At 41.3% G+C, this 72,089-nt stretch overlaps 1 long non-coding RNA gene across 1 annotated transcript; it reads right to left on the bottom strand.

Moving 5' to 3' along the window:
* Positions 1-2,639: 2,639 nt before the first annotated feature.
* Positions 2,640-16,526, bottom strand: LOC143433822 (uncharacterized). Its single transcript, XR_013070292.1, has 3 exons — positions 16,352-16,526; positions 4,083-4,262; positions 2,640-2,670 (listed from the first exon to the last, which is right to left on the bottom strand). It is a non-coding gene; the product is annotated as an uncharacterized LOC143433822 (long non-coding RNA).
* Positions 16,527-72,089: the final 55,563 nt, after the last annotated feature.

The raw sequence follows: 72,089 nt of genomic DNA on the forward strand, positions 1-72,089 counted from the left end.
AACAAACAACAACAACACAACAACAACAACCAGAGGGTTCAGAAATAAACCTTCACATGTTTACATACTTGATATTTGGTAAAAATGACAAAAGAACTTAATGAATGAAAATAATTCCTTATAACAAATGATGTTGGAATAACTAAGTATCCACATGTAAAAGAACACTGGTCCTCTTCTTTCAACAACTTAAATGTAAGAGGTAAAATCATAAACCCCAACATCAAAGAGGAAGACGAATCTTCATGACTTGAGTGTAGCAATGATAGAAGTAAAAGAATGTTGACACAACAGTGTGTCCTCACAGCGCACGCACGCCATACACGGCTCATGGCTGCAGTACAGTGTGTCCTCACAGCACACGCTCATGGCTGCAGTACAGTGTGTCCTCACAGCACACGCTCATGGCTGCAGTACAGTGTGTCCTCACAGCACACGCTCATGGCTGCAGTATTCCCAGGAGACAAACAGTCTAAACACCTATCAACTGATAGGTACGTTTTCTATCCCAACAGTGGAAACCCAGTAACTCAGAGGAATGTACATACTGCTACAAACTGAGCAAATCTTGAAACCACTGTGCTAAGTTGCAAAAGACTGAATATTGTATGGTTCTATTTATACAACAGTTCCCAAACAAGCAAATGATAGAAAGTGGATGCCTAAGGGTAGGCGATATGGCTCAGTGGTTAAGAGCACTTATTGCTCTCACAGAGGACCTGGGTTCATTTGGGATCTGATGTCCTCTTCTGGTACTGGGTTCAGTTGGGATCTGATTGATGTCTTCTGGCATATATATATATATATATATGCATGTACATACATACAGTACATACATACACACATACATCATCCCTGGCTGAGACTTTCCGTATGCTGCTGTCTAAACATTCTGTGGTTCCTCTGGGATCAGAACATCCTAATACATGGTGCCCCAGAAAGGGAATTTACACTTGACATCCTATTGTCCTCCAACTAAGTTCCTGTTTTTTCCTATTGCCCTCCAGTTGAGTTCCTGTTTTTTTCCTGAGTTTGTGTTTTTTCCCCCTGGCTTGGTGTATATATTGACCTGCCCAGTAAAGGCACTGGCATTCTCTCAGAACGGATGACCCGAGTCTGAGTTGTTCTTTTTTTTTTTTTTTTTTTTTTTTTTTTTTTTTTTGGTTTTTTGAAACAGGGTTTCTCTGTGTAGCCCTGGCTATCCTGGAACTCACTCTATAGACCAGGCTGGCCTCAAACTCAGAAATCCACCTGCCTCTGCCTCCCAAGGGCTGAGATTAAAGGTGTATGCCACCACTGCCCTGGCCTCTGAGTCGTTCTTTAATCCCCCAGACCTACGCCCAAGCTCGGTACCGTGGGGCGGGCAGCGTAGGAGCTGTCATCACCCCACGTTCCCCTTGCTACCAATGGCAGGCAGGAGAACTAAGGTCATCAGAGCAGGAACCTGGCCCTGGCCTAGCACTTATAAAGCAAGTCCTACACCTCACCTGGGCAGCACAGTACAACTGGCCCTGGATGTGAGTATTATGGGTGAGCCAGCCCCCAAGGGCGTAACTGTGGGAGAACCAGTCCTGCCTCTTGTCTGCTGGGTGGTAGTATATATAGATGGGGGAGAAACACCTTTTTCCCCTCCCTCGTCCCTTGCCATATAAGGCAGGCAGAAGAGCTAGATCTGGAGTCATGACAGTGGGAAAACTGGCCAAGTATCTCACCAGCTGCAAAACTTGGGAGAGCAGGCCCTGTACCTCACCTGGGCAGCAGAGTAGAGCTGATCCTAGTTGAGGGTTGAAGTGGGTGTTGAGCTGGCCCTGAGGGTGGGAGAACGGGAGAGGCAGCGGGCTGACCAGCTCAGATACCTCTCAGGCCCAGATCCTGGGCTTTGAATTGGACTACCCGACATCTACCCCCATCGATGAACTGCTGGAGTGCATGAAGGGGCTGGTCCTTCAGATGCACAGATCTGACACAGGGCAACAACAGAGGAATCCTAGTAAGATTCCAGTACCACTAAGAGTAGCAGAAGCCAAGAGGCCCCATACCAGATCAAAAATCAAGTCATTGCAATGAACTTCGACAAGCAGGGAAGAGTAGGAAAGGAGTGTACGGTGAGACACACTGTGACACACTACAGCTTCCACAGTGAGATTTTCCCTGTTGGGGAGGAGGTTGCAAGGGTGGAGGGCGGGTGGGAGTGAAGGGAGAAGTAAGTGGGGCTGATAGGAAATTCACAAAGAACCAATGCAAAATTTTAAAATATGTTATTCTTCAGTTAAAATATAAGACAATGTCAGAATTTGCTTTTAAAAAGTAAGATACAGGCCGGGGCGGTGGTGGCGCACTCCTTTAATCCCAGCACTTGGGAGGCAGAGGCAGGCGGAGTTTCTGAGTTCGCGGGCTAGCCTGGTCTATAGAGTGAGTTCCAGGACAGCCAGGGCTACACAGAGAAACCCTGGTCTCAAAAAACCAAAAAAGTAAGATCCAGCTGTAGAGCTTGCTAATCCCCCTGCTTTCTTCTTCTTCAGGGTGTCTAGCAAAGCTAGAAGTACTCCCCACCCAGCCACCCCCACATTCCATGGCGAGCTAGGGTTCACCCAGCCTGATGAACGTAGCTTATTCAACCCCTCATCAAAGAAGCTTATTTTTGCATTAGCTGAAGACCATCACAGGGATCTGCAACTGGTTAAAATGTATAAAATAAGTGGGTGGCAATGGTATACACAACCCCAAATGATACAATTATAATATAACCCTACACTTACCGCCCAGAGAATATTGTGAAAGAGAGCAGAAAGACTTAAGAGTCATAGGACCGGGGTGCCTAATGTGTAGTATCTACACAGGACAGGGACGCTGCAACCCACTGAAATCTCAACAATATCACTGCTAACAAGATTGGCTAACAATGCTACCAGTCAATACGCTAATGTAATTAGGGAACATTTCACAAAGGCCCATCCCTATAGGCAATAGGAGGCTGCTGGGAGTAGTGGGTAGAAGGGGAAAATAAGACAGACAGACAGACAGACACATCGGTGTTGTTTGTTTGTTTGTTTGTTTGTTTGTTTTCCGGGTAAAAGGCCCCTGATAGGTTATTCAATCCCAAGGGCTTTGGTCATCTCTAAACACAAGTACATAAAAGCAACATTAAACCAATTCAGTAGGGTGTGTGTGTGTGTGTAAAACGATAAAGAAGTCATGAATTTGAAAGGAAGAAGAGGACATTCAGGAGCTGGATGGGAAGAGGGAAGGGTATAAATTATTTAATAATAGCACTCATATAAAAATTTGCAAAGAAAAAACAGGGGTTAAAGGAATGGCTCAGTGGTTGAGAGTACCTGTTGCTCTTGCAGAGTCTCTAAGTTCGGTTCCTAGCACCCACAAAGGTGACTCACAACCACATGCAACTCCAGTTCTGAGAGATCTGATACCCTTTTCTAACTTCTATGGGCACCAATTGTGCACTGGTAAACACACAAACACACAGGCAAAATGCTCTGACATAGAACACATCCTCATTTTGAAAATTCAAATATATACTTAATAAACACATTGGCAAAGACTTACTTATGAGATTTTCCTTGTCTCTACTTCTATTACAACACACATAATCATCTAAACTACACAACAAAGTAACATTCCCAAATACTGTACAAGTACTTACAGAGGCGTCTATGGCCTTCAATCAAAAAATCAAGAAAACTCATTTCTGGATAGAAAACTTAACTTCAAATAGAGTGGCATATCTCTTTGAAATTATGGTTCTGAATATTCAGTTATTTACTTATTTTTCTCTAGCCAAGGGGAAGGGCACGGTGAAGACAGAAAATAAAAACAAATAGGAAATAAGCCAAAGTAAATTTATCAAAGCAGAATTCATTTTAAAAATTGCTAAAACAACGTGAAGTCTGAAAAAGAAAGAAAAAAGAAAAAGATATGCTTCCAATTTGTCACATAGAGGTGTCTTCCCCTACTCTGTTAACCTGATGTAAATTTTGCAGAGCCAAGGAGTTTACGCTAAAAGCAGTGCTGTCCAGAACCACAACCCTATAGAATCACTTCCCACTGGAGTTAGCTGTACTCACATCAATGTCTTCCTCTGTAAACGTTTCCGGGTCTTCTCCCATCATGTTGGCTAAGTGCCTCTTCCCTATGTTGAATTCTTCAATCTGCTTTTTAATAAAATCCTCTGTATATGATTCCTGTCTTGAGGCCTGGGCATTTTTCTTTGTTGTTACAACTGTAGTATGTATTTGCTTTAATAGCTAAGGGACATAAATGGAAAAAAAAAAGAAAGTATTTGAAATTAAACAGTGAATTAATAGGCCATTGTCTCTAAATAAAACAAAGTATAATTTGTCATCCTTAGTTAACAGGTGTTCAGAAACAACAAAAAGAGGTCTAGCACCTAACCAAGGTGCCAGAACTAACCTCTGCTCAAAACCTTGTAAGTACATTATTAATTCAGTAGCATCTCAACATGTCTGAGTAAAAAGTCCTGCAAGCAGTATGCTGTGCCTCTTGACTGTAAGTACGCATCTGGTCCTGTTTGGTGATGACAGTGAGCTGCAATGCTGGATACATAAGGAATAAGGAGAAATCACCACTTAAAGCAAACAAACCTACAAAACCAGCTACTTTACCCAGCACTCAGAAGGCAAAGGTGCTGGGGGGCGGAGTGTATCCCTAAGTATGAGACCAACCTGGTCTACGGAACAAGTTTTCCAGAACAGACCTCTCAAAATACAAACAGGCAAATGTATGACTCAAGCAGATAAGAGAGAGGGTTGAGTATTGTCGCCTTGTGGGTACTCCCTTGTTTGAAGGAGAAACACAAAAGTGTGACTTAGGACTTTATATTCTCTCTCTCTCTCTCTCTCTCTCTCTCTCTCTCTCTCTCTCTCTCTCTTCTCTCTCTCTCTTTCTCTCTCTCCCTCTCCCTCTCCCTCTTCCGTCTTCCCTCTCTCCTTTCTCCTCTCTCGTATGTATCATACACCTATAAAAACAAATATAATGTTAGATTTCTGGTAAACCTGGCTCAACATGTTCTCTGTGCAAATGAAGGCTTTCTGTCCTTTGTTTTTCTCTTTCTTGACGAAGCAGTAATCACACACTTGCTGTTGTTGGTTCTCCTATGCTACAATGCAAGGAAATTCCTTCCAAGGCAGTAGCACTTCACCTTCACCTTCACCTTCAGTGAACAGTGTCAAATATTAAGACATACATTTCTAGTCTTCTCTTAAAATATGAACTATACTAGTTTGTCTCTGCCCCAGCAACTTCAAACATTGCTAATAATACTCAGATTTCAGAGTCACAATCTCAGTAATACTCTTACTTCCTACCTCATACACATTAAAAATCTCCTTCACACACACAGGGCCCATCCTTCCTATATGTTTCTCCTTCCTTTCTGAGAATCCTAAATTCAGAACACTCTACAATAATTTGCCATTACAGTTGCAACAAAAAAGAAAAAAAAAACAGAAAATATTACAATACCCAATTAACAGTAAAACTTACATTCTGAATAGCCCCTGGATTAATTGAGTGAAAACTATTTTAACCCACTCTTTAATGGGCAAGAAACAGCAATTTAAAATTCCATAAAACCTTAGTTTATTTTTGCTTAAGAGAGCAGAGCTTTACCTTTGAAAAATATAATTACTCAACAATTATATTCTCATACAATACTTTGCATGGTGTTACCATTAATGAGTAAAAACAAGACCCCAGGAGCTCAGGTCCCAGCAGTCTCTCCTGCCTAGCTTTGTCTTTCCTGGTTTCAGTTACCTGAGGATGAGAGAATGAGCATGACACGTTTACTCTCCGATGGAGAGAGACGTATCCACCTAACTTACATACTGCTATCTGTAACTGCTGTCCTTTGTTATTAGTTATGCTTGCTAAGCTCTAGGGTAAGCCTTATCATAGATATGTAACTGGGAAAGCACAGCATATGCAGAGCTGGGCATGGGCTGTGGTTCTGGGCATGAAGAGAGCTCGGTGAGCGCATCCCCTCATAGGGAGGGAGGCTGACAGAGCCAACCTGTTTTAGAGACAGAGCCTACTTTAATTGCTTTGCTTGCAGTCTAGTGTACCTATTTCTCCAATCTAGGAATTTTACCATGTAAGATGTTTAATATCTTACATATTCTTTCAGCTGGTTGTTTTTATGATTCTAGGTCTAATTTCAACAATGAAGAATCTTATTATGTAGGCAATAAAAAATGTTTTTCTGCTTCAAAAATCCAGGCAAAAGGATGAATTTTGGGGCAAAGGCAATACAATAGATTACTATTTAAACTGTCTCAATAAATACCAGGAAGATCCACACACAGTACAAACAGATATTCTGGCCATGGTGAGGAGAGTTCAATCAAATGCAGTTGAATGAACCCGAGGTTTACAGCAACCCAGAAGCCAGTCTCTCAGGTTACTACCCCTACACTTCCCAGCAGCCATCCATCACAGGCTCCAGATCTGAGCCTCAGGTGAACTAGAGTCCATGCTCTGCAGTAAGGGACTCTAGAGGAGAGGCACAATCAGGTGTGAAGTTCTAGTCCAACTGCAGGAGAGCTGAGGTTGAGACGTCTGATGAACATCCCAGAAAGTAGATGGTTCTGTGGATGGCACAGGAGAGATCTGTGATAGAGGTGTGTGTCTGTTCAAATCTACTTGAAATTGGACATGACAACACACAACTTTAACTGCTATATGCCAAGTCAGAGGTAAGCCTGGGCCTATCTCAAACACACAAACAAACAACTTGGGTTGGAGAGATGATTCAGTGGTTAAGAGAACTTGCTCTTCCAGACTGTTGAGGGCTAGGCTAATACTATGCTTTCCCTGAGGCTCTGATGTATGGAGAACATAGCTCTTTCTCTAAAACCAGGAATATAGTCAGCAGAGTCAGTAATAGCCTGGGGCCAGGGCCTTAGAGAAGCTGAGATCCTGAAATCTCAACTCTTCCTACCCTAAAGGGCTACTTGCTAGCAGTCAGAAGTCCTCGTTCTTCTAGTGCAACAGTCTTCAATTAGCTCCCCACTGACCTTTGACCCACTGTCAGCTTTTTGCTGACTCTGTCCTCTTTTTTCCCCTGCAAAACTATAAGAAGCTGTTCTTCTTAATAAGCTTGCTGGGCATAAGATATAGCTTATGCAAGACCTCCTGATCCCAAACTTTTCTATCCCCTTATTTTTTGATCTCCTGGTTCTCTGTCAGAACCCTATAACTGAAGAACAGCCTGCTGGTCCTAACTCATCAAGCAGCATACAGCTAAATATAGCTCTGGCTCCAGGGGACTGACACCCTCTCTAGCCTCCTCAGGTACCCACATACATGGCATATACTGACAGAGACACATAAAAATAAATCTTTTTTTTTTTTTTTTTTTAAAAGGTCACAACTGCTTGACAAATAATGCTTACAACTTGGAGTATGGGAAATGGCAAACATGAATTACCAGTACGATAAGTCTACCATGTAAAAAGACAGCTTACAGCCAACAGATCACTACTGTCTTCCTTATGGAGTGGGTGAGATAGTCTGCGGTGATTAAGAGAGGAGTGGGGGGGGGGGGTAATGCACCAAATACTTCCCATTCAGAAGGCAGTAATACAGTTTAAAGTACAAATGGAGAAACTGCAAAAAAGCCTTTCATAATGGTGTGAACCAGAGGTCCAGCTATAGCATGTCTGCAATACTTTCTCTGTCAGTTTTCTTTTCCCATCAACTGATATGCTACGGTGCTATACTGGATGCAGTAGCTGAAGAAGGCTGCATGCTAGCACGCAGTACCCTGTAGCACTAAAACCTCGCCTACCTTATGAAGCACTTCACCTTGACTTTAACAGTAGGCTCATGATGCAACCCTGGTAGCCTCCTACTTATGCTGCCCTGGAATAGCAATGTCTGTACTTTCCATTTAAATTCTAGCCACTCCCTAGTGTGTGTATGTGTGGACATATGTGTATAACTTGAGTTTTTAATACATGATAATAATAATCCTGTTTACATTGGTTTTAATAGCTGCTATCTTATCATTCATGTTCACAGTTTTTAAGTTTTCTATCAACTTTGTAAATTAAATAATACCCTCGATTTTCCCGACAGTTTGCACTGCAGTCATGGCAACGATCATTTCTCCATATATAAATTTTCCTGGTCTATTTTTTTTTCCTGGTCTTGGTTTTTGCCTTCTGTACAGCTCTTAAACTTTCGTTTCTGCAGTTCTCCCCACTTTCTGCAGCATCTCTCCATTTTTAGCTCTGTTGCTGGTCTATCTTCAAATTCCATTCCCTTAAGCATCGCCTGTCATGCCCCAACTCACAGAGCCCTCCCTCACCCAAACTTATTAGGAATGTCCTTGATCATGTAAAATGACTGTGGTAAAAATAAGAGGGTTATTTTGGTTGGTTTTTTTTTGGGGTGGGGGGCATTTTGTTTTGTTGTTGTTACCTCTTATGTGAGAGGAACATTCCAAGCCCCCAGGGGTAACTGAAACCCCAGACAGCTCCTATCTATTATAATTTCCATACAGACACAGTAGATTACCAACAGTAATTCATAATAACATGGACAAGTCTAGCTATATACCATGACAGAAAAAATTCTATAAATGTGGTCTATTGAGAGTCAAGGCAAATACGCTGGGAGCACACAGAATAGAAAGTGCAAAAGAGAAGGCCTGCTGTAGGTGCTTCCACTCTGCCCAGTGAGCTTCTATTGCAGGCCTGCTGTAGGTGCTTCCACTCTGCCCAGTGAGCTTCTATTGCAGGCCTGCTGTAGGTGCTTCCACTCTGCCGAGTGGGAATCTGTTTGTAGGCCTGCTGTAGGTGCTTCCACTCTACTGAGAGAGAATCTGTTTGTAGGTGCTTCCAATCTGCTGAGTGAGCTTCTATTGCAGGCCTGCTGTAGGTGCTTCCACTCTGCTGAGTGAGCTTCTATTGCAGGCCTGCCGTAGGTATTGCTTCCATTCTACTGAGAAAGCATCCGTTTACAGGCTCATTGTCTATCCGGGCCACTGTTCCCTTACTTCTTTGGTTCCCACATTTTAGCATCTTCTGAAGTGAAAGAGTTGATTGTTGATTTGAAGGTTTGTTTCCTTACTTGACTTGTTTCTTCGCTTGTCAATCATATTCTCTGGAGTTTGTGACACGAGATGACAGCTTTCCTAATTTTAACATAAGTGATGCCTAAATATATTTACAAACTGTAAAGTTTTTACTGTTCACTTAAGTAGAGTTTTGGAGATGGCTCTAATTTGGAACATTTTTCATAAAAGCTCTTTAGGATCTTTCCATAAACACATAAAAATACAACACCCTGAAATTTATAATACTTCTTATACCATAAGAAATAGCCCAATGAATACATTTCTTCTTAAAGATCTGAATTATTCCAGCAATGAATTCACACACACACACACACACACACACACACACACACACACACACACCCCAGAGCCCACTACTCTTTGGTACAGTCCATTAAGGTGAGGCCAAATGAAAAACAAAGCAGAAAAGCAGCTCTTTAGCCAAACATAATTCCAGAAGAAAATTTCTTTGCCACTAAGAAACAATCCTGACAGAATCAGCTATAGGTTCCTTCCCCAAATGCAGAGTGATAATGCCAGAATTTTCATCAGTCTTTTGTTCAAGGAATAGTATAGAGACAATGTAACAAATTTGTTTCTTTTTAAAGATAATCAGTGGGTCAGACAACTATAATTTCAATCAAGCTGGCTGCCAAAGAGATAGACACATCCTGACACCTATGATGTCCCAAATTTGGCCAAATGCCAGTGTCAACATTACTTTAATGGTATTATAGCACTATTATGTGGTTTCTTTTTATTTTAATTGGCTAAAGAGGAAACAGAGAAGACTGTGGTGCTAATCTAAATAGGAAAGGTAGAAAAATACCTTTAAAATTTCTTTTTAGGAATTTTTAAAAAGGTAAAGTTTGAATTTACATTAGAAAAAAAAGGTGAATGGAAAGAAATTGTATAGGGGCTCCAATAGAGGAATTATGAGTATCCTTTTTGAATATATGTACAGTTGTATCAATTAGAAGCTTCTGGATGTAGGCAAAAGAAAGCTGTTTGATTTAACTAGGTAAAAGGTGCCCATGTTCCTGTAAACAACCCTAATGAAACTCCCTGGTTCATAAAACCAGAAAAAAATAGAAAACCAACGAAGTATAAAAGGACAGCTAGATGAGATGAGGAAGAGACAAGTGGGGGCCGACAAGGGTGGGGCACGGAGGACGCTCAATGTTCACTAGTAATATGGATGAAGATGTGATAATGAATCCTATCTTACATAACATAGACTAATGAGCATTTTACTTTCATGGTTTTTAATAGCTTTTTAAAAATGTGTCTGCATGTTGGCTTGTCTGTATATGCACCGCATGCATACAGGTGTTCATGGCCAGAAGAGGGCACTGGATCTCCTGGAACTGGAGTTATAGGCAGTTGTGCTCATTTGGCATGTGGGCTGGAAGCTGAATTCGGTTCCATTGCAAAAGCAGCACACGCTCTTAATCCCTGAGCCATTTCTCCCACTCTATTAAAAAAAAAAAAAAAGTTAATGAAAAAGAGACTATACAATAACATGTAAAAACAGACAAGGGCTGAGGAGTTCTCTGACAAGGAAAAAACAAAAAGCCCAATGATCCACAGCAGGTTCAATATAATTAGAATTCGGTCATTAAGATTAAATGAGATAGGGCTGGAGAGATGGCTCAGTGGTTAAGAGCACTGACTGCTCTTCCATAGGTCCTGAGTTCAATTCCCAGCAACCATATCGTGGCTCAAAACCATCTGTAATGGGATCTGATGCCCTCTTCTGGTGTGTCAGAAGACAGTGACAATGTACTCATATACATTAAAAAAACAAATAAACAACAACAAGAAAAAAAAAAAAACCCAAAAAACCAAAACCCCAAACAAAAAAAACCCTTAAAAAAGAAAAAGATTAACTGGGACACCAACTATCTTGTCTCTTATGTTCAAGATCTCAAGAGATATTACCTAGGAATGCTAAGCTGGGTTAGGTTACAGTTCTTCTGGAACAAATTCAAAAACAAACAAACAACAACAACAAAACCCCCAAACACTGGGTTCCTCTAGAGGTGCTCCCATGAAGGAGAAACGACTGCTGCTTGCAGTTTTCTAGACTGTCAACAAAAACTTCACCACTCATTTTCATTCCACAATCACCTCTATTAAGACACTCAGCACACTTACCAATCAAATAAAACATACAGACCATATCTGAATAATGATTAAAACAACCCAATAACAATCAAAAGTTATGAGTGCAACCGTCAGGGAAATGTGACTATGACAAGGATAAGCAATGCTGTGAGAAAATCGTTATTCACTGTAGCTACAGTTGTTGTATGGGAACTATGTTTAAAGGAGAAAAACACGCTGATTCTGTTAGAGATGGACTATTTAGAGACGTATGTCGGATAACAGAATGTCTGGATGTACACTAACCACCCCGGGGAGGCGGAGCGGGTGGAAGGTAGAAAAAGAGAAAGACAAGATAAGGAGATGTGGATGATAGTAGCATCTATTAACAAGCTTTCTTAAAATAAATTTTAAAATGGCTACATAAGGAAAACATCAATTTTAGTGAACAGGTACTTTTATAATTAAGGCAATAAGAGATGCACTAAAGTTTATCTAGGACAGGAACACAACTTAAAGGGAACACACACCTTGCAAAAGAGACTATCTTTCCCACTACCAAAAAACTACAGTTAAAAATATACACTCAAGGACTGGGCAGAATATCTGAGTAGCATGCACAAGGCCCAGAGTTTGATCTATGTACTTTTGATATATGTGTATGTATAATACTAACATTCAAAAATTATCTAAGGAAGATAAACAATTTACAAAACTGAATATATGTCTGTTACAATGCAAGTCAACTTTAGAATGCAACATTCAAAGCACCTTTGGCAATTAATTAAAATATAATTTTTTTTTTATAAAGCCCTTACTTAGACCAGCATGGAAATATGCTAAACATAGGAAGTTACAATTGTTGGTAGTTCATGAAGAATAAAATGGACAGGTATCTTACACAGACACAAGAAAGAGTTTATTATGAAATCATAACCCAGAAGGTTAGGCCAGTGATGCTCCTTCTCTGGGAGACCATCCAAATCAGCAACGGCATCGAGTTGGGTTTGGTGAAGAGTAAGGAACTAGGTACTAAATAAAATGTTTAATAGAAAACAAAAAATTAAAACATATCTCATCAAATGTTTGCAGCGACAGTTTTCAAAATAGCAGTGGGTTTACTACTCTTACTTAAAAAGCTATAGATATATAAAAAGCCAAATAGCATTCCCTCTCTATTAAACTATCATCAAAGAGGGTTTTTAAACTCATGGGTAGTTTTTCCAGAGCACCATAAAAGGGAACTGTTCATAATAATGCCAACACTATGTGACAAGTTTAAAAAAAAAAAAAACCAAAACCAACCAAACAAAAAAACCCAAACTCCTTCACTACCTGAAAGAGCAGAGCACACACCGACACTTAAGGAAACATCCAACCCCTGATGCCATTGCTTATACATTACACCACTAACGACAAGTAATCACAAGATTACTGCTGCTTTTCAAGAACTGGTAAAGAACTCAAATCTTGTAAAAGGCAGTTCTTTCTTTGTCCAATAACAAGTGACCTTTGGACTTCATACTGACGTGGCCAATGTGCTGGTTAGTTTTTGTCAGACTGTCATAAGCTATGGTCATCTGGAAAAAGAGACCCTCAAATGAGGAACCGCCTCCATCAGATTGGCTTGTGGGACATTTTCTTGACTGATGTTGTAAGGCTGGGGCTCCTTGACTTTCCCTCCTTGATGATGGACTGTAACTTCTAATCTCAACAGACCCTTTCCTAGCCCAATTTGCTTTTGGTCATGGGTTTTTAATCAGCAATACAAAGAAAATACTTTGTGTGAAGACCCAGGAAGCTGAGTATACATGACAAACCACCACTATGGAGGCACCCACCTCTGAGTACCTTTCTTACACTCCAGACAACTGTACTCTTTATCTCATAAATACTATAAAGTCCAACCACAGGGAAGCAGGGTTGAAACTTGCTCTCCTGTGTCCACTGCTCTGAAAGGTGAACAAATCTTTTCCTCAAAATGCATTGTTTCAGGGACAATGTGGCTGGTTTGGTAACTCCAATCTCTGACTCAGTCCCTAAGCTCTAACCAATTACCTGTTGTTGCTAGAGCCTACTCTGATTATAATGTACCCCTTTGTTGTGCAATTCTATCTTTCTAGATCGTAATAAGTACAAAATATTTATAGGTAATATATAAATAGCTCATGCAAGTACATTCATATATATGAAGTGACTAATTGTTGCTGAAGCATCCACTTTACTGTCACATCCCCTGGCAGGCTGCCTGTAATCACCTCTGTAAGTCTCTATTGACTCTAGACTAAATCAGGTAAATACCCTTCTGTGGTTCTTCTGTATTATCTCTGTAAATCTCTCACATCACATTATAGATTCCTAATATGTGTGGGTATACTTTATGAAAAGTTTGGTAACTCACATATGTGACTGCTATCTATAACTTGTGATGTTCAGAGTTTGTGGTTGTGTTGAGGCATAATATGAAATGTGTAAGAACCCATAAATACTGTAAGAACAGCAGAGGAAGCCAGCTAGCAAGAGTCCTGAGAACCAGGAGTCACACCCAAGTAAAGCTTGCTTCCTTTTGTTAGTGGCATTAGTGTTTGCAAAAATTTTTTACTGTCACCCACAGTTTCTGTTGATATCACTCCCTAGTATACACTTGCCACTGTAAACAAAACATGAAAACACTTTATAAAATGCATTTTATTATTCTATTACCTCTTCTCCTTTCAAGCCGTTTACGACCTTTGAAGAGATTCCATAATTAATGGGACATGACCCAAATATGAAATGAGGAAAAGAGTTAGTTGGATAGTGTTTTATTTGCTCATAAAGTCATTAATTTTTTTTTTTTATAAAACATGGGCCCAAGAGAAATACAGCTATTAATGTTGTATGCAGAAGTGGATAAGTAGTTTTTAATATGAACATTAAGAAACATCAGTATTTCAGACAGGCACTGTACAAAAAAAAAAAGCTTTCTAAATGTCTTTGTGTGTACATACACACGTGTGTGCTGTGCGCTGTGTGCGTGCATGTACTGCGTGTGTGAGAAAGAGATGGAGGGGCTCGTTGGAGAAGATATGTCACGGGGGGGGGGGGGTATGGCTGGGCTTTTAAGATTTCAAAAACCTGTGCCAATCCCAGTCTCTCCCTCCCCCATGTCCTTCTCCCTCCTCTTCCTCCTCTCCATCTCTCTCTGCTGCTGCTTGTGGATCGGAGTGGTAGCTCTGAGCTTCTACCCCACTGCCATACCTGTCTGTCTCCATGCCTCTCACCATAACGATCATGACTAACCGTTACTTACTAACTGTAAGCAAGCTCCCAATTAAATGTTTCCTTTTATAAACTGCCTTGTTCGGTGTCTTTTCGAAGCAACAGAAAAGTAACTAAGATAATGTGTATGCATGCAATGAATAAGGATCCAAAGCCATTTAAATTTTTCAGTTCTTATTTAAGATGGACTTCATGTGGCAAAACGTTATGTTGTTGTGGTATTAGGGAATTTAGATCAACCCCAAGAGAATCATTCCTTGAGAATGCTAAGGGTGAACTCTCGTAGGCATCTGTCTAACAGAGTATCCGGCTCAACAGAAGTGCTCAGTAAACAACTGGCATATTGGGTTGGGTGAAGAGTCATTTCAAAAGTGGATAAGGAAATAAATATTAGCAAAGACCAGTGTTTAGCCATCTTACAACATAAATAAGCAAATCCTGATGAAGGTAGAAAAAGGAACACTCTACCTTAATGATGAAATTAGAATTGTGCACAGCCTTTGGGGATGGTGATATGAAACAGTGAGTTTAGAATGTATACATCATTTGCAGCTATAACCTTACTTTAAAAAGTCTCCCCCACAGGAATGAAGCACAGAACCAGAGCAAGATGGTTACCTGGAGCATCGGTGGAAAGAAAGTAGTGAGTAATTAGAATGTGCTTTAGACGTAAAGACACGGGTATTTCCCTTTTAAGTTAAAAAAGTAAGAGGGATGTGACCCAGCAAGGCCCACTTTTAATCGTGTGCTTGTTTACACATAATTATAAGAATAAGGAGAAAGACAGAAGGGTAGACACTAGGTTCAGAATGTAGGAGAGGGAGAGAGAGCCACCGGCCCCATATAAACATTACCAACAATAATATTTTGTATGCTACAGTTCCTCTCATGTGCAATTATGTGTGTCAAAGAGGCATATAGAAGAAATAAAAACGTCCAGCACATTTTCCAATCTTCAAAACCAAGAAACCCAGATGTTTAACAGATCAATGGACAGATTGGTTTATGCTACAACACCAAATAACAAAAAGATGGCCAGTCATTTTGCAAAACGGTTCTAAGATCCAGTATTTATCTTCTCGGCAATATCTGGTTGCTAGTATTGCTTTACCCAGCATTCCGTACTCTTTCTATTCAGACTGTTCTGTTTTCCAACCCCCACTTGTTTGACCACGCATTCACCATCTCTTGAGATCTCTCTTTTGTCCTGATCTTCTGCCTACTAATGCACTGTACACGCTCTGCGCGCTGAGTTTTTGTTAGAACCTACAAGGTAACAGGACTTCAAAGTTAGGTCTCCCCCTGTGTCAAAGGCACACCCACCGAAGGATCTACTGGAAATGCCCGGTGGAATATGCCACGGACACCTTGAATGCAAATTACAGCCAAAACTAAACTTGTCTTCTCCTTCTTTTAGTGACTCATATAAGCGGGTGACAAGCAAAGGCTAGCTAGAAATCCCAGCTTCATACTGCCCTCAGGATTGAGTGAAGCAGACAAATCCTGCCTTCTGTCACAAGAAAGTCTCATGGAAAATTACGAAAACTGAAATTCCACAAACGCGGGGCACTTGTAAAAAAAGTCTCTGTTCACTCCACAGTCTGGCTCGACCCACGACAATTTCCGGGTCGCTGCAGAGTTCGGCTCCCCTTCTTCCCGGGACCGATCACCAGACCCAGGCAGCCACCCAGCTCCATCTGCGGAACCCTTTGCCTAGCCATGCTGCTCAAGGCCCAGGGAGAGGCTGCAGAGGATTCGTCCGCGGCCGACCCCGCGATTCCCACGCGTGACCTCCGACCTCTACCTGAGGGCAGTGGCAGCCCTGGAAGGTGGGCCGGCTTCACGTCACCCTACCACAAGGACCGCCATCTCCAGCTCCTAGGATCTTACCTGGGCCCTGGACCCCGTCTGCCAGCCAAACGCCGAGGATGTCCAGTACCCGGGCCTCTGGCAGAGGGTACCCCTAATCGTGTGACCGAGCCGAAGGGAAAGCACTCGGCCACAAGACATACAGGGGGCAGCCATGTTGGCCGTAAGAAAGATCCTGGAGGGAGGGGGAAAGAGGCGGAGCCTAGAGACTGCGCAGGCGCAGGCCACACAGGCGAAAGCGCTTCCTTAGCAATTGCAACTAGGGGCGGTGCCCTGCAGTCCGGCCCCTCACCGCTGATTGGGTACGCGGGGCTTTGGCAGCAAGTTGACTTGCATGTAGCTTTCAGCTTAGTCCTGAGTTAGTGGTACCCACACTCAGGCAAGCCTTCCGCAGACATTTTCTCACTCCACGAATTTACAAGCTGGCTATTTTGTCCGCCTGCCCTCCCGGAAGGGCCTTTTGCTCCCCTTGAATTTGCCAGTTTTCAAGGTCTATGTCTAGACCTTCTTCCTCCAGGAACTGGCAAACCACTGTGGCTTCCAACCCACTCTTGTGTTGACTCTTGGCTGTCGGACTCAGGCTGAAGACAATCACTTCTCTGCTCAGCTTCACAGCTCTCCCTATGGCATTACCTCTGAGCCTTAAAACCATTAAGAGTAACATGCATTGACTGCAGAAACATGAATTGACTTTACCTTCTGAAACTTGTATCTCCTAACAGTAAGTCCCAGGGTCATCTCTACCAGGTACAAGTTATGTGATTGAATAAACCACTCTTAAGCGGTTTTCCAAACATGTTGAAACGATCGATAGAAGTTTAAAACATACACAGAAAATGAGATCAAAGTGACCAAGTAAGAGGCTGGGACGTTTAAGAGCACTTGATGTTCTTTCAGTGGACCAGGGTTTAGTCTCCAGCACTCATGTGGCAGATCACATCTGTCTGTAATTACAGCTCTAGGCAATCCGAAGCCTTCTCTGTGTTTCAAGGGCACCAGTCATGTCTGTGGTGTACAGACACGTATACATGCAAGCAAAACATTTATATATATAAAATATAAATCTGTTTCTTAACTTATGAAGTAAGTGTGGGCATTATACAGTTGTCAGCTCACAAAACAGCTCTAGGGAAATAGAAATTGCATAGTTTTGGGAAAAAAAAAAAAAAACAGAAAAAAAAACTCCAAATAGGATGCTTGTAGTAAAGGGAGAAAATCACTATTTTTTTCCTTTGTTTGTTACCTTTTACATTAGTGAAAATCTCTTTAGTCAGTGGCAGAAGTCAAGGACTAGTATTTGGAGAACAAGAATAAGTTAGAGGCGAGGCAGTGCTGGCCAGGAAAGCAGGCAGGTTAGCTGCAGACTTTTGCCTCTCCCTCTGTTCCTCCAAATCCAATCCTTCAGTCTTATTTCCTGCTCAGTAGAAGACCTGCTGTGGCCTCTTCTCACTCTGACCCCATTCCCAGGGGACTAAACAGATCCCCGTAGAACACCCTGCTTCCCTCCCTCTGCAGACCCTCCTCACCTACCCCCAGCCCATCTTCATTCCTAAATGTCAGCTTTCAATATCAAGCAACACATTGTACCTGGAACCCCCCAGTGGCCACAACTAGCTAGATTTCTGAAGCATTCCTACCAGGCAACACACAGCCACCACAGCCTCCTAAGACCCAGAGAAAACAGCAGAAGCTAAGGAAAAGAACACCCACTCAACAAAGGCAAGACCAGATATCAGTACCTAGAATTACAAACATCCCCAAACACAGATGCATTGATGCCATCATAAAAACACAATTAAAAAAAAACAAAACAAAACAAAACAAAACAAAACAAAACAAAAAAAAAAAAAAAAAAAAAAACAGCCAAGTCAACGTGTCTCCATTATATCCCAGCAATAGGCCCTAAGAATTGAAATGTAGTTGAAGGCAAAGACTTTATGATACTTCATGAAAAGACTTTATAATAACCTTCATGAGTATGATAGAGATACTTAAAGAGGAAATTAATAAACCCCTAAAAGAAACCTGAAAATACAAAAGGTGGAAGGAAATCAATAAAACAGTCCAAGATCTGAAAGAAACAATAGGATCAATAAAGAAAACCTAAACTGAAGAGAAATCTGGAAATAAAATTTCAGGGACTCAAACAAGAAGCTCAGACAGAGGCAAGCCTCACAAACAAAATATAAGCAGTAGAAGTGAGAATCTCAGGCGTTGAAGATACCATAAAGAGGATAATGCCTCTGTCAAAGAAAATGTTAAATCAAAAAAAAAAAAAAAAAAAAAAATCCTGACACCAAACATCCAGAAAGCTGGGACACTGTGGAAAGACTAAATCTAAAAATAATAGGAATAGAGGAATTCGAAGAAACCCAGGTCAAAGGCACAGAAAATACGTTCAATGAAGTCATAAAAGAAAAGTTTTCTAACCAAAAGAAGGAGTTACCTATCAAAGAACAAGTCACTTACTGAACACAGAACAGACTGGGCCAGAAAAGAAATTCCCTTTACTACATAATAATCAAAATACTAAATGTACAGAATAAAGACAGAGTATTAAAAGCTATAAGGGTAGAAAATTAAGTAACATATAAAGGCAGGACAGTTAGAATTACACCTGATTTCTCTATGCAGATGTTAAAAGTTAAACAGGCTAGGTTCATGTTCTACAAACTCTAAGAGAACACATGTCATTTCAGACTAGTATATCCATCAAGACATTCACTCACAATAGAATTATTTGATTTAATAATTATTTCAATTAATAATTATCAATGAAATAATAAATATTAATATAAAATAATTATTAACATTTATTAATTGTTGACCAGTTAATACCAGTGAGACATATTACTTTGATTTTATAGTATCTGTATCTGTGTTTCTTTTGAGTTGATGGTCTAGGATTATTATTCCTTGATTTTTATGTTTCTTGGGTGTGGTTAACCTCTTCTGGTTAAGGTTTTCCATCTAGCATTTTTCTACAGGAATGGATTTGTAGATAGATAGTGCTTGGAATTTTTTTAAATCACAGAATGTCTTATTCTATTTGCTAAATAAAAAGATACAAACTAACAGAATGAATCTGAAAACAGACTCCGTCCTTCTATGCATCTACGAAACACATCTTAACACCAAGGATAAACATCGTCTCAGAAAAAGTATTGGAAAAAGATGCTACAAGCAAATGGACCTAAAAAGCAAACAAATGTAGTCATTTTAATATCTGACAAAATGGATTTCAAACCAAACCTAGTCAGAAGAGATAGGAAAGAACACTACATAGTCATCAAAGGAAACATCCGAGAGGACATTTCTATTCCTAACATTTATGCCTCAAACCTAAGTGTGCCGAAGTTCATAAACACTATGATAGTTTAAACCACATATTGACCATCACACACTGATAGTATGAGACTTAGATACTCAGCTCTTGCCAATAGCTAAACAGAAATGCTTTAGCTCACTGACTTTATAAGCCAAATGGGACCCACAGATATTTACAGAATATTTTACCCAAATACAGAAGGATATACTTTCTTCTTAGCACTTCATGGGATTTTCTCTAAAACTGACCACATATTCATATACAAAGTCTCAACAGATACAAGAAAATTGAAATTACACCCTATCCTATCTGACCACCACAGATTCAAGCTGCATATCAACAACAGATACAACAGAAAGCTTACAATGTTTGGTTACATGGAAACCAAACAACTCAAGATTGAATGAAAAATAGATCAAGACAGAAATGAAAGACTTTCTAGAATAGAATGAAAATGAATATGCCTCATGCCCAGACTCATGGTGCACAATGAAAGAGGCTGTAATAGGCAAGTTCACAGTACCAAGTACCTACATTAAAAAATGTAGAAATCCCATACTAGTAACTTACAGCATGCCTGAAAACTCTAGAAAAGAAAGAAAGGAATTACATCTAAAAGAAGTAGATGGCAAAAAAAAAAAAAAAAACAATCAAACTAGGGGCCAAAGTTAATAAAAACAGAAACAAACAAAAGCAATACAAAGTATCAATGAAAGAAAGTTGATTGTTTGAGAACAATAAATTAGATTGACAGGTAATTCTCACCTTTTAATTATCCAAACTAATTAAAAGGTGAGAAAATTGAAAATAACAAAATTAGAGATGAAAAAGCAGACATAACAGAAATCGAAGAAATCAGAGAATCATAAGGACATATTTTTAAAATTTGTGCTCCACTAAACTGGAGCATTAAATTTAAAATGGATAATTCCCTTGAGACATACCATTTGCCAAAGTTAAATTGAGATCAGATAAGCAATTTAAATAGCCATAATCTCTATTGATATAGAAGCAACATCTTGCACCCTGTGCCAAAAAACAAAACAAACAAACAAAAAAACCCAGGGCCACATGGTTTTATCATAGAATTCTACCAGATTTTCAAGAAGAGTTGATGCCAATACTCCTCAAATTATTCCACAAAATAGAAACAGAAAGTATATTGCTCAATTCATTGTGGAAGCCCACAGTTACACTGATACCCACACCACATAAAGATACAACAAAAAAGATAATTACAGGCCAGTTAATTATAATTTCCAGTTTCCCTTAGGGAACATAAATGTAAAAATACTCAATAAAATACTTGCAAACCAAATTCCTTATAAACATAAATGTAAAAAATACTCAATAAAATAATACCTGCAAACCAAATCCAAGGACACATCAAAAAAAAAAATTCATCCATCATGATCAAGCAAGCTTAACCCCAGGGATAGTTCAATGTATGTAAATGAATAAATGTAATCCACCATATAAACAAACTGAAAGCTATAAAACTACAGGAACATCTCATTATGTTCTTGATGCAGGCCTTTGGCACAATCCAACACACCTTCATGATAAAAGTTACGGAGAAATTAGGGATACAAAGGACATGCCTCAACATAATAAAGGCTGTTTAGAGCAAGCCCATGTCCAGCATCAACTTAAATGGAGAGAAGCTCAAAGCAATTCCACGAAAATCAGGAACAAGACATGGTTGTACACTCTTTTGATACCTAGGCAATATAGTACTTGGAGTCCTAGGTGTAGCTGAAAGAGATCAGGAGGATGCAAACTGGAAAGGAAGAAGTCAAAGTATCTTTATTTGCAAATAATACGATAGTATATGTAAATGACCTGAAAAAAATTCCACCAGGAAACTCCTATACCTGATAAACATTTTCAGGATACCAGCTGGATATAAAATTAACTCACAAAAATCTATAGCCTTCCTATACACAAAATATGAAAAAATAAAAATGAAAGCAGAACACAGAGACTGAAGCAGAGAAAAAAACTACATAAAGACAAAGGGTATCATTGATTATAGAAGAACACACACGCAGAGATTGAGAGAGACAGAGACACAAAGATAGGCAGAGATGGAGAAAGACAGACAGACAAAGACAGACAGACACACACACACAAGAGAGAGACAGAGACAGAGATAGAGATGAAGAGAGACAGAGACAGATACACACATGAGAGAGAGACACAGAGACATACAGACAGACAGAGACACATACACACAGAGATGGAGAGAGACAGAGAGAGACAGAAACAGAAACAAAAACTGAACAAGAAACTAGAGAAGGAGCCTGGGGAAGGTTTGTCAATTTTACTGACATACTGAATTTCCAGCATTAAGGAATAAAAAGGGATACATTTATGTGGTTGAAACCATTCAATTTATGGTACTTTGTTATACAAGTCACGGCAAAACAACTAATGTGTTGGTAACTAAACTGTCTTTCGGTATCTGGCACCCCTTTGATTAACAGGTAGAACCCTTCCTTTAAGGATCAGCTGGATCAAATTATCTTCCTCTGAAGAACACCACAGCATGGAAGTTCTTGCATAGAACTTCTTGGTCTAGTCACAACTGATTCTTTGGTTTCCCATCTCCTCTTTTTCTCCTCAGAGATATTTTGGGATATAGCTTCCTGAGATAGCTTTCTATTTTCAGAGACCTAACTAGCAAGAAACAAAAGATTTCCACTAATATCCATCCCAGAACTGACCCCTCCCATCAAGCCTTCCTATGTCCATAGCATCTAGCCACATCAGGGGCCATCCTGAGCCAGAACTATAGACTACTTGGGTGACATCACTGTGAAGTAATATTTTAGGCCACTAAAATAGTACATAATTTTTATGTAGTAATAGATAACTCATCAACCTGGGACATGGTTTAAAATGCAAATTCTTCAGTCTCCCCCACAAAACTCAGGACTGATTTATTCATTTACAGTATATTCATTTACAGTTATTTTCAGATTCCATCATGTTGTTTATTATTAAGCATTATAAAACACAAACGTTATTATCTTATCCATTCTCTGTGTATAATTCAATGGCATTAGATATAATCTCTTTACTGTGCAACTGCCACCACCATGTTCCCGTTTTCACCTCTGTCCCCATCAGGCACTGGGGACATCGGCTCTCATTCATTACATCCCCAGACCCTTTGAGACTCCCATTCTTTCCTCTGTATGAATCTGGCCATTTTAGGGACCTTGTATAAATGGAATCATGCAATGTCTGTCTTTTTATGACTGTCTTACTTCATATAAAGGAAGCACAATGAGCTGATACTTCAGCCACTTTGTAGAATATGCCAGATTTTCTGTTTTTAAAGCTGGATAATGTCCCTTTGTTCGGATGTATTTTGTTTGCCTGATGGTAAACGGACAGACATTTAGATTCTTGTTAGTTTTTTGATATTATAAATAATTCTGCTGTGGATGTGGATACATTATTTGCAAATATCTATTTTGGCTCCAGATTTTAATTCCTTTAAATATATACCTAGTAATACAATTGAAGAATTTTTGTTTTTAATATGAATAGATTATTTTGAAAACTTCTATCAACACAGGTAATGCCTTAAAAAAGAAACTCTACATTCTATTTAAATCAACAACATGAAAAGTCTCTCATTGCCTGATATAGCTGTCTCCTTAGAGGTCTGCCAGAGGCTGACACATTCAGAGGTGGATGTTCACAGCTAACCACTGATCTGATCAAGGGTTTCCCAATGGAGAAGTTAGAGAGAAGACTGAAGGAGCAGAAAGGCTTTGTAGCCTCATGAGGAGAGCAACAATACCAATCAACCAGAGCTCCCCAGGGTCTAAACCACCAGCCTGGGAGCACATAGGGAGGGACCCATGACTCCATCTGTACATGAAGGGGAGGATGCCTTGTTGGGCATAGGTGGGAGAGGAGATTCTTGGTCCCATGAAGGATGAACACCAAGTGTGTGTGTGTGGGGGGGGGGAATTCGAGAGTGGGAAGGTAGGAGTGGGAGGGTAGGTGGGGGCATATCCTCATAGAAGCATGAGGAGGGGGGATGGGATAGGAGGTTCCTGGGCGGTGGGGGGTAGGGAAGTAAGGGGATAAAATCTGAAATGTAAATATAATATGCAATAAAAATAAGTTAAAAAATAGAAGAGAAAAGACTCTCATCTACATCCCTCCCAGCAAAATAAACAGTATGTGTAGGATAAGAAAATGTGCAATGTAAATTTCCCTGAAATGGTAAAATATTTAGGAAGCAATTTCAGTACAGAAAGGCTGTATGTCAAGTTTCTATAATAGTTTAAAGAATGAAATCTTGTCGGAGCTTTTGAATCTGTTCTCACAAGATGCATGCCTATTGCCATATTAATTGAATTTTGATAGATTGAAAGTAGGAGACAGTTGCTCTATTTTTACTTTTATTTATATTCTTTGGTTTTATTCACAGTGTGGCTCAAATCCATCCACTTGTGCTCTTTACCTGTGAGCTGTCAATTCTGTTTGCTATGAAAGACACAACACACACAGGGAGCTGTCATTCAACACTGTTGTGATGCTTCCAGCATCGTTTCTCCAGACGCAGTTATCAAAAATAAAACAAATCACGTACAAACAGGGGAACCAAACATGCCATTTCGCTGTGTGACAAAATACCTTCAGTGTGCACAAGCTCGGAGTTGATGTGCTTGGACCCAATGATTCCTTAACCATGTCTGCTTCCTTTGGACAGGCTTTGTCATTATGAAAGATGCGTTTGGATGTTTGCCTAGCATGTACAAGGACTAGTGTTTGATTCCTAATAGTATATCTCCCCACCCCACTCCCACCCCATACAAAAGCATGTTAATGCTGAAAGAAGCTATGACAATCAGGGGATGGGTTTTAAAGTTTCAGAGCTGAGGTGCATAGATCGTTACGTAGAGTGCTTGACATGCAAACTTGAGGACCTGAGTTTGCTCTCCAGTGCTTACACAAATAGCCAGGCATAGTTGTGCACACATGTAGTCCTAGCTTTGGGGAGGTGAAGACAGGAGGACCGTGGGCTTCACTGGTCAGCCAGCCTAGCTGAACCAGTGAATCTCAAATACTAATAAGGAATCCTGTAATGAAAAATAAAGTAGATGGATTTGGAGGTGTGATATCCAAGATATTCCTCAGGCTCCTGTGCACATCACATGCATGAGTAATTCCTCTACTGGCTAAAATGCATGGCATCCTGATCTCTCTCTCTCTCTCTCTCTCTCTCTCTCTCTCTCTCTCTCTCTCTCACACACACACACACACACACACACAGAGAGAGAGAGAGAGAGAGAGAGAGAGAGAGAGAGAGAGAAACACACTGCAGATTTAACTCAGAACCCCATTCATTCTAGACAATGTTCTACCACTGAATTACACCACAGCCTCAAATAGATATCTCTTTATTCTATCCTTGAGCATGGCTTTAGACTGGGTACCAAGCTCCCCTATGACTGTGATTGATGCTGAACGGACACAAGGAAGAGCCAGTAAAAAAGAGGTACATGACCAATACTGTTCACTAGAATATTTAGGGTGCTGGGACTTTTACAAATCAAAAGAGAAACGATTATAATTGAAATCAGTAAAATCACAAAAGACTTGGCAAAAATAGACTTGATAGTAAAATTCCAGAAAACCAGAACCTATAGTGAAACCCCTTGAGGCATAAAAGAGACTATTTCAGGACAAATGGAGGAGGTACCACTTTACACAGCAGGGAAGGTGACTTAAAGAGTGCACTGCTCATGAGACATGATGGCACCTGAAAATGTAAATAAGGGGAAGGAGGCAGCAACCCAGGCCTGCACAGTAAGAAACATTCTCAAGTGTGACTTTTGTCAGCCTTTAAAGGAAGTACAGACAAAGGCAAGAGGGATCATGCGTCTCCTTCAGAAATAGGATAGGGATGCAGTTGGACTGTCGGGACAGTTATGAGACATGTGAAAAAGAAATATATGAACCTAACGACAAACTATATATATATATATATATATATATATATATATATATATATATATATTTCAGATCTATCTATCTATCTATCTATCTATCTATCTATGTATCTAATGTGTGTATATATATATATCAGATCTATCTATCTATCTATCTATCTATCTATCTATCTATCTATGTATCTAATGTGTATATATATATCTCAGATCTATCATCTATCTATCTATCTATCTATCTATCTATGTATCTAGTGTGTATATATATATATATATCTCAGATCTATCTATCTATCTATCATCTATCTATCTATCTATCTATCTATCTATCTATCTATCTATGTATCTAGTGTGTGCGTGTGTATATGTATATATCTCAGATCTATCTATCTATCTATCTATCTATCTATCTATCTATCTATCTATGTATGTATGTATCTAGTGTGTGTATATATATATCTCAGATCTATCTAATCTATCTATCTATCTATCTATCTATCTATCTATCTATGTATCTATGTATCGTGTGTGTGTGTGTGTGTGTGTGTATCAGTGTAAACATAAGGAACATTAGATAGGGACTGGAAAGAATGCTCAATGATTAAGAGTACTTGCATTTTCTGCAGAGGACCTGGGTTCAATTCCCAAAAGGCACACTTCAATTTATAACTATCTGTTAAGTCCAGTCCCAGGGGATCTGATACAATGTTCTGGCCTCTTTGGACACCAGGCATGTACATGATATACGTACAAAGATATATACACACATGCAAAGGAAATAATACAGATAAAAGAAAATAAGTATTTTTAAAACGGCATTCTGCAGCATTTACTGAACACTGTTCTAAATTTCTTAATGGTTTTATATCATGTGGTTCTAATATTTTCCCTATGAAGAAAGTTTTGTCAGTAGCTGAGGCATGGAAATGTTCACGTTAGAAGGTATGGGGCCTAGTGACATGTATCTGGGATCCGGAGCACCTACAATCAAACCAATCCTGCTTAATGCCAAATATGGTGCGCTTCCTTATAGCAACTGCAAATCAGTACCTTCCTTACAGGGACCAAGTTCACCTCTGTTTCTGTATTCAGTCTTACTCTCCTGTGTCAAGTACTGTCAGAATCCTCCTTAGTGTCTACCTAGGACATTATGTTTAGCTGGCTGGCTTTGCAGTGGTCAAAAACTGACCTCCTGTTTTATGTCTTCTTTGTCAGGCAGTGTTTGGATATATGTGAGTGCTTTCAGCTGACCATATACCACTTCAACCATGGCCTTCCCGTTTTCCTCCCTGGTGTCCTGTATCAGGTTGCCCTCAAGTTCGGGCTTCACCCTTGTTTTCTGTGGCGTTCATCGAGTGGCACACACTCACTTCCCAAGTTCTTCTCTCTATAAATGTGAGCCTCAGGACTGCTCACACTTGGCTTTCTCCAAAAGAATTGGAATGCCGAAGTCCAAAGGATTCTAGAGAGGTCCTCCAAGAAACCGATTATTTCATGATCTGAAGATATGGGATAGCCTGTTCAACATTCCTGCTGATCTGGCTGCCCAGCTGCCAAGTAGAAGTTGGGTATTTCAAAAATTGAGGTCAGAGGTTAATCTGCACAAGGTCTATTTAATCTTTATCAATATGTATTGAAATATATTTTTGAGAGGCTCTGGTGACAGGAACCATCTGGGTAGTGAGATGAAACCTGACTTTCAGAGGCTTATAACCTTGGGGGGTGGGGGGAGTGTATTCACATAAATATAATTCTAGAGAAACTGTGATAGAATCATGAAAGAATTGCAAAGTAATTTAAGAAGGCAAGAAGGAAAACATTGCTTCCTGCCAAATGGATCAAGATGGCTTTGTTTCCTAAACGTTTTACAGAGCTGCAAATCAAAATAAAGAAACTGTCTAATTCATTTCTCTACTTCGGTGCAGAACTAATTCTAAACTTCCCAAGAGCGATTCAACTATCCCGTTTTTATACCTACAAAGTAGAATTTTCTGTCTCAATTCATCAAATCATGTGATTAAAAATTACCCTTCAATATCCTTAAATGACTCTTCAACATTTGCATGCCACCTTTCCCATTTCCACTGAAGAACATTCCCAGCCATTTTCGAAGTGTTTTTCCAAAATTAAGAATCAGATCTGGTATCTGAAATTGTGTCCAATTTCAAAGATCGTATCACTGCCTAGCATGTGATTAAACTCTTTATGAATAGGTTTTGCTGTGATTAAATTGTAAACACCTGCATGATGCTATTTTGACTTTAGACTGTCTTTAAGGAACACTTTATCCTGAGAAATATGGATTTCTGGAAATAAGCATATCATTTTTCAACCAAGCTGGTTAGGGATACATTCTTAATGACCCTTGAAGCTTAGACATACTTATATTTATATAAAAACTCCATGTTTCCTGTCATCCTAATTATATATTGAACATACAGTAAATATACATGGCTGACCTCAGGGCAAGCAGCTGTCAAATAATTATATTCTTTGTCATTCCATTTTCATTCGGGATGTTTGTGTTTTATAAACCAAAATTTCAATTACAAACTGGTATGCCCATACTGTTTGTAGGGTGATCAAACTGATAACATGAATTTGTATGGGTTCTACATTTTAAAAACAAAAATGTACACATTTGGCCTATTGTAGAAAAGAAGGACCTTGAGAAACATAATGGAATTTTAGCCTTTGACATTCTATTTGTGCATATGGTAATAACAAGAATGATAATGAGGGCTGGTGGGATTGCTCAGTGGGTAAAGGCCCTTGCCTCTAAGCCGGATGATCTGAGTTCAGTTCCTGGAAATATTTTTTAGAAAGAGAAAACTAACTTCCTAAAGTTGTCCTCTTATGTCGATATCCACATTGTAACCTAGGAGTGCACATGCGAGCGCTCCCCTCCCCCCCCCCACACTCACACACACAAATATTAAATAAAAATGGAAACAAATGTTACAGATGCATGCCTTGCTAGTAGCAGAAAGGGGGTCTTGTTCAATGATGGGTGTGGCCATTTTTAAAAACACCTTGCATCCATTTGTGTGGCCAGTTGGAGGCAGCAGAAACAGCTCTAACTAGTTGCAGTGGAAAGGAAAATACTGCCACCCATGTGTTCACTACCTTGCATGATCATTAAAGGGGAAGGTGGCCCTAGCCACCGTTGAACTTTGGGAGCGCCTCCCAGCCCGGCACCTTCGTTGCCTTTTCCCTTGGCGGGGATAATTGAGCTGAGCCCACCTACTCTCAAACACTGAACTCAGCTACAGTTTCCAACTGCATCGGAGTGCCTCCGAGAGCAGACACCGGATCACATCTGGAGCTCTGGACTTTCATGTTTGCAAAATAAAAGAAGTAACTGTTGAACTATTTTGCTTGCTGCTCTAGTATAGGTCATTTTCCCCAGCAGTATCCAGAACCTGTAACACGTGTGTGTGTGTGTGTGTGTATGTGTATGTACATGTATGCACACATGCTTATGAAGACCAGAGGAAAGCCTTGGGTATTCTTCCATAGAAGCTCTTCATCTTTGTTTGTTTGTTTGTTTGTTTGTTTTTAAGACAGTGTCTCTCACTGATTAGGCTAATCTGGCCGGCACTCATCTATGCTTCCCTTTTGCTCTCCCCAAATGCTGTGATTACAAATGCATCCAACCATGTGTAGATTTTCCTATACGTGCTGGGGATGGACTACGTGTTCCCATGCTTGCAAAGCAAGCACTTCTTTCAACTGGACCACCTTTTCAGTCCATTGGCACTCCATTGCTTTTCCCTGAACCCCTGGCAACCTCTACTTTTTGTCCTTATGAATGTGACTAGGTTCCCTCAAAAAAAGGAATACAGGGACTGGAGAGGTGGCTTAGCTGTGAAGAGCATTTGCTGCTCTTGCAGAAGACCCAGGCTTGTTTTCTAACACCTATATTGAGTATCTTACACCTGACTGTAAATGCACTTCAGATCCAATGCACTCTTCTAGCCTCTGCAGGCACTATACATATGTGGTACACATACAGGCATGTAGGTATACACACATATATTCAGATAGATCAATAGATAGATGATAGATAGATGGATGGATAGATAGATAGATAGATAGATAGATAGATAGATAATAGTACTTTTAAAAAGTGAAACCAATTCTGTGTAATTGTGACTGGTTTGTTTATTTCACTTAGCATAATGTCCTTGGAGTTCATCTCTGCTGTGACAGGATTTCCTTTATTTTAAAGACTGTACAGGTTACATGTCGTCTGAGTGTAGCTCCTTGGTAGAGAAATTTTCCAGAGTGCCCAAGGTCCTGGGTTCAATCCCAGCACCAAAAACTAAAAACCAAACAAAGGTGTACTTCTATTGCCCTGACTTTCTTGTCTGTCTATCTGTTGATGGGTACTTGCTTGCTCCGTGTTCTCACTTGTAAATAATAATGCAACATGGCTACTGTTCACGTGGAAGATTTTTTTTCCAAGCTCATTCTCAACCTACTTGTACTTCTAGATCCAAAATCTCTTAAAGAGGATATATATTTACACTGTTTTGTTGGTTTGCTCTTAATGGAGATTTTAATTTAGTTACATTCAAAATAATTCTATTTTCTACATGTCTTTACAGTTTTCTGCCCATTTCCTATATTTTTGTTTGGCTGATTTTTATTATTTGCAATAAAACATCTTAATTCCATCTTTCCTTCCTTGTACATTCTATAAATATGTTCTTTGTTGTTGCCAAGAGAATTACATCTAATTGCTAAAATTGTCAATAAGATATAAAACTCTTCTCCCTTAACCGTATTGCATTTATTAATATCATAAAGTTATAACTTTTTACATTGTAGATCCAAAACCCAAAAACATATTTGTTGTGTTTTATTCATTGATTTCTTAAATTATGCAGAAAACAAAGCGTGGAGATACCAATGACAGCTATGATAATATTGACTTTAGTTTCATAATTAGTTTTTAAGTATGAATCTTCAGTTATGTAGGGAAAATAGGCATAAACATGTGGCAAAGATTATTAGCCTTTCTTTTTGTCTGTCCTTCTTTCTGTCTGCCTTTCTGTCTTTTATTTTTGAGAGACAAGTTTTCTCTATGTAACCTTGTTATTCTGAAACTCTTTTTGTAGATCACGATGGTCTAGAACTAGGAGTTCCACTTCCTTCTGTCTCCAGAGTCCTAGGCTTAAAGGCGTGGGCCACCACACCTGGCCAGACTATTAGCTTTTTAAATTGCCCATTACCAGTTGCATGTCACGGCTGTGGGCTATGGATCCCAGCAGCTTCTCTGTAGTTAGGCATGTCATCATTATTCCTCAAGGCTTTTCTTAGCAGCACTGTCCCCTGAGCATACATGACCACTTTCTGACTTCCTCATAAATACTGTGACTTATAAATGTTTTAGTCTTCAATATCTGGCTGAAGAGGAAAGCACAGAAAAAGAAAAGATAAAAGAAATGTAAAAGTCACTGGCCCTTTACACTCTCAGAAGCTATTTCAGACTGAAGGGAGGAGAGCTGACACACAATCCTACAAGGATGGCTGCATGCTTTCTGTGCCTGTTCCTCCAGGATCAGAAGTGGCAATCAGAAGCAGAGCCTCTGTGCTTGAAAGAGAGATCCTTATGTCTCATTCAGGCTTTTGAAAAATGCATGCACAGCCAGCATACACACAGCTACGCAGTCTGAGCTAATACTATTGAAAGCTGAAATTGACCAAAGACTAATCATAATTTTCTGGAAGCTTGAGACCTTCAATGGACTCCAGGTTTCCTAAGTAGCTACCCCTGGGAGATCCTGACATGGTTGGTTCAATTTAATCCCTGTTACGAAGATCTGAAAAGCATGCTCTAAAGGATGGCTGTTTGCCACTTAGGGTTATATATACCCAGCCAGGAAGCAAACACTACAGTGAGTTAAAACTGACCTAAGACTTCTCTGAAGTAGTGATCCCTTCTGAGAAGGGAGGTCCATAACATTACAAGAGCCATTCTTTTCTAAACAGGGAGGTTGGACTCATACCTTGTGTCTCCATCACTATAACAAATACCCAAGGTAGTCAACTCACAAAGAGTATTTGGTGTGTGCATGGGGGAGGGGTGTGTGTGTCGTAAAACCAATCATCTGATGGCTAGGAAGAAATGAAATATTCAGGTCCAGGATCCTATGACCTCATTTTAAGACATGACCCTACTGGCCTAAGGACCTCCCTCTAGGCCTTACATCTCAAGGGTTCCACCATCTTCCAATAACACCACCTGCTTATCGAGTCTTTAACACACGTGCCTTGGGGGACATTCAAAACCCAAACTATTATACTGAATAAAAGGTTCCATTTTCCAGTTGTCAGTCTGATGACTTTCTTGACAATTAAATTTACTGAAGAATTTTATAGAGAAGAGAGAGGGACTTAAAACAAAATGTCCAGATGTCATCTGTTAAAAAAAATGTTTTATTGAGACAATAAAAATAACATCAACAAGCACTAAAATTTTAATTAAAATATGATTTACAAGGCTACTTTGCCCCACTACAAGCATTCTTATTGATAGAAAATAACATCGTTCATATCCTTAGGACACTGGAACACCTCATTTGACTTTTCCAGTCTCCCACCCAAGAACTACGCTCTACTCCCTTGTCTATACCCACGAGCATGGAATTCTTTTCAGTGCTTCCAAATCCACTGACAATATCAATTCCTCCCTTTCATTGCTGGGTACATCATTCAATAGATGTATATTATGTTCTCTTGCCTTCTGCTCTGAATATTCCAAGTATTGCATTTCTGTCAATTCATTGATTGAAGAGCTTCCCTCACAGAATGTTGACAGCTGTTTCAGACATTTCATAAATAACTCCGGTAACAGCTGCAAATGGATTGGCTAAAAAAGATTTGGAACCATGTCATTAGCATTCATCAAATGCACACATTTCCATTGAAAATTCCCTTCGTCACAGAAGTTTGACTATCAGGAAGCTGCTCTCAGGAAGCTTGCTAAGTGTCCAAAGAGGACTGACTAGAGTCTGGCTCTCTATTAGCTGGCTTTAAGTGTACTGATATCCTTGCTGTTAAATAAGTTAGAATGTTGTCTAGAACTAACTTCACTTTTGTTTGTCTCTGTTGTTCATGAGCAAGATATGGAGAATTAATATGTGGGTTACACACACAAATCCAGGGTTCTGGCTCACTGAAGTGGGTGCTGGTTTTATATAATACACTATAAAGCTCTTGTACTAGACCAGATGGAGATCCCCAGACATAAAGTGGAAGGGACCTAGTTGCTTCACTCTTTAGCTTTCTGAGCACACATGGGAAACAAGAACTTAGGTATTTTAGTCACTGTTATGCTCAAAAGCCTCCTAAAATTCTTCAAGTAAACACCCAAGTACTACTGATAATTGTTTAGTAAGGTGTAAAGATGGGCAATCTTTCTTTCTCCCTGTATACTGTAAGTACTTTATTTGAATGTATAATTTTTTCGTAATTATAAGGATAAACTTCAAACTAAAATCCTTTGAGGACATAAAGGAAACTACAAATTACCCTCAGCAGTAAAAATTCCTGGCTCTTCCACTATCATAAAAGGGACCTTCAGTTTGAAGGGAGCTTTCCCAGGGGCGGATCCTAGAGATTTATAAGTAGACGATGCAGTATTTGTTGCATAAATAGTTCAGGGTCTTTAAAAGAATTAGTAGTCTATAAGCAGAGAGGATTCTCAAGCATGGGTTTGTATTTTTTTAAATGACAATACATGGTTAGTGTTGAAGCTTCAGATCTGAAAATTTATACAGCCAAACTTAAGATACATAAGGGGTAGAACACTGTGTTTTTTTTTGTTTTGTTTTGGTTTTTTGTTTTTTTCTCATTAGATATTTTATTTACACTTCAGATGCCATCCCCTTTCCCCATTCCCCCCCTTAGAAAACCCCTATCCCATGCCCCCTTTTCCTTTTTGCATTTATACATTTTTAAAAATAATGTTAATCATAAGCGTTATAAGTTTGGAATTGTTCAATCAGAGGTGTAACCCACTGACCAACCTAGATATAACAACTATCTTTGACTGGTGGAGATACATGAATATCTGCCTCCCTGTCTCTCCCCTCTTCCTCTCTTTCATCACCTAGCTTCTCCTCTCCTTCTTCTTCTCTTCTTACTCCTTTTCTTCCTCTCAGTACTCCTCCTACCTTAGCTCCTCCTACACATCACCCTTCCTGTTAAAATGAAACTTTTCTCTCAAAATACAATTAGAGCATAATTATGCCAATTTGTACCAGTGAGGTACAAGATAGTCCTAATATCTCATCCATCCTTTTGTTGACTAACCAGCACCTCTGTCATCTACCCTAACTAAAACATTTAGTTCTGAACCTGGCTTTAGGATGAATGTCAGCTGACGACCATCCACTCAAATCTTTTCTCTTACGGTAAATAGCTATAAGTTTTCAATCCTGTCAGAAATCCAGAATGATTGAGTTAACTATAATTGTGGGAAGCACAAAGCATAGCTTCTAAAACTTAGCCAATTTATAGAGACCTCTGAACACCTGAAAAGCCCCTATACTACCGAACGTTGGAGCATCAAATCTTCAGCCTTCTGGCCCAGAATCATCTGACAGACCTTGGTGATGCAGGATTATTAAGGACTGATTACTCTGTCTAGGCAGATATAATCAGTCGACTATTCTGCATGTGTGTCCTTTTCTGGACAGTAATTTGTCTGTAGATGGAGAGAGGCAATTCTTGCCTAGTGGCTGTTACCACACAACTGGAGTAACTCCAAGGATGCTCAATTTCTTCTTAGAATCCACGACAGGAAGCTGTCAGGAGCAGACAGGTCTCTAATCAATATGAACATTAATATATAAATATTTGTAGTGTCAGTTCTATGGACTTCTGATGTTTTGAAAACCAACTATCCATGTAAGGTAACCTGGACTGTTGTCTGTTCACTCCTCTCAGCTGTTTCTAAATAAAATATGGAGAACACCCTAACAATAAACTCAAAAATATGAATTTGCTATAGTCCCTTAACTCATAGGTTAACCGTCCCAAATCAGTTAAAAAGGTTAAAAAAGGGCCGGGTCTGGGCATTGTATTCCTAAATGTGTTATACAGGCACAATGCCCATGGGCGTATCAATATTCATCTCATTTTATATTAATAAGAGGCTCGTACCAATGAAAACCTTAAATTTGAGATCAAAGTAAATTTTGTACCATTTAAGAAATTATAACTTCATCTTGATAATAATTATACAGATTTCTACCAATAGGTTATGACTATGCAATAAGTCCTAGCTAATCCCCCCTGTTCCAACAAAACCACTACTTTTCCCTAGAAAGACAGACCATTATTAACCACATTAGTCCCCAAGCTCAGGGAATAGGGGCGCTGACTCTTCTTTAACTTCTTCAAGCTGATTAAGGGCGTTGAGATTTTAGAAGAGGGGTGGGGGGAAGAGTAAGTTGATAAGCCTCTGATGCTGTGTCTTCACTGAATCCAGATGGAATTCCAGGACATCAGAGGTTTGGGCAGGTCTGCTCAGTATGCTTGATGAGTAGATACTCCAAGGCTGTGTATTCTGCAATATACAATAGAACACTGTGTTTAACTCACACTTTAAGTATATCAATACACTTAAAGCCAGCTAGTGGAGAGCTAGGCTCTAGCCACTCCTCTCAGGTCACTTAGGTTAGGTTAGCTTCCCAGATACCAATATTTGTTCAGATTGCTCAGTCAATAAGATCTGTCTATCCTCATCTTTCCACTCCGTTTAAACACTTCAGAGCTTGTTTTGAGTGGCACTTGTCTGCTCTGGTTTTTCCTAATTCCTGGATTAGGTATTGACCTCCTCTTTGAAACTTTCTCAGTTTCTTGAACTCCTCTGACGTGGACCTGGGTTTATTCGGTCAGCTAGCCCATGAGCCCTTGACATGGATAATATGAGCCCACGATGGCATTCGTCTTCATTTTTACCTGATATCATTGACTAATAGTTCTCTGCTTCAGTAGCTTTATTGTGGTACGATTGACATAGATAAACTGCGCCTATTTAAAAAAATATGACTTGCTGCGTTTTAAACAATATCCTCCCCTATGGAAACCCTTACTATGGTCATGATACCAGGCATAGACAACAGTCCCTCAAATTTCCTAATGCTGATTGGTAATCTTTCTAAACAGCCCTGGTCCCAGGCAGCCACTGAATTGTCCTCACTATGAGTTACACTGCATTTCCTAGAATTTTACATAAATGGAATCACGCTGCATGCACTCCTGTTTGGTGACAGTGGGGGAATGGATCAGATTGTTTTAATACAACTATTTTCAAATTTAACCCATGTACTTCAATACCAATGGTTTATTCTTTTGTAGTATTGAGCTGTGTTCCTGGTAGAGAGTAATCATATTTTCGGTTGATCTACTCATTGGTTACTAGGCACTTCGGTGTTCTGTTTTGTGTGGGTATTAGTGACTCTTCTCATTTTTGTGACAAAGTAGTAACAAAAGCAACATAAGGAAGTTTTATTCTGGCTCACAGTATGACGTTTGAGAATTCAGTGGAAAAAAACATGCATTACACTGCTGATCAGATATGTAGGCCATCAAGAAGTCATAAATCAATATATGAACAAAGAACACAGACAAGAACTGGTTTCTTGTTGTCTCTCATTACTTAAGGTGGCCATCTACCATGTCTGGAGAGCTTCTCTGAGCTTGGCAAAAAATGGAGTACTTCCTATTCTTAGAGGGGCTTCCTCTTCTCTGCCTCTCCATACAAATGAGGCACTCATAGCACTTTAAATTCCAGCTGATAATTTTACATTCACCCCCAAAACTCCTTCACACTCCTCAAGGTTTATAAATAGCCTTTGTTCACCCCAAATAAAATGTATGTGCACCAGCTGTTTCACTGAAGATTGTCTAAGAGAGCTGATTCATTGAGTATCGTCTAAAAGAGTAACACTAAAATCCTTGGAGAAGGTTCCCCTCCCCAGCCCCACCCACCAGCACTCACCCTGAGCTGGACCTGGATCCTGGAGATCCCACCCATTTTGGACTCTGCTTCATCCTTTCAGCCTGGTGTGCAGCGGCACCTGGGCACCCTTAGGGAGGAAACAGAAGATTAGACCCACAGCTGGTCCCAAAATGCAACAGTTTTGGGCATCACAGTTCAAAGCTCACCTCTAAAGACCCACTTCTTCCAGCAAGGTTATACTTCGGAAGGTTTCACAGCCTTCTAAAACAGCACCATTACCTGGGAATTAAGTGTGTGAACACAGGACCTCATGGAGACAAAGTGTGGAGCAGAGACTGAAGGAAAGGTCATCCAGAGACTGCCCCACCTGGGGATCCATCCCATATACAGACACCAAACCCAGACACTATTGTGGATGCCAAGAAGTGCTTGCTGACAGGAGCCTGATATAGCTGTCTCCTGAGAGGCTCTGCCAGATCCTGACAAATACAGAGGCAGATACTTGCAGCCAACCATTGGACTGAGCACGGTGTCACCAATGGAGAAGTTAGAGAAAGGACTGAAGGAGCTGAAGGGGTTTGCAACCCACAGGAAGAGCAACAATAGCAACCAACCAGATCCCCCAGAGCTCCTAGGGACTAAACCACCAACCAAAGAGTACACATGGAGGGATCCACCACTCTAGTCGCATATGTAGTAGAGGATGGCCTTGTTGGACATCAATGGGAGGAGAGACCCTTGGGCCTGGGAAGGCTCAATGCCCCATTGTAAGGGAATGCCAGAGAAGGGAGATGGGAGTGGGTGGGTGGATGGGGGAGCACCCTCATAGAATCAGGGAGAGAGAGAGAATAGGATAATGGTCTGGAGGGGAAACTGGGAAAGGCGATAACATTTGAAATGTAAATAAATAAAATACCCAATTTTAAAAACCCACAAACTTATGTGTCATTTCTAGCATCTTTGTGATTATTAAATAAAAGCTTGGAAACGTTTTTAACTTAGCAGACTCCTATTTTCTTGTAAAATACAGACCTAAGTATTTTACAAGATAGCATGGGGAACCTCTAGAAGAAAGTCCCCCCATTCTTCCATAGCCACTGCCATAGCTGCAGCTAATACTTCCAGCTGTACTTTGGTAAATACAACTGTTTATGACTTCCTTTTGTTTGAGGACAATTAGAGTCCATGTTATCTCATCTATGTTGAAACATGTCATTCACATCAACCTCCATCCGTGTTTCTGAGTCAGCCTTTTAGACCTTGTTTCTATTTTTGTTGCATATTCTTCCTGGGAAGACATGCATAAACATCTGTCTTCTAGACAGAACACTAACAAACTGAAAGAAGCAACTCCACCCAAGCCTAGTTTAGTGATATGATGAGGTTTTTGGAGTTATTTATAGGAACATGTATGAGGCTTTAGCTTATAGGAGCTTGGTGAACCTCTGGGCACTGCAACAATGAAAACCCCACCCTAGTATGGGAGATGATTCATAAAATCTATATCCCGGGAACTCCATCCTCAATTTGCAGGCAGATTTACAAAAGTGTCTCCTCTTCATCAGCAATTTTCCTGATTACTACCTGTATAAGCTCAGGGAAGAGGCTTTTAGTCTCTTAATTTTTTGAGTTTCAAAAGTCTTGTAAGTTCACTTAGCTTCCTGAATCTTAGGAACATCCTTCCTCTCTCCAGCAGGGAGTGTTTCAATTCAGAGAACATAGCTATATGGTATTCTCTTTGGAGAGAGAGTGAGCTGTGTTTTTCCTTGACAGAGGTCAGCGTGCATTAGTCTTCTAGCATTGACATGTGGCAATATGCTAGAAGATTGCTAGCCAGGAACATTCTCCCAAGCTCAGGGCCCAAAGTTTCCATTAGAAGTCTTCATTACACAAACGGGATTTATGACTTATTACCCACCTGGCTTACCTACAGGGGAAAAAGGTAAAGATATAAGAAGGAAACAGATGAAAAGATTGCTGGTAAGATTTTGAAACCTGGATACTGCTTGGAATATAGAAAGAAACTAAAGCTCACAGTTGAAACATGGTTATATTTTTATTTACTTATTTACCTTTTGAAACATATAGCCCCATGTGCTCTCAGATTCACAGTTCTCTTGAGAACCAGTATGACAGATGAAAGCCAGATGCAAAAAAAAAAAAAAAAGGCTTTTACCAAAGGAAATGGTTAATGAGCAGTTTAAGGTTTTACTGTGTAAATATATGGTAACCCCTGTCTATAAACTGTTTATAAAATGTACACAATTATCGGCTGAATTCACACTGAAAGGACAATGACCGCCTAAGTGCCAGCACTTAAAAATATGATTGCATTGGGAGATGAGGTCTTTAAGTTGGTAATTAATACAAGTTTGCTATCCATCACAATGAGAAAACATCATGACCAAGAAAAGTAACTCGGGAGAGGAAATGCTTTATTTCAGCTTACAGCTTACAGTCACTCATGAAGAGAAGTCACACAGGAACTAAAGGCAGAAACCCGAAGGCAGTAACTGAAACAAAGTCTACAGAGGAACACTGCTTACTGGTTGCTTACCATGACTTACTTAGCTCACTCTTTTATACAAGCAACCTGCCCGCGGTTGGCACCACCCACACCCACAATGGCCTGAACCCCACCGTATCCATTGTTAATCAAAAGAATGTTCCCCTAGACTTAACTACAGGCCACTCTGGTGGAGATATTTTCTCAGTTGAAGGTCCTTCTTTCCAGGTGATTCCATCTTGTGTCAAATTATGGGTAAGGGAAGAACAATAATTAAAATGGAGCAATCTAGTACAGCATGACTGTTGTCATTATAAGAACTATTAAGGCAGACACATGCCTAGTGGGCAACCACATGGGAGCACAGGAGAACAGTCTCTACAACACAGTGAAGGACCTCAAGAGAAATCAATCCTACTTAGACCTTGACTTTCAGTTTCTGGAACCATGGGGAAATACATTTTATCGTCCAAAGCAACCAGCTCCTAACAACACATGTAACAAACTCACATGTTATCACATGTAGTTAGTGAAGGTGGCTTAGTAAGGGCACGAATCACTAAATGGCTTGCGAGCAGAAATCAGAGCAGGGTTCCACAGCAGAAGCAGGCTGTCTAAAGCAGCACCCAAGAGCCAAACACCATGTTGAGAAATCTCCATATCTGGAAGAAGCTTCTGGAGAGATTTATAAATGCATGGGAAATTTGGGCCGTGCTGTGGAGACTCAGCTGTCCCACAGACCTTCTGAACCTAGGATGCTGGAATCTGTTTTGGCAAATGTTTGCTTAGATGAGGAACTGGCAACAGATGGTAATCAGCCAAACCCTGCTCAATGCCTTTTTGTAAATATGTACTACCACTACAGAGGCCTGTGGGTGTATGGGCCCAAACCCTACTCAGGGCTTTTAAATACCATATCACCAATACACATGCCTGTTCATATACCCATTATTGCTGTCTGCTTTCATACTATGGTGTCAAGGCTGGATAGTTGGAAGAGAGACCCTCTAAAATCTAAAAAATGTTTGAAAGGGAGAAGAATCAATCTTATAACACACACACACACACACACACACACACACACTTACATTTAGAAGAGGAAACTATTTTGCTGTTAAGTTTCAAGTCTGGGAAGATCATGGGATAGTGGTTTTCATTTTAGCAGTGTGAATAGCTATAAACTAAACATTAGTGACTTGCATATCCTTACATGCTCTTCATCATCTTCCCTGCTCTGATGTTCTCCAGCTGCATCTCACCTCCAGTCTCAAGCCTTGGACTGTCCCTCTCTTCATCATTACCTCATCCCCTCACCTCTTTCCAGGCTTCTCTCTTTCTACCTGTTTTACTCAGTTCTTACATTGTAAATAGAGATTTGCTTAGGCTGGGTATCCTGGAAGTGTAAGATCCAAACCTAGGGAACAGGCTCTGAGACCCTCCAGACTGCATCTTGTCATGGCAGGAACGTGTGGCTCTAGGTGGTGAGTTTATCTGCTATTATAAAGCCATCAGAATTGATTATTCAGTTATGAAGACTATATCCCAATGACCTGATCTAATCTAATCATTTTCCTCTCTGAACTCCCACAGTCAGGTTCTCTCAATACCATTAACATGAGATTTTGAGTATCAAACATTTTTGTGAGTCCTGGGGAGAGAATTCAAAGTCAAACTGGTTTCTCATGGAAGCCAGAATCTCCTTCTGGGTTCTATGCTGACCCAGTCTGTGACGCGCTACCTCCCCGATAAGGAGAACGCTACACTCAGGATTCTTCTGACAGCATTTATTGAACAGCTCTTCAAGATGGAGAAAAGGGGAAGGACGCCGAGCTCAGAAAGCCCGCTGCTTAAATAGAGCTTTGGGAGATGTGCAGATCCCTTATTGGCTCAAATCTTTCATCCAATTGTCATACTCGGTTTTCGCGCCATGCGCAGGTACATTCTCAAGTAAAGCTTCCGTGAAGAACCAGGAAGCAGAAGCCTGCGCCATCTTGTAATGGCGAATGCGGCTCCTCACACCAGTCAGCTATTCCTTTGATTTAAATTTTTCCTATTGCCTTGTGGATACCAACAACACTGGTAAGGAGGTCCCTCTCTTTAGGTCATTTGTGGGTGATTTGCTTCTTTCTATGCACATTTTATTATTACTTTAACAAATATAAAAGGAGGTTGACCAGCAGACTTTTGAAAAAAGTAATGATACTAGAAGGAAGGTCGACCAGTTGGTTGTTTCTTTTCTCTTTCTTTCTTTCTTTCTTTCTTTCTTTCTTTCTTTCTTTCTTTCTTTCTTTAAATCTCTGATTAGGTGATCTCTCAAATGCTTCTTTTCCTGTGCCCCGAACAAATGGTTAGTCGAATCAGCCATTCATAAAACTCTTTTGGATAGAACTGTTCTAAGACTCATGTCATACATTCAAGTTCTTTACTTCAGCTATTGTAGTCTTCAAATTTCTTTGTACTTCTACTTATTTATTTTCATTGTTAAATATAATTTAATGTATTTCCAAGAATTAAAGAAACATGAAATGTTTCACAAGATAGATAATAAAAATACAAATCATAGTACAGTCAAATCAAAGACCCTCAGACATCTCATGAGGGTAAGATTACTGCCCTGCTTGCAGTGTATAAATTCATTTGGTGGAGCTGTTGGGCTTGTTTCATTATCAAGTGAAAGTAAATGATCTATACATCTCCTCTCCTCAACCCTACTCTTCTTCTCATTCTGTGACACTGTGTAGTGATGGAATTTAGGGTCCACATCTGCTAGGCAAGTGCTCCTCCAAGCCCAGTTCTTGACTTAGTTTTTAACCTTAGTCTTGAGTGATTAATGAAAATACGGCATTCATTATTGTTTTAAGTTACATGATCTTAATAATATCCAGGAGGTAGCAATCAGGCTTTATTTTTCTACAAGTTGATGCTTTTTTATTATGGTTAGAGATAAGGCTTTAATCTATACTTTTTAAAATTGATGACATGTGTATATCATAGGCTGATGCCTTTGGATATGCTATGGATACTGATTGCTTGCCATTAAAATTCTTCAGTCCACATTCTTCAGTTTACTACTAAATGATCCCTTGAATTGTCTTGTGATAAAGGTCAAGACTCAAAGCTGGAGATTTTCCTTGAATCCTAATTGAGACTTGATAACTCTCAAATTTGTTTCTTAAAAAGCATGATGAGCTGGAGAGATGGCTCAGTGGTTAAGAGCACTGACTGCACTTCCAGAGGTCCCAAGTTCAAATCCCAGCAATCACATAGTGGCTCACAACAATCTGTAATGAGATCTGATGCCCTCTTTTGGTGTGTCTGAAGACAGCTACAGTGCACTCATATATAATAAATAAATAAGTCTTGAAAAAAAAAAAGCAATACAGATAAAAGATCACTCCAGCTCCAGTCACCTTAGTCTAATCTAATGATCTTAACAACTTGTGAAGATTCTTCCTTGCCTGCTATCTGGTTTGTTCCTTCTGTTTTTTGTTTGCTTGCTTGTTTTTGTTTGGTTGGTTGTTTTTGTTTGTTTGCTTGGTTGGTTGCTTGGGTGGTTGGTTGAGGATACTGCTGCAGGCTCAACTTGCCTTCTGTTCCACCTTACCCTGTATGCTATGGCTTCTGACCTTGGATAAATTTACACTTATGTCATTGTTTTGCCTTCATACATATTTTTGTAAAATGACTATTAAACTCACCCTGAATTGTTTTTTACTTTTGAAGGAGAAAAATTTTGGGGGGACTTGTTATCCCTAGGATATGTAAACCAAGGAGTAGACAGGGTCATGGTCCAAGCTGGCATGGGCTCCTGTGAAAGATTTAATGTATTGTGGGGTATTCACTAGAGAAGACTCAGACTTTCAATAGAAAATCTTTATTAGCTGGCTGGTAACTACACTGAGTGTTCAGCATGCTAGTGTAGCCATGGGGCCTTTCTCAGGGTGAGCTTTTAAGCACAAAAACCACGTCTTGGCTTAACATATTTCAGCTAACAAGAATAGTTAGCTAGAAGCAGGGATACAAAAGCCAAAAAGCAAGGTTAGTACATTTAGAGACTTTCCTATAACTATGGACTGTCGCGCCCCGCTTGTCCAGCAAGGAAGACGCGACAAACCGGATTCTTCTCAACAGCCTTTATTGGAAGCGCTCTTTTAGGTTTCTGGGAGAGACTAACTGGAATGCTCAGAATGGGCTACTTATATACCCCCAGCCCTGGGCGTGGCAAAGCACATGGAGGTGTCCGATTGGTCAATTTGCAATGACTCATTAGCATACTCATTAGCATACCCCGCCCGGGCGGGGTGATTGGCCAGGTTCGTGGTACCCTAGTTGTACCTTATTTGCATGCCCCGTTTGGGAGGGGCTGGAGTCAAGTTCCTAAATGCACTGCGCATGCGCAGTGCACTGATGGTTTTCCCTGAAAGCCTTGAGTTAGCCGCCATCTTGGATAGTCGCCTCAGCGGCTGACGGGCGAATGTCAGCCCGTCAGCCGCTTTTGAGGCTGCGGCGCTGCTTCTCTCGGCTGGCAGCCACAGCCGCTTTTAGTCTGTGGCGCCGAGAGAAAAAACGGGCAGCCGCCTTGAGTCGGCGGCTGCACCGTAAGAAAAAACAGGTAGCTGCTTTGAAGTGGCGGCAGTTCCTCCGCTTTTAGCAGCTTTGAATTGCCCGCTTTTCAAGCTGACATGACAGACCTGCGGTGCCTTCCAGCCGTCAGGTCTGTCAGGTCAGCTTCCTACAATGGACTTTGATGGCTTAGGCCTTTCTTTTAGTTTTGGCAGGTGTTGCTGTCTACTACTGAGTTTTACAGTTCAAATGGCGCTTCCATCATGGACTCAGTTGTGCTAAGATCTGAGGCCCTGCTACATGTGTTCTCTCACACATGACTTCTTTCTGGACACACAGATGTTGATACTCTTTCTTTCCTCCTTTTTAAAAAAATCTGCTGTCTGCATGATGATTTACCTGGTGTCACCACCTCCCAGCTTCTAGAAGCTTCCCATCTATCTGAATTCATGGAGTGCCAACAATACTTACAGTACTTAGATAGATTGTGTGACTGTAGGAAGCAGCTTCACCTAGAAATGGAAGAACGGAGGGGAAGGCCTGAGGTTTTGTAAACCTAGACATAGGTCTGTGAGATGTGTAAGTCAGTTGGTTGGCAACTCAGAAGAGAGAAAATGAAACTGATTGAGACCTCATACACTTTCTCCCCATCCACCTTGGCAAGCCCGTTGTTGTCCTTGTTCAGCTCATGTTTAAGAGGTCATGTTGTAGAGACATAGGTGTAACTTTTGACGTTACAAGGAGACTAATATCACAGAAAACTCCCCAGTCCTCTGTTTTTCACAATCTTTCTGCCCTCTCTTCCACAATGTTCCCTGAGCTTCCCCACCGACTCCCATACCCCACTCACCTGAGGCTTTTCTGCATGTGGGACCCAAGAAAAAGGCATGCGACGTCCCTTTCCTCACCCTGCTTCAGATCCACAAAAATCAGAGCTGAGTGGAGGTGAAGAACAGTCTTCCCCATGAGCATGTGTTCTCTGCTGCTGGAAGATTTTAAACTAGCCGGGTGGTGGTGGTGCACGCCTTTAATCCCAGCACTTGGGAGGCAGAGGCAGGCAGATTTCTGAGTTTGAGGCCAGCCTGGTCTACAGAGTGAGTTCCAGGACAGCCAGGGCTACACAGAGAAACTCTGTCTCAAAAAACCAATAAATAAATAAATAAAATAAATAAATAATAATAAATTAAATTAAATTAAACTGCACTCTTTATTTTCCTGGTGGTTCTGAGGAGAATCTCATTACTGAGGCTTTTGGTTTGTAGCTCTGTCAACCCCAAGATTTATTTTGCCGTCCTCTAGCTGTACAGCTCTAGGGAAAAGGCTTCCACAATGCAAGTGTTGCAGGCTCGAAGGGAAAGTTATCCTGGCAGTGGGAAGCCAAGGAACACCATAAAGTCACACTGCACAACAAACCTCACACAAGAGGGTGTCTGCCCCTGCTTGTGTGAGAAGCAGAAAAGAGCTAAGCAGCAATCAGGTTTCACGTAGTGTTTCTTGGGAGAAGGGGCTTTCCAGGGTGACCTGGGACAAGAGGGATTATATGGCCAGCCTGATCTTGGGACATGATCAGGGATTTGTGGATTTGGTAAAAAAAAAAAAAAAAAAATTCACCTAGAAGTGGGTTTGACACTGTAGATGAGCACTCATCTTTTTTCTTAGCTAGTATACTTTTTCCAAAGAATCCTTCCAGTGCTCACAGTTCAGCTTGTCCTCTTAGGACAGACCAAGCAGTTTTTGACAAGTCAATTGTCTTCCATTTTAGTATGCTGGTGCAGTGAGACAGGGCAGTGAGGCAGGGAGTGAGTGGGTGGGTGGGTGGGTGAGTACCCATATAGAGGCAGGGGAGGGAGGGGTTAGGATGGGTTTGCAGAGGGGAAAGAACACTTGAAATGTAAATAAATAAAATAAGGAATAAAATAAAACTTAAAAATAAAATTAAGAATAAAGGCGCCACTGCTCATTAACATAAATAAGTCAATTGTCATCAAATAAACATTGGTGAAGTCAGTGCTGCTTTAATGGGAATGAAGAGAAGGAGGCCTTGCTGGTGTTAGTTTAGGGCATGCCTGCTTTTCCCCGGGGGCGGCGGGGGGGGGGGGGTATCCATTGTCTGTAAGAAGCTATCCCTGCCCACTGGGGCTAGTCAGGGGGGTGTCCGGGTCTGCTGCTTGTCTGGCTCTCCTGAAAAGGTGGAATCACTTGCTTAAGGTTGAGGAGGATGAGGCAACTCAGGAGAGTGTCCTCATCCAGGCGCCACCCCTTCCTCTAGAGCAGTGGTTCCCAACCTTGCTAAAGCTACAGTCCTTTAGTTCAATTCCTCAGTTTATGCTGACTCCCAATCATAAAATTATTCCCTTGCTACTTCATAACTGTAATTTTGCTACTATCAGGAATTTTAATGCAAATATTTTTTTTTCGGTTCTCTCAAGAGACTCCTTTGAAAGGATTGTTAGGCCCTCACCTCCACACAGGTTTAGACCAGTGGTCTAAAGGACAGCCTGGGCTTGCTCTTAGGTGACAAGAGGGCTCTGTGCTCCAAGGGTTGCATACAGCAGCAGGCTGGGTTCCAATACACTCAGCCTCACGTCTCTGGCAGGTAAGGAGCATGCCAGATTTGAAATGCCAGAAGTAGGGAAATTAAAAGTCACACATAATATCTGGCTAGTTTCAGTAGTTTGTACAATGATTTAACATTCTCAATGCCTAAGGAAGGTATTGGCAGGAGCCTCACCAGTGTACAAGATGAACCTTACATTATCTCTTTGACTCTCCAGTAAGAATGTCCCGAGAATCAGACATCTCTACTCTGGACCAGGGCAGTCAGTGAGACTAGAAAGATTAGCAATTAACGTTAATTATGCTCCCCCCCCCCCGCCCTTGGCCCATGATATCAAACAAATAGGCCTTTTGTTATTTTTTACAACGAGCCTGTTTTAGAATCATTTAACCTGGACTCAAAAGACTCAGTTAAAGCTGAAACTGTGATGGAAGCCATTTTGTAGCCACAGCCACTGCAGATTCAAGGTCATGTCCAGACTCCGCGGAGATGCTCTATGATACTTCTCATGTTTTGGCGCCCCATGTGGCAGGGAGGAGCATTTTCCATTTATGCTCTTAAAAACAATATTGCCCCAAACTCACTGCACTTCAGATTTTAAGAAGGCCTCTGAGTTTTTCCTGACATGTATCCATTAAGCGAAACTTTGAAAAGGGCTGCGCCTGGCTCTCATGTGCGCAGGTGAAGGTTCAGCCTAAAACAACATGTCATAGCAAAATGTAGCCTAATTATTTAAGACGGTTTATTTTGAAACGTTTTCATGGTCTCACTACATAAACAAATTAGCTGGGAACAGCACATTCTTACCCATTTCCCTCCGCCCACTCGTGTGGAAGCGCAAGTATATTTTTATAAGTTAAGAAATTAGTTATTTTTCTCAGGCAAATGAACGGGTGGAATTTTCAAGGCATTTTTCCATTGCTACACCTGCATCCTGGGCAGCAGAAAGAGCCTCTTTGTGTTTCAAGAAGGAGGGAAACACCAACCACCAAATGCCCCCTTGGCTTCTGCACAACGATGCTATTAGTATGATATGTATTTAAATTATAGAGTCAGACCAGCATTTAGGCATGTGGCCAATGCATAATCACTGGCATTATTGCTGAAACAGCAAGATAATGCAACATAAGATGGTGATGAATACTCCATCCAGTCAGCGTACAAGTTAGTACTTCCTTGAATACTAGCTCTGTTGGTATCTCTGGATCGATTAGAGAACTGTGCAAGTTATTCGTGAAAAAAATATAACAATGATATCCTTTGTTGCTTTGAGTGTGACACATTTCATAGTGTTGCTGGGGAGATCCAGTCTAGTGCCAACTGTTGTTTCATTACCTTCCTGAGATAAAACACTGTGAATAGAAGCAAGCTGAGGAGGAAAGTGTTTATTTCATCTTACAGGCCACAATCCATCGCTGAGGGAAGCTGGGCAGGAACTCAAGGCTGAAACTTGAAGGCAAACCTATTTGCTATTCTATGTGATGTTACCTCCTACCAGGAACTCATAGCCAAGGAAGTGGAGTAGGAAGGATGGATCATGCTGTATGCTCGTTGGCTTGCTCACAGGCTCCTGGTTAGAGTTACCTTTCATACATATCTCAAGACCAACTGCAAAGGAAATGGTACTGTCCAGAGTAGACTGGGCCCTCTTACATCAATGGAGATAATCAAGACAATCCCTCACAGGTATATCTATAAATCACCCTGATAAAGATTAGCTGGGACTTCTTTTTAAAGTGATTCTAGGTTGTGTCCAGTTGACAGTTTGGTGTTACCTAGTCACCAACCATCTTACCAGCTGGATTGGTGAAGTATTTTGGAAGCTAGTTTACAAAGACCTTAAAAGATTGCATGACTATTGTGTAACAGTTTTTTCCAAGGCTGAAACATTTTATCCTGCAGGGAAGTTCCCAAGCAGGAAAGCAAACAGTGCAAAATAGCTTCAGAAGTCCCTGAAACTGACCAGATTCACCAAGTCCTGTTCTCCAGAGAGCAAACCAGTCAAGGTGCCAAGAGTTCCTCTCAGGCAATTCCGGTTACAAAGATGATCCAAACTGCAAAGAAGGCTCTGAGACAAGACCTGCTGCCTGGGAGAAGTAGAAACTGTCCAAGCTCCTTAGAAGAGTTTTAGACAACTGTTGAGTCGCCTGGAAAGGCTACTCTCCAACCTGTTAAGTTGTTTCCGGGCTGTGTTCTAGGTTTCCAGCTTTTGTGAGCTGTCACTAATACTGGGGTGGGCTTTGGTGACTCAATTATCTTTGAGTCATTTCTGCTCCTGCAAGTAACCACTCAATATTATTTCTGTAAGTAACCCCAGTAAAATTCATAGTTCCTCAAATTGAACTTTGATGGTATCCATATTCTTGTTTATAATGGGCTCCATAGCTGGGGTGAGTTGACTGTGTGCATTGCATCTCCTCAGGAAAAGTCTTGTCACATAACAATGGCCTTTCCTAACATTGTCTTCTGTTCTGTCCTCTTTACCAGCCTGTTCCAGTACACTCGATTATTTATTCATATATCATTTCTCAATATACCTGAAGTGTACATGTTAGGTTTTTGCCTTTGCTTCTCCATTCTACTGGGTCTCATATTTTTCATGTCTGGTTAAATAGTCACGAGGTCTCATTATTCCCTCAAGAATATGCTCAAGACCATAAAACAGCCTTCTAGTAATTATGTCTATGCCCATAATCAGTGCTGCCATCAGCTTTGGTCAGGGGAACTTCTCTTTTGCAGTGGTCAGTGTGGCCTCAGAGATTTATAAGTGGCCAAAGTTCTGAGAATAAGTGACTGCTGAATGCCTACTAGAAGTAGCACATCTGTATCACCTCCCTCCAAGGCTTGAGGAATGTTACAGAACCAGGGGTGGAAAGCATATACAAGCTGAGGAATGGAGCTTATGGGTCCCTTCATTTCTTAAGGTTGATGGTAGGGGGAGAGAGAGAGAGAGAGAGAGAGAGAGAGAGAGAGAGAGAGAGACAGAGACAGAGACAGAGACAGAGAGAGAGAGAGAGAGAGAGATTTTCCTCAGTAGTGTAGGTCCTGGTAAAGTCACCATGCTCCTATAAACAAACCCTCACCCGCCCTAGTGCAACTTACTGGATCAGATTTTTAAGAAGATGAAAACAGAAGCTAGATTGGAAGAGGAAGGGAATTATTAGTGAGGATGGGAGGGGGCAGGAGAGGCGGATGTGGAGAGGAATGTGATGAAAACGTAGTATGGATGTATATGAAAATGTCACAATAAAACATTGTATATGATTAATATACACTAATGAAACATTTAAAAGTGTGGTCAAATGTCCCCTTCCCACGGATGCTTTTCTGGACCACCAAGAAATTGGAAATCTTCCCTTTTATAGTTTACTTTTTTATTGATTTACTTTTAATTAAAATATAGTTGCACTATTTACCTCTTCCCTTCAACATCTCACATACCACTCCTCCTCAAATTTATGGTCTTTTTGTAATTGTTCACACACACACACACACACACACACACACACACACACACACACACACACACAGAGAGAGAGAGAGAGAGAGAGAGAGAGAGAGAGAGAGAGAGAGAGAGAAAGAGAGAGAGAGAGAGAAATTCAGGGAACATCTATTTTATTTTTATGCAAAACATTTATCCCTACTTATCGTAGACTTATTGTTTTATTTATTGTTTTTCCTCGGCTAAGGTATAGAATATGAGACATGTGAACACATGGGGTATTTCTTTCACAGCTACATCTCTAGTGCAGAGAACACATAGTAGGCACTCAGTTAATGCATGAATGAACGGGTCCGTGAATGAGCGCCTACATTTCTCGTGCCTCAGCTGATGATAGCCTTTACTCATGCAAATGAGAGATAAGTGTGCAACTGTGCCCTTGAATACCTTGCCAATGATAAAAAATTAAGTCAGAATCTCTGAAATGATTATTGCTGTAAATATAACCAACATATTATGCTGCCGTTCCATGAAATGTAAAGTAAACATTATTTTCATTGGAAAGGAAGCTGGTTATTTGCATTAAAGCCTTGCTCACCTAGATGTTGAAGGGTAATTAAGGGGGCCAAGCCGCGTGCCTGGAGAACTTGAAGGCAGGCTAGATCTTAATTTTGAGTCAATGGCTTGATTATATCAATTTGTCATTCTTCGGCTTTTATTCCTTGCTGAATGAAAAATGAGCTGAAACTTTTTTTTCTTTTTAGTTTTACAATTTCCTGCATTAAGAAAGTTTTGAAATTCAGGAAGAAATGTGTCTTAATTTTTTTAAAAGGCTTCCTTTAAGTATGAGATTCTTACCCGTGTGTAGCTTGAGTGCAGAACGGAATTTCAATGATGCTGTTGTGGTTGGTGGGCAACTTGACACAGGGGAAAGGGAGTGGGGTCGACTGGCTGTTGCTGGGGTCTGGGCACTTTGACAAAGGCTTGGCTATGAAATTTCAAGGCACTCCCAAAATTCTTATGTTTTCAGACTATAAAACACAAAGACGAGCAATTGTCACCTTCTCATAAGAACATCATCGTGTTTTATAAACGAAGGCCCGTAAAGTTATTTTTGGGTTATTGTCAAGTGTTTTTAACACCCAAGGAAGACAGTCCCCATTTTGACGTGAAGTGCTGAATTGACGAGAATTTAGCAACTGAGTCTCTGAGTGGTGGCTCAGTGTGGAACTGCCTGAACTGTCATCATGTGTCCTCTTTGTTCACACAGAGGTCTATAGCCACCTCTACATCTGCATACTCTGCATACAACTGCATACAATTGTGTAATGAACTCAAGGTATATATCACTTCTAGATTACACAGTTCTTTACTTTAGAAAATCTTCCAAGTCCTACCCTAAGCAAGGACATGTGGACCACAGTTTTAGACAATACAAAAGAAACATTTTACTTTAATTTTGAACCTGAGGATAATGGCAGTGCCAGCGATGGTAGTAGGTGTGGTGGTGATGGTGGTGGCTTTGGTGCATGGGCTGGTGGTGTTAGTAGTTAACAGTGTTAACTTGGTGGCGGCGAGTGATGGCATTGATGATGTCATAGTGATGTTGGTGATGTTTGTGGTGATGGTGTTGATGTTGGTAACAATGGTAATGATGGTAACTGTGGTGGTGATGGTGGTGGTGGTGGTGACATTAATTTGTCCTGGCCCTGATTCCATCCTCCCGCTCCCACCCACACTAAGGTGATCTGGCTCCATTCTGAAAGTTTGGCTCCAACTAACGAGTAATTATCCTGAGAGCCAAAACTCTGGATCTCAATATTTTGACATATTTTATAAATGGTTAGAAAATTAAATCATCAGTAAAGAAAGCATAATGACAAAAGTATTTTAAATGGATTTTTAAATTGAGTAAACTGCTACATTAGCTGGAAGTTCCCGAATAATGAAAATACATGGTGTATTGGACATTGATGGGGTACATTTTATGTTCCTATACTTTCTCTCCTTGTCTCTTGCTTTCCTCTGTTCACTCTCCTGTTCTCTTTGTCACTTACCAAGTGAGCAAAAATAAGCTGGTACTGATATAATTTGCCATTTATCTCATTCCCATGGTCAGTGTGTGTTTTCCCTGATCCATGAGTCTTGTGGGCTTTTAGCTGTAAAGGCCCCTTTCCAGGCAGTTTGTTCTCAAACGCTCCATGCTCCTGAGTGTAGCCCGAAATATGGATATTATCTGAGTTTATACAGGCTGAGAAGTAGCTATTATCTCAATATGACAGTAAAACAGTTGATTACTTCCTGAAGCACCACTTTAAATCAAGAACCTCTCTAATAAAATCTTTTTAAAATTCTTTTAAATTATAGAACATGGAATTAACCAGCCTCCACACACCATGCAGGCCTCTCCCAGGCTCAGTTCTGAATTGTCTCCTTTTGCCCCGAATGGCATGGAGTTGGAAAATGTAGGTCTAACACTCACTGAAATTTTTATGAGAAGTTGTGGGCCCTGTGCCTAACTTGACAGATTACTCAGTGACCAGGACCAGCTGCTTCTTTTTTACCTGTTTCTTACATAGGGCCCAAAGCAGTAAACACACCTGATCCCATAAAAGCACAGAAGACTGATGTCTGATAGTCCTGTTTCGGTTTTATTTCTCTAGGCTATTTAAACTTAACACCAACAACAGAAAAACCTAAGCCTAACTCCTAATAGTTGGCCATAGAGAAAACTCCTGGGCATTTTCAGAGTCAGTAGGTCAGACATTTCCATGTGACAGTGGCTTAATTGCACATATTGGGCCTATGTTTCTAGGTCTGATGAATTCTGTCATTGCAACTGCTACATTTAAAATCAAGCTCTGAATTCCAGGCCAGCCTAGTCTGCAGAGGGAGTTCCAGGACAGCCAGGGAAACCCTGCCTTGAAAAGACCAACCAAACCAAACCAAACGAAATCAAACCAAAAGAGGGAGGGGGAGGGGGAGGGGGAGGGGGAGGGGGAGGGGGAGGGGGAGGGGGAGGGGGGAGGGGGAGGGGGAGGGGGAGGGGGAGGGGGAGGGGGAGAGGGAGAGGGAGAGGGAGAGGGAGAGAGAATAGAATCCAGCACCCAGCCCAGCAATCACGGAGGCCGAGGCTGATTTGTCTCGGAAGAACTTGCTCACACCACTGTACAGGGCTGCATTCCATCACAGATGTTAACATCTGGCCGAGGTAAACCCAAGACAGTGTTTGTGCAAGGGATCCTTGCTTGCTTTCAGTTAATACTTAATTATAACGCAGTCACTAGTTTATGAAATCTCTCCATGGATTTCTACTTACAGAGCCTGCTTTCTCTGCTTGTTTACAGGGCTGGATAAAGCATTATGCTGGCGTGGGTCTTGGGTGTGTTTGGTACTTTCCTCCTTATGGCTAAATGTTTATGTTCCCCTAAAACTCACATGTTGGGATCCAGACCGTCCATATTTTGGTTTTAGCCTTTGGGATGTGATTAATCACAAAAGCAATGTCCTTGTGAGTAGAATTAGTGCCCGTGTGAAGCTGTCCCCAGAGCACTCTCCTTTTTCTTTCTCTCATGAGGATGGAGAGGGAGTCTATCATCTACGAACTAGGAAGTGAGTATTGTCAGGCAACAAATCTGTCAACATCTGGGTCCTGGAGTTGCAGGTTCCAGAATGCTGAGAAATAGCGCACCGCTGTTGTTTAAAAATCACCTAGTTTATGTTATCTTGTAATAGCAGCCCCAAACAGACTAAGACAGTGAATGTGCATGCAAATGTAATCTTTCCTTATCTGGTATAAAATATTCTCCCCAGCATCTATGCTAACGAGAATATCTGAAGATAGAGGATGAAATATTCATGACATAAAGCACAGAGCTCTGAATTTAAAAAAAACATTTTGGCATATTTTAGGGAACCTAACAAGGAGACGAATTCTTTGCTGAAAATGAGAATTTCCGTGTTCATCATGTACATGGGAACGGAAGCCTTTCCCCTTTCCCGTCATGCACTGTGCCACATGCTCTGTGGGGCAACGAGCTGCATGGCTCCTGTGTGGTCAGGTGCCTGCTATATTGATTGACAGAAGCCAGACTCAGCCTCAAAGGGTTTTAGCTTTCTTCCATTCTGGAATGCAATCTATGTTCTACGGTCACAACACATACAGAGCGTAAGTGTCTTAGGAAGGAAGATTTTTTTCCCATGAGGTTTAGAAAGTAACCTTAACAAAAAAAAAAATAATAACATTGAATAAACAGTTTTTCTCTCACTTATACAAACTAGTACTGGGAGTACCAGACCAAAGGACAGCATCTCTCAGTGATGTTGAAGGACAGAGAGTGGGCAGATGAGGGCTTCCTTTGGCAGACTGCCTCAATCAACTTTGAAATGCAGAGGTGCTGGCACGTTACATAGTTCAGGGTCTGCTGACGTACAGAGCTTACTTGCGGCAGAAGGTAAATTCCTGATTTTCAATGTTGGCAGATGACAGCAAGTGAGAAAAAAAGGGAGTCAGGGTTGTGTGAAAATGAACATAGGTTTAAGGTGAGGAACAAGTTGAGTCCTAGGCATAGAGTTGGCTAATGAAGCTTCTCCGAACCAGGAGATGACAATGCCTCTTGTTGTATATGGTTCTGGGGTTATAACTGTGGGGGCTCCTGAACACTAAACTTGCACTTTACCACAGAACTACATCTCTAGTTCTACTGTGGCTCTTGAAGATAGCTGTGACTGACACTACGTTTTTATGCCAATAACTTACTTAGCAGATGTTTATTAGATATCCCGTATGTTCCCGTATGGAAAGACAATTACGGTAGTTGAATTCATGTGTTTAGATTGGATGGGGAGGGTGTGATAAAGGTGACCTCAGAGTTAAAGAATGAATAGAAGTTGGATGTGCAAGACATGCAAGAGAGATTTCAGAAGTGTGAGACAAGAGAAGGCAGCAGGTACCCAGCTAGCACGGAGTTGACAAGAAGGAACAACCCAAAAGGAAGTTATCACCCAAACATGAATGAGACCTTGCAGAATCGTTAAGTTCTGTTCAAACATTCTGACTTTATCCTAAGTGAAATGGAAACTGCAGAGAACTTTTCCAAAGGGAGGGATACGTTCCTATCTGAGATTCCGAATTCTCAGTCTGGACACTCTACAGAAAGCAGATTGGGAAGACAAGTACAGTGGTTTTATTTATGTGTCAGCTTACCTAGAATAAGGAATGTCCAGATTGCCTGGAATGCATCACACCTGGCCATGCATGTGATGGCTTTTCCAGAGATCGGCATTTGTATCAATATTCCCAATGACGAAGACCTGCTATCACCATTGTGGCTGAAGTAATGAAAAGACAGAAGAAAATTGAACTTACTGCCTTCATTTGAGCAAGGATATCTATTCACTCCTTCAGACACTGGAGTTGCCTGACCTTAGGCTTTTGGATATGTACTGCATGGCCACCTTCATTTTTAGACCTTACGGTTAGATTACTATTGCATAGGCATCTCTCCTGTTCTCCAGCTTGCTGAAGTAAGACCCTTCTCAGACTCTATACTTACACGAATGAATTCCTCATAAACTCTTCTCACTTGTGTGTGTTTTTGTGCATGCACACATGTGTATGTGTGCACATGTATACCTATGCATGTAATTCTTACCTTTGTTCCATTCATTCATTGGGGATGAAAGATCTTTATAACTCAGTAGATTCAAATGATAATCTTCTCTGGTAACACCATCACATGCAAAAAACCAGGGTGTGTGTGTGTGTGTGTGTGTGTAGAGAGAGAGAGAATGCATGTGTGCATGTGTATACATGCATGTGTATGCATATGTGTGCGTGTGTGAGTGGTTGTGTGTGCATGTCATGTGTGTGCATGTGTGTGTGTGTGTGTGTGTACATCCTACTGGTTCTATTTCTTTGGAGGACTCTGCTTTGACCAGGTACAAGATGATTGCGGAAGTCTAGGTAGAAAGGCTGACAGCATAGAGATGGAAACGGGAGGAGAACTCAGGTCTCCACATTTGTTCCTGCATGATGAACTGGGAGCAAATCAGACAAGCGCTCCACTGTTCCATAGCTTCTTGCAGTGTATGGTCAGCATTGAACATGACCTGGTGATGAGAGGAAAGACACGTGAGGGAGTCCAGCTACCCAAATGCTGACTGACAGCATGTCCTTCTTTTTAAATGAGCTGTTACCAGGTAGGTTCTCTCCCCATCTCCCAGTTTGTTTCCTTTGAGAGTAGGTACATACGAATGACGTCTTGTTATCAGTTGGTAGCTCCTTTGCCATGTGCTATTGTTGGTGAGGCTCTGATGCCATACTTTACATCTGCCCGATGCCTTTTCAAGAAACACCTCGTTCACTGTTCAGTTTGTGGATGCAAACGATAATCTTCTCTGGGAACACCATCACATGCAGAAAACCAAGATGTGAGGGCATGTGTGAGTGTGTGTGTGTGTGTGTGTGTGTGTGTTGTATACAGTTTCTAGCAGACCCCTCCCTTCTCATAATGCATCTGGAGTCCCTTCCAGTACCAACTCCAAGAGATCCAAACAGTCCCATGGTTAGAATGTGGAATTAAAAGCAGGGAAAAGATAGAGAGGGGCTGTAAAAATCCTCCACTAATAGTCGGGAAAATGTAAATGAAAAACACTTACCAAGAGATGCCTTTTATAGCATCTACATTATTACACTAACAGAAGTAAATTGTATTTTGATTGTGGCTGGTGGAAAACCACATCCTACATGTTTGAGGTATATAATCAGCTTAATCAGTTGCTGGTCCCAGGACAATTTCATCTCAGACTATCAGGAAAGTGCAAATAACACAGAGTTTATTCCATTCTTCTTAGTAATTTAAATGTCACTTTGTTAAATGAACTTGAAGACAGATTTGCATTCCTCGAATTCAGGGTTTCCAATAATAATCTTAACACCTTTTCGCCTTCTCGTACCAAGACAATGACTTAATATACAAAGCAAGCGGGTACATTCAAAACGCTTTTCTTAGATGAATGTCTCTGGTGCAATGGTTTCCTTTTGTTTGGGGGTTTATGGTGTCAAATGTTTTCAGAAGTCCTCATGTAAGTATGTCACTTATTAAGTCGTTGTCTCTCAGCTTCATCTTACCCTTATATGGTTTGATGATGCTAGGCCCAGGTGTGCAAATCATACTTGGCCCACTGCTTTCTTGATAGCCATTGCCTGCAGGGGCTTAAGGGATAGGTAAAAGTATGGAGTCCTTTGACAATGAAAGGGAACTGGCTACTTCCTTTGCTTCCTGTTCCCGCAGAGAGTCATTCCCTCTTGACTACCTCCCCAGGCAGCAGCAGCTTCTTGCGGTAACAACTGAATTTAGTGCACAGATTTTCCAGTACACATAACAACCGGCGTCATCCTATCCCACTGGAGAGGCCAGGACCTCTGTAGGCGCCTCTCCTCAGAAGCTATTTAACCTCTAGTGCTGAAGAGGGAGCTCATTTCAGCAGCTACTACCCGTTTAATATTTTAGTGTTCCCTTCCTGCTTTCCCAGCTTTTCGGTATGTACGGTGTGTGTGTGTACATGTACATCTGCATGTGCAAGTGTGTATGCATGTGTATGTGTGCATGCATGTGTATGTGTGTGGGCATGTGTATATGTGTGTGCGTGTGCAAGTGTGCATGTTTGAGGGGGTGTGTGCAAGTATGTGTGCATGTGCATGTGAGTGTGTGCTTACATGTGCATCTGTGTGTGCAAGTGTGTGCACAATGTGTGTATGTGTGCACTGTGTGTATGTGTGTGCTTTTACTTTTGATGTCACTGCAGTTTTTAGCTAGCCAATGTGACAGCTTTCTTTATTTAAAAATTTTATTATATTGGGTGGGGGGTATTTGCCACAGCACATGTGGGGAAGCGAGGAAAACATTTAAGTAATTAGTTCTGCCCCTTCGCCATATCTGTCCTAGGGATGGAGCTAGATGGGGGACTCCTGTTATAGGCTTTGGATGCTGGCTGACAACATGGATAGTGGTTGGTGGAAAACTAGGGTTTTCTTAATAGATGCCAAAAGGGTTTTATCTTTTCTCAGGCTGTCAGTTTTAGCTAACAGCAGGATGTTTGGTCAGACACAGAGGTTGGGACAAGGAATGGCTATTTAGCAGGCTAAAGATCACCCCGGATAAACTGTAATTAGACTCTGGAATAGCAATATCCCAACTTCTCCATGTCACTGAAGTTTTAATCAGTCAATCAGCCTACGTAGACAGCTTCTTGGCAGAGAATGCCTGTCTGCACTACTCTTTATCATTAAACCATCTCTGCTCCAATAGCTTGAGTGTTTTCAGTCCCCTGGTGGGCACTGGCTAACAAAGCCACTGTGTGACTGACACTTGAAGGCTTTGAGTTCTCAGCCTCCTTTTAATCCCTGAGACTGCCTGGAACAGGACAGGTCTCTCTGGACTGTAACCTGCACTCCTAGGTACTCAAAGTCATCTAGAGCTCCTCAGATGAGCTACCTAAGCCCCACCACAGCCCTGAAGCACTTAACCTTGTGCTTAACAAGCTGCAAAGATCCAAAAGAGCAGAACTATAGAGACTGGACAAGCGGGTATCATGAAAGTGGGTGTCATCAGTCTTTCCAGCTGACCTTCACTAAGAATTCTTAATAGTATAAGTAAATTTCTTTTCCTAAGGGTAAATGATAGACAGACAAGCCAAAAGAAAAAATATCTAGATTGAAGTGACCATGACTCACAGCCTCAAGGTCCCTCTTAGGAGGTGTTAATAGACTTGTGGTCACAAATTTGGAAGCCATTCTTAGCTGTGAGGTCCTTCTTGGCCTCCTTTGCAAACACTGTCTTAATTCTTTTTTTTTTTTTTTTTTTACCTTGACACACAAAAAACCTGGCAGACATGGAAGAGGAAATACAGTTGAGAAAATGCCTCTATCAGATTGGCCTGTAGGAGAGTCTGTTGGGCATTGTTTTGATTAATGATTGAAGTGGGAGGACCTGGCTGACTCCAGGATGTCATCCCTCAGGAGGTGGGAGGTGTGGTTGAGCTGTATGTGAAAGCAGGCTGAGCCAGCCATGAAGAACCAGACATTAGCTTCTGCCTTGACTTCCCTTAATGAACTATAACCTATGATATGTTAAAAAACAAGACAAGACAAACAAACAAACAAAAAAATCCTTTGACTTCAAGTTGCTTTTGGTTGGTGTTTCTTTCACAGCAAGAGAAAGCAAACTAGAACATAAATACTGAAAATAAATACTAAAGTAAATACTAAATACTAAATAAATAAATACTAAATAAATAAATACTAAAAAGGAATTAGTACACACACACAGACACACACACACACACACACACACACACGCACGCACGCACGCACGCACGCACGCACGCACGCACTCACGCAAGGACCTAGTTCAGGCGTATGTCAAAAAGTCATCATTTCTGCCTCTAACTTCTCCACTAGAGACTGGGTAATTTGGTAGATTCAACTTCCCACATCTCAAAATATTTGGTAGTAATTCTGACTTTCGGTGGCTATGTTGAGAATTGACTGGGGATGTTAGAGGCAACCCAGGACTTGCTATCTGATCTGCCAACATAAGGAGCTTTCCCCCATCCAGAGCCTGCTCGTGTATCCCTAAGCCTGATGGACTGAACCTTCCCCAAAGGCAATGAGCTTGGTGTGAAGAGGAGGTACAGCCAAGACTCAAACCATGCTCTTGTTTTTGCTTCTAGTTTAGGTCTCCATGGTCCCCATTGCTATGTGTATGCTGTCATAGGACAACAGAGTCAGCATGCGCTGTGTTAGATTAACAGAGCAGGTTTCCCTTCCCAACTTGTTCCCAGCAGTTACCCATTTTCTGCCCTCCTGGCATATTAGAAAGTAGTTTTGGAAAGTGGATAAGAATTTAGAAACAACACTCAACGCACTCTTCTGCTCATGGCAAGAGTCTGTGCTTCATTTTTATACTAACCTGTTTGGGTTTGTCTCTAAAGAAGGATCAGTCCGTTGTTTACAAAAATGGAAACTTCCTTCTTTGGGACCACAGAACTCTGATGGTGAAGTCATGGGTGGTCTGGCCATGAGGGCATGAGAGCAGGAGAGCTGCCCCTACCTCCTGCTAATGGAGGAACTGGGTGGCCTAGCTGGAGCAGTGCTGGAGAGCTGGCACTGATGATGTGAATTAAGGAGAGGCTCAGCTACCATCCAGGCCCAGATCCAGGGTTCTAAACTGGGCCACCCCAAAATCTATATCATCTGTGAAAGGTTAGAATGCATGAAAGGGAAAGTCCTGCTGTTCCAAAGCTGCAGGATCTCCATGACACAGGGCAACCACAGGGTAACTGGGAAGAGTCCCAGTGAGGATCCAATATTGATGGTGTTACAGAAGCCAAAGATTTCAAACCAGACCAGTGACTCATTGAAATGACAATTTGCAAGTGAAGATGTCTGGACAGAGGGATAGACCGTGGGTCACTCTGTGACACACTAGAGCTTCCACCATGAGATGTTGTCTATGATTTGTTGCTGCTGTTGTTTGTGGATTTTATACTGGGGAGAAAGGTTTGCAAGGGCAAAGGGCAGATATGAAGCACCAGGGGATAAGGTGGACTTGGGTGCATGATGTGAAACTTGAAAAAAAAAAAAACGTTAAAAAATAAATAAATAAAACATATGGACATGCCCTCATAGATGTATGCTTTCACAGCAATTATAAATCCCATCAAGCTGACAACCTTAGTAACTCTGCCCTGGTCAACTTGACACTCATATACATCACTTAAAGTCATAACATTTAACTACTGGATTCCAAGTCTCATAAAGCAAAATGCACCCAGTCTATCTCCAGACAACCTCCTAAGTCTTTAATACTCTCAGAACTGCTCAAAAGTTCAAAACCTCTTCTGAGTCTTTACCCTCATTGCCCCAGCACAGGGAAATGGGTTTCTCTTTAATGGCATGAATCTTTCAGTAATTATGGCTGCTTTCAAACCTACCTTTTCTGTTCGCAAAGCCGGCTCACACTATTTTCCTCTCAAGCTGGATGCTGTTCTCATATATTTCTGCTCCACACTCAATGGGAAGGGTGAGCTGTAGCCACCACAATCTGAACACAATTTGTTTTGAAATTTCCTCCACCAAACAAATTAGTCCACTTCACAAACCAATTAGTCGGCTTCACTTAAGTTCTCAGGACACAGGCAGAATGCAGGCAGGTTCTTTGCCAGAATGACATGAATGGCCTCTAGCAAAGTTCCAGTCAGAGTCCTGGCTCCCCTCCAAGACTTTCTGAGTTAGTCTACTTTGTCCCACTGAAGTGACCCACTGAGCCCTTCTTACAGTGAGCTGGGGATTCTCTAGCTTGAAGCTCCAAACTCTTCCCACTCTTCTTACAGATTAGCTCCAAAGGCCTGAGAATGGCACAGTCAGCTTATCAATGCTTCAACACTACCCCCTGGCCCCACCATCAGTACCTGTTTTCTGTATTCATTAACCTTTTTATTATTTTGACAACATAAAGCTTGAGGAAGGAAAAATTCCATTTGGCTCACAGTTTGAGAGCACAATCAGTCATGGAAGGGAAGGCATGTTGGCACAAACTTAAGGTGGCTGGCCATATTGTATGTGCAGTCAGGAAGCTAGAGGTATTAATGCTTTGTTCTTCTTGAGAAACTTCCTATCTCCTTTTTATTCAGTCCAGGACATAAGCACACAGTTGGTGTGTCTCAATTTAGAATGGGTCTTTCCTCCCCCATAAATACCCTCAGTGGTGTGTTTCCATGGAGGTTATTAACACAAAACCATTGCTCTCATCTTAGGGAATAATAGTTAATTTATTTTAGAACCAAGTGTGAATAATCACTAGTCAAAGCACAGATTTAGATTACCCCCAAATTTTGTGTTTCAATGTGGGATCAGTTCCATGAAGTTTTTATAGTAACAGAACAAAGAAATCTGTAGACACTTTTATCAGCATTATCTACAGCATCAAAGCTCAGCAGAGCAGCATTCTTTAAATTTATAATCTCACTATGCAAAGTTAAAACATCCAGAGATTGTGCCAAATTCCCTACAAGTGTCTTTAAACTTTTTTCTAATTATAATGATATCATTGTAAATTTAAGAAGTAACACAACTCCAATGGTATTTGGCATGACACTTGAGATGGCTCTTTACTCTTAAATTCTGAACCTCCTTCCAATAATTTGAATAGGATAAAGAGCATCAATCTGTTGTTCCAAACGCTATCTAAATCCTCTTGTATACTTAACACATTAGTAACATTTTTTGCTAAATGAATAACAAAAGTAACTGCTTTACCTTCTTGTGTGAAAGCAATTGCAGAAGCAGTGGTGCTAGCAATTAATGTAGTTAAAACTGCTATGCCAGCAATGATCAAGCCCACTACCCTCTTGCTTCTGCTTAAAGTTTAACTACTTCTTCAAGTACTTGCAAGTTTTTTTTTTTTTTTTTCAGAAAACCAAGGTTCTGTAATACTCAGAGCGGTAAGACAAAAGGTGGTTGATAGACCCCCATAACAGATATGCCAGGTTTCAACACACTAACACAATTAGAAAGTATACAATCAATTCTCTGTCCCACAATGTCTAAAAACTTGAGGCAAGGCAGCTTTTCCCATCTGGGATATAGGAAAGCAAAGGTAGGTCATGAACATATGCCCAATACAGCTTTCCAGTCACCATTATCAGGGCACTCAGCAAGCTCACAGATCAAGTCAGTATTTCCATTTGGTCAAACTTCAAGAATGGCATATATAGCTTGACCATGCTTGCCCTTTTGGTCCTGGGAATACTTTTATTCCTGCTCATCATGTTAAAGCTTGTCCTTAACAACACCAACATGTTGTCAGCCAAAGTACATGACTTGAAACTGAAAATAGACACCCAGACAGAGTTATTAATTTAACAGGCTGGCAAGCCAAGGATGGGTAAGATTCTGCACAGAGCCTTACCAACCTAAGACAGAAGTGCATTGCTTTTGATAATGCATATTCCATGACAGGTAAGGATGGCATTCTTTTCAGAATGACCTAAGACAGGCTCAGTCTTGTTTATGCAATATAAAAAGGGGGAGATGTGTAGAGCTTTTGGGGCTACCTGGCAAGAATCTGATATTGGCTTAGGACAAGGAAATGGGCTGCAAGCAGGAATCTGACATTAGGCTAGAACAAAGAAGTAATTTCAGACAGGAATCTAAATTCTAGGCTAGAACAAAGAAATAGACTTCAGGCATGAAAGTGAATTTGGGCTAGGACAGGGAAGTTGGCTCAGATATTTTGGTCATCCTGACAAGCCCTTAGAAATAGTGATTATGGGAGTGCTCACGGGACTCTGTTTACTGCCTTGCTTGTTCTTTAGCTATTTGTGTTTATTGTCTTGCTTGTTCCTTGACTACTTGCATCTATTGTACTGCTAGTTTTCCTCAACCAAGAACTAACCTTAATACTTGCGTGAAATTAAAATTATATAAAAGTAAAAAGGAGAAGGAGAGATGGGATAGGGGGCTTATGAGGGGAAATGGGGAAAGGGGATAACATCTGAAATGTAAAAAAAAAATAAAATATCTAATAAAAAAGAAGACACTTTTAAAATGTATTGGTGAAAACAGTAAGTGCGCAGTTATTGCAAAGTGGAGAAATCTCATCTTTAGACCTTAGATGCTATCTAATGACTCTCAGCCTTTTTTATTAGTGGAAAATTAAAGTCTTATTAAGTTATTACATTGCAAAAGGTGGGGCAAATTGGAATAAGGTTCTGGATCTGTAACATTTCAACCTCCCCACAGCCATTGACTCCCACAGCCATTGACATTTTCATCAATCAGCCATTTCAGAAGCATTTTCTTTTCAAAAATTTTCATTTACAAGATTCTAAATCAAGGGAGAAGGAGAGGGAGAAAAAGAGGGAGAAGGAGAGGAAGAAAGAGAGAGGAGGGAGAGGGAGAAAGAAGGGGGGGCAAGGCCAGGGAAAGGAAAAGGAAGAGGGAAAGGAAGCAGTTTTTACTAGGACAGTTTTCAGAGACAGGTTGCAGGTAAAAACAGAATGAACCAGAAAATAAGAAGGAGCCAGATAATTAGAACAGATTCCCAGAGTTCGTTTGAGGTCAAGCAGAGCAATTCAGTGAGAATCTGAGAGAAGATAATTTGAATCAGTCAGCTTGGAGAAAAGTTTGAGCCAGAACAGCTGAGTTGAACCAGCCAGCCAGACTTCAGAAATAACTAGATGTCCAAGATGACAATTACAGCAGGTGAATAAAAGTTACATTAACAGATCTCTGACTTCATTCAGATCAAAACAAATTAAGTCTCCTCAAGCACTCAGGGTTGGGGGAGCTTTCATTTTTGAATGGCATCCCTGCTCCAATCATGCTGCCAACTTGTAGCTGCAATAGTAACTTTGTGTTTGTCTGTTTAGACTAAACCATAACGAACCCTGGACACAGTACCATTGTCACTGCATTTGTCTTCAGCTTTGATCAAAGGAGAATGTGGTAGATTGTTTTTAAACTTCAGTTGTCATGATGTCAGTCTCACCAAGGAAGAAGCAGTCCTATTACTTCTAGACTCAGGATGAGATTTTGGGGGCTTGGACACATCTCAACCTCACTCTTGCTCTGGACTGGCTCCCCCAGTAGCACAGCTTTCTAGCCGCACATTCCTTCTGAGCCAGGCCCCAGATACAATGATGCACAAGATAGGTGGGGGAACTCACCAGCTCTATCCATGCCTCCAGCTGAATTATTTGCTTCTTGCTCTGTTAGCTCTATGCTCACAGAACCCATGGGTTCTTAAGACTTCCTTATTCCAGGCCACAGCTGACTAGCCCACTTCTCAGACAGAGCTGAAGTTTTCTATGCAGGAAACTATGGCCTTGTTTCTTTTAGAATTTGGTACCAATTTGTGAATGAATGAATGCACATTATAAATTAACTCAGCAGTCTGTTGCTAGATTTGTCCACCTGAAGAGACTGACTAATTTAGACTTGATAGAGTAGAATAGAATGTTTAGGGTTGAACTTTGACAACCAGGTAGGATCATTTGTTGGATGTTACTTTAAAAAACAAAAAACAAGGCAAAGCAAAACAAAACAAAACAAAACAAAAAACCTTGAGGAGTTAGATAGAGAGATGGCTCCAGCTATCCAGCTAAGATTGTTGGCTTCTGTTTGAAAGGACCCAAGTTCTATGCCTAGCACTCACCTTTGGTGGCTTACAAATGTCTGTAATCCCAACACCAGAAGACCTGATGACCTCTTCTGGCATCTGCAGGCAATCATACATTCTTGACACACATTCACAGACACATCCAGAAATAAATCTTTAAAAATTCAAGAAATGCCTGAGGAAATAGCACGGTCTGTGAAGTGCTTCCTGCATAATATGAGGCCCTGAGGCCCAGCACCCATGTGAAAAGCCAGCATGGTGGCCCACGTGTATAACCCCAGTGCTGAGAAGGAAGTGACAGGCAGACTTTCGGAGCTCAGTGGCCAGAGAGGCCCAGGTCTGTGAGAGGCACTATCTCAAACGCCAAGATGAATGGCTCCTGATGAATCAAATCTGAGTTGATCTCTGGCCTCCCTCCATGTACAAACACGTACACATGTGCACACTCATACATATGTACCTGCACAATGCAATAAATACCTATCCACATAAATATTACATAATAGACAGACAGACAGACAATAACTCAAAAGACACTTCTTGGTCTGAGGATGTATCTTAATGGCAGAGCAATTGCCTGTCATATGTTAGGTCCAAAGGAAAGTGTGGTGACTTGAATAGGATTGGTCCCTTAGGTTCATGGATTTGAATGCTGAACCATCAGGGAGTGACACTGAGAAGGACTGGAAGGACTAAGAGGTGTGGCCTTGGAGGAAGCATGTTAATGGGAATGGGTTATGAGGTTTCAAAAGCTTATCACAGACCCAACATCTCTCTCTCTCCCTCTCCCTCACCCTCTTCTTCCCCTTCACCTCTTCCTCCCTGCTTCTCTTCCTGTCTTTCCCCCTCTCTTCCCATGGATCAGGATGTAGCTCTCAGCTACTGCTCCACTACCTGCCCACATGCCTCCATAGTCCCCTGCCATGATAATAGAAACTGTAAGCAAGCCCCCAGTTAAAATGTTTTCTCTTACAAGAGTCGCCTCGGTCACAATTTCTCTCCACAGCAACGGAACACAGAAATGAAAGTGACTAAGATGGAAAAGAAAATTCGAGTGGCTTGTAGAGGAGTGTGTACTGCTCGGTCACTTTCTCCTCTCCGAGCATGGAAGTTTTGTGTGGCGGTCGCTAGAGAGACACCAGAGAGTCTTTCCAAGTCTCCGGGATCTGGGACAAGGTGACCTCCAGCAGAAATTCAGATTGAAGAATATGAAGAGGAAGATGGATTTGTGACAAGTGCTTCTCCAAATGGCCTCTGGTTTCTTTTTTCTGAGTTGATGACTGAACATATGGGATGCTGGGAGTAGGTCATTCACCTCCACCCAAGAGCAGGGAGAGGAGCTTCATTTGTTACATGTAGTGCTGGGGTGCCAATGTTCTGGCCATAGTTGACCCATTGAGAGAGGTGACTAGGTAGGCCTAGACCTGCCTGCCCAAGAGAGCTTGTGTGAATGTTTCTTAGTGAGACAGCATGCTGCTTGCCTTTGCTGGTTTTTATTGTTATCACTATAGCATAGTCTGCAGGCAGGGGGTCCCAGCTTTCTGCCTTCAAATGCTTCCACCACTGACTCTCACCAGGGGGCATCCTGGTGACAAGCTAGGAGATTGCTTGACCAGCTCCTCTAAAACAAAACAAAACAAAACAACCCACCCTGCACATTAGGAAACAAAAAAACCAACTTGACTGTTAGTGGTTAATTTCGTGTGCAGACCATTCAGAATCCTGTGATTGGTGCAGTGGAGTTAGTAACTGTGTAGAGCTTATTAATGGATCTCATACATGGGTAAAGCACAGAAAAAATAAAACAGGAAAGGATTTAGGAGGAGCTAAGGTGGGAGGAGTAAGGAGAGGAAGAGGAAAAGGAGGATGATGATCAAGGTGGAGAGAGAGCAGAGATGGAGGAGGATGAAGAGCCACGCAGGTATGGAGAGCAGTCCTGGGTAACGACGTATATGTAGGTTAGCTAATTGGGAAACACCTCTAATTGTTTGGGCATACTGTTATTATACATTACCAAACATATAAAGCCTTTAAGCACTAGAGTTTTATTCTTTAAGCACTAGAGTTTCATTCATACCTGGTACCACTTGTATGGCGGGATGGTTTGGGCAAAGCCCAGCCTTGCTGAGACAACATGGAAGATTAACAGAGCCATTTCCCACACTGGCATCTCTTGAGTGGCAGGGTCAGTGTCAGCAGCAGCAGCAGCAGCGAGAACACAACTCTGCTGCTGGCTCGTGGCCGCAGGCCTAGGCTAGTCAGGAACATGGCAGCTGATTAAGAAAAGGTAGATTGAATGCCACTGTTTTAAATATCTCCCGAAACAAAAGGATATCTCGGAACCTTTGACTAATAGAAGGTATTTGACAAACCTGAGCTTAAAAGGTGAGGGGTGACTAGTAGGAGTGTATGTGTGGGAGGAGTGGGCTGGGGGGAGGGGGTGCACATGGAAGTATGTGAGCCCAGATATGTAGATGCACAGAAAGTAAAGGAAGAAAAGAGGGAGGGAAGAAGAGAGGAGGAGAGAGGTGGGAGAGAATAAAGCAAGAATTAGGGAACCTGCTGGATCAGCTAACAGGTAGGAGCTGGACTTCCGTTGAGACACTGGCTTAGCAGGGTCAACTCTGAACCAGTACACACCCTTTGTTCACTTTGACATCTAGATGATGTTCCGTAACATTTCAAAGCAGCCATAACTGTGAACAAGTTAGCCTTTCTCGCTACCCAGCAGTCTGTGAAGTGTGAGGCCCGAAGGACTGAACGGGTAATTTCCCAGCTGAGACCTAAAGCCAGATAATTTATAGTTTCTCTGTTTTCACAGTCCTGTGTATTTCTGTTGCATAATAATTTAGAGGTAAAGCTGCTGTCCCACTGAAGACTTCTGTCTCTGAGGCTGCTGGAGAAAGGGAACTGGGATGGGCCCCTTGCTTGCGAGAGACCAAATTTTGGGGGTTCAGACTCCATTTTAAAGAACCTTACCTAAATTTGAACTCAAGTAAACTAACAGGCCAGTACCTAGCACCAGTTTCCAGGTTACCTCTCAACAAATCCAGTGTCTAGCACAAGTTTCCAGGTAACCCCACCCCCAACAAGACCTGTGCCTAGTACCAGTCCGCAGGTTATTCCCTCAACAGATTTGTACCCCCAGGTTACAAACCCACCCCTGCCTCCACCAATCAGGAGGAAAGCAGAAGTTAAATTTATGGTTTGGTTCCCAACATCAGCCAATTATGCTAAAGGCCACAGTAACCACCCCACACCACCCCTGGTTAGATGCTTGCCAGGCTAGAAACACCCCTCACTTGCCATTTTCTATAAAACCTTGCTCCGATGAGTGTTCAGGGTTTTTATCCACTGGAACTGTCCTGTGGGTCAGTGGTGACTTAAATCCAAGCTGGAGCTTGTGAATAAAAACTCTTGTGTGATTGCATCAGATTGGCACCTGATTGGTCTTTCAGGGTTTATGAACGCTTCCTGGTACTACATTTGAAGATACTCCTCTTCTCATAGACATTAGTACACTTACCTTTGGACAAATGATAAACCTAGTTCTTCTCTCTTGTGGACATTCATCCACCTTGACCTTAGATTTCTCCTGGAGCTACTATGAGGATTATAATATTTCAAGGGTTGGCTTCTCATAATTGGGCTCTCTATTTCTTGATCTTGCCTGTGACTCTTCTGCCATACAACGTTGGGATGATATGGTTGCTTTCTTTCTTACAGTCTTGTAGCATCTGGTATCAGACTCTAATACTCCAATTTTCATGCATCAAGTACTTTGACTCCATTTTAAACATCAAACAATGGGCCTTACAGTCTGCAGATTCAAGACTTGATGAACCACAGGCTTCACTCATCTCTATGCTCCATTCCCTTTTCAGAGTCATTCTGGTGCCCAAGTCTTGGAAGGTGAGATCAGTCCCTTAAGTACCTAGGATCATCCTGTATGCTTCAAAGTCATAATTTTGGCTGCCCCGTCCTGCTAATCGCTCTAGATACTTCTCTTGGTCTTGATCTCCTTGCAACACTAGAAGGGAACCTTTCCTCTTTCTTGAGGGATCTGGTATTGTGAGCCTTGGTTTGATATGTTTAAGGGCTTTGGCATCTGCTTTGATGTTTCACATATATCTGTCAAGGCCTCTAGATTGGTGCTCACTGGAGCCAAATCTTGCTTCTATTGTTATTTTTCTATTTTTACATTTAAACCTACTGTGCTTTTCTGATTTGGCTCTTTTGGGCTGTTGATTTGGACCAGAGCTTAATCTGTATTATTTCCCACCCCCAGATTTTGGTGGGATTGTTGTTATTGTTGTTGCTTATTTTTTGCCTAAGTAATATGCTGTGGTTTGAATATTTTCCTAATTGCTAAAGACCCATGTATTGAAACCTTGGTCCCTGTGATGGTTTGTATATGCTTGAATCAGGGAATGGCACTATTAGAAGGTATAGCCTTGTTGGAGTAGGTGTGTCACTGTGGGTGTGTCCTTTAAGACCCTTGTCCTAGCTGCCTGGAAGCCAGTCTTCTCCTAGCTGCCTTCAGAACAAGAGGTGGAACTCTCAGCTCCTCTAACCCCATGTCTGCCTGGGTGCTACCATGTTTCTGCCTTGATGATAATGGACAGAACCTCTGAACCTGTAAGCCAGCCCTAATGAAATGTCATCCTTATAAGAGTTGCCTTGGTCATGGTATCTGTTCACAGCAGTAAAACCCTAACTAAGATAGTTTTCAAGGTGGTCCTGTTGGAAGGCAGTGAAGCTTGTTGTGACGTCTTCAGTTAACTGAGGGCATATCATCTGGAATCTAGCTTCTCTTTGAGATTCATGACCTTAGACTTCTTATCCCACCACTGTGCCCTCCTTCTGTTCTGAGACCCAAAACAATAATGTTGCCTGACTTTAGAATGGCACCTCCAGAACTCTTGAGGTGAAATGGACCTTTCTCTTTACAAGGTAATTGCCTGGAGTGTTATTTGTACATAATAACATGAAGCTTATTAATACATGGTTTCCAGACCCCTCCAACTGAACCTGATGCTTCACAATGAGGAATCTCAGTAGCTTTTCAGAGGTTAGAGAATCCTTTTTTTTTATCAGTTTTCATCCTCATTCTCTTTCATTTCACAAAATCCACACTTTCATATTGCTATGTTGTAGACCGAGGAGGGCTTTAAGTGAGCCGTAAGCTTGTGTTCATAGAGAATATTGCTGGGATTTGATGTATCTTTGCATCGATATATTAAATGCATCATTTAGAATGTCTCACATTATTTTGTATCCTGAAAAAAAGAAAAGTCAGATGGGAAAGACAGTATAGATGTTCAATGCTGCTGACAGCGTCTTGCAGCATGTGTGGGAAGTCACAATTTGGAGATGTCATCTGGCTCTTCCTGGAGAGTGCACCCTGAATTTGGTGATCTCTCCACTTACATAAATGTTATTACCTTACACAATGATTTAGAAATAGTCTCACATAAGAGAGAAATTCATGTTCAAGAGGGGCCATGAAATGATCTCAGCGCCTTTTCCAGGACAGAAATCAGAGCTGACGGAACCTTCTTTTTCTTACTTTTTTTTTTTTTTTTTTTTAAGAAAGAGTCTCTCTATCCCTGGCTGGCCTAGAACTCATAGAGACCTACCTGCCTGTGGCTCCTGGATGCTGGGATTAAAAATATGTATCGCTGTGCTCAGAGGTGAGCTGGTGATTTTTAATTAGAAATCTCCTGTAATGTGTTCCTGTAATCATCTGTAAAATGTCACCCGTATTTTGCACAGTGCTTTATAAAGAACACAAGTGTAAGAGGTGCTGACTCAAGATGAATGTTTGAACGCTCGCGTTATGTTCAGCTCTTCAATATTGACTTTTTCTCTAGTGGTTCATTATAATCCTGTCCTCTTCAGAGCACTACCACAGTCTTCCCTGTCATTTTTACTAGTTACAAATGATTCCCATCCCAGCCAAAGCCTTGCTTCAAACTGGCTACTGATAATAACATCATGACACGTGACATGCGGTTCTTAATCATGATGGGCTGGATTGCTGGAGTCAGCATCCACCCAATATCTTTACAAGGAAAGTGAGGCAGTGTGGGGCGATGGGCTGTGAGAGGCAGCTGGGTACCTGGTTGAGTGCAGGCCTTGAACCCTGGATACCCTAATGGGGACTATAGGAGTTCAGCCTTGCTCCTGGCCCCTGGTTCCTTTCACTTAGCTTCAGCCATCTACAGCCCTCCCCAAAGAAAGGTTTGTGGCCTTTGGTCACAAAGCTCAGGTAGAGGGCATGACTACAGGCTGCAGAGCCTCAAGAGATCTCCATACTAATGAGATGTATAAAGGCCAGAAGGCATAGCCAATTAAGCATTCCTTCCCAGACTCTTCTCCTTGCAAAAGATATTTAACCTCAGGCCCACCCTGAGGACAGGGGGTACAGATACATCCACTTTCCACCATGACAATAAACCTTTTAAAACCATGGACTTTCTCTTGTCTTTGGGGCCCCACCATGGAGAACTGTAGTGGGAGCCTTCAACCAATGAACCACCTTCTAATCTCCCGCCAAGGAGGACCTTTCTGCATTTCAGCCACAGAGCCCACCAACTTGAGCAAGCTAGCCAAGCCATCCATGACCCAGCCAAGCAAGTCCGTATGCCCCTCCCCCCATCTCAGTCCTTCTATGGTCTCCCAGAGGCGCCTGGGTGCCCAAGGGCTAAGATCAGTCTGTCTCCGGCCAGCCACTTTGTCCTGGAGACCCCTCCAATCTAAGAGCTCTGCCCCCACAGGACCTCAGACTGGGATCTCCCCATGCCTGAAGTGGAATTCAGTGGCTTCCCCTAGCCTGGCGTCCACCGGGAGCCACATGGAGTGAACTCAGTCAAATTCCTGAGCTTATACACCCCTGAGCTGCCTGGGGTGGCAGACACACTGGACCCACAACTCAGCCCAACAGAACCCATGCCCACGCGCAAGCTACAGCCCCGCAAGGCAGGTGTCTTATTCCTATTTCATATTCAAGATGATGGAGGCAGAACAATTTCTTGCTCTTAAGAAATGCGCTTCTGATCAGAATAACCACAGAGGTTAAGGAACTAGTAAGGACAAAGGGGAGGAGAGGCTCTTTCCCAAGGAAGGAGAAATAGAATATAGTCTTATAAAGAGATAAACTGGAAACCAGAATTAAATGAGAAGGGAAATCAGAGGACACGGTAAAGGAGGGGATTCTAGGAGG

This window comes from Arvicanthis niloticus, unplaced genomic scaffold (genome assembly GCF_011762505.2).
Source record: "Arvicanthis niloticus isolate mArvNil1 unplaced genomic scaffold, mArvNil1.pat.X pat_scaffold_396_arrow_ctg1, whole genome shotgun sequence".
NCBI classification, from domain to species: domain Eukaryota; kingdom Metazoa; phylum Chordata; class Mammalia; order Rodentia; family Muridae; genus Arvicanthis; species Arvicanthis niloticus.